Source organism: Myotis nattereri (assembly GCF_964212035.1).
Source record: "Myotis nattereri genome assembly, chromosome: 3".
Taxonomy (NCBI): Eukaryota; Metazoa; Chordata; class Mammalia; order Chiroptera; family Vespertilionidae; genus Myotis; species Myotis nattereri.
In genome coordinates, this window is record NC_138077.1 from 75,578,816 (window position 1) to 75,650,904 (window position 72,089).

Here is a 72,089-nt window from a genome sequence, read left to right on the forward strand (position 1 = left end):
CCTCAGCCCAGCCTGTACCCTCTTGCAGTATGGGACACCTGCTGAAAGAAAAACAGGCATCATCAGAAAAGGAAGTAAATGAAATGGAGGTAATGGAGGCAAGCAACCTGTCAGAGAAAGTATTCAGAGAAATGGCCATAAGGTGGATGAAAAGGATGGAAGACAAATTCAACAATATGTGTAGGAGCTAAGAGGAAATGAAGAAAAACCAAGAAGAAATGAAAAATGACATCACTGCTATAAAGAACTCAATAGAAAACATCAACAGTAGACTAGAAGAAGCAGAGAACCGCATCAGCGAGCTAGAAGACAAGGTAGAAAAAAATACCCAAACAGAACAGCTTCTAGAAAAACAAATTAAAAAGCAGGAGGAGAGCCTAAGAGAACTCTGGAACAACACTAAATGAATCAACACCTGAATAATAGGGGTGCCAGAAGGAGTGGAAACTGAGCAAGGAATAGAAAACGTGTTTGAAAAACTAATAACAGAAAATTTCCATGATATAGTGAAGAAAAAACTCAAATCCAAGAAGCTCACAGAGTCCCAAACAAAATGAACCCAAAAAGACCGACGCCAAGGCACATAATAATTAAATTGGCAAACAACAACAACAAACAACGAAGCTTAAAAGCAGCCAGAGAGAGACAGAAAGTTACTTACAAAGGATCTCCCATCAGACTAGCGACCGACTTCTCAACAGAAACAAATCAGGCAAGAAGGGAAAGGAATGAAATATACAAAGTCATGCAAAGGAAGGGTCTGAATCCAAGAATTCTGTACCCAGCAAGGCTAGCAATCAAAATTGAGGGTCAAATCAGGAGCTTCACACACAAAAACGGTCTATGGGAGTTTATTTCAACCAAGCCAGCAATGCAAGAAATGCTAAAGAGTCTGCTGTAAATGGAAAAAATATGAAACAAAGAAGGAACGCATCGGTAAAGAACAAAAATGGCGACTAACAAGTTTCTATCAATAATAACTTTAAATATAAATGGATTAAATGACCCAGTCAAAAGGCATTGGGTTAATGAGTGGATAAGAAAACATGACCCATATATCTGCTGTCTACAGGAAACCCACCTCAGAAAAAAAGACGCACACAGACTGATGGTGAAGGGATGGAAAAAGGTTTTTCAGGCCAATGGAAGTGAAAGCAAAGCCGGGGTAGCAATACTTATATCTGACAAATTAGATCTCAAAGTGAAGGACATAAAAGTGATAAAGAAGGCCACTTCATAATACTAAAGAGAGCAATCCAAGAAGAAGAAATAACTGTGGTCAATATATATGCACTCAATAGAGGAGCACCCAAATATGTAATAAATCTTCTGGAGGAGATCAAGGGAGAGACTGACAGCAATACAATCATAGTAGGTGACCTTAACACCCCATTATCACCACTGGACAAATCCTCTAAACAAAAACTCAGCAAAGAAACATCAATCCTAAATGACTCACTAGATCAGATGGAATTAATTGACCTCTTCAGAACATTTCACCCCAAAGCCACAGAATATACATTCTCCTCAAGTGCACATTTGTCATCTTCAAAGATAGACCATATATTGGGTCACAGACAAAGTCTCTTCAAATTCAAGAAAATTGATATCATATTGAGCATCTTCTCAGACCACAAAGGCATAAAACTGGAAATGAACTACAACAAAAAGAATCCAAAAAAATCAAACACATGGAGACTAAATAGCATGCTATTAAACAACGACTGGGTTACCAGAGAGATCAAAGAAGAAATAAAAAACATCATGGCAACAAACGACAATGAAAACACAACAATCCAAAACCTATGGGACACAGCGAAAGCAGTCTTGAGAGGGTAACTCATAGTTTTACAAGCCTACTGCAAGAAACAAGAAACAATGAGAATGAATGACCTAACTCTACAACTCGAAGAGTTAGAAAGAGAGCAACAAAAAAAGCCCACTGTAAGCAGAAGGAAGGAAATAACAAAGATCAGAGTGGAGATAAATGACATATATACCAAAAAAAAAAAAAAAAATACAAAAATCAACAAAACCAAGAGCTGGTTCTTTGAAAGGATAAACAAGATTGATACACCTCTAGCCAGGCTCACCAAGAAACAAAGAGAGAGGACAAAATAAACAAAATCAGAAATGAAAGAGGAGAAATAACAACAGACCCCATAGAAATACAAAGGATTGTTAGAAAATACTATGAACAACTCTACTCCAACACACTAGAAAACCTGGAGGAAATGGACATATTCCTAGAAAAATACAACCTTCCAAAACTTAATCAGGAAGAATCTAAAAATCTCAATAGGCCAATAACTATGGAGGAAATCGAAGCAGTCATCAAAAAGCTTCCAGCAAATAAAAGCCCGGGGCCAGACGGCTTCACAGGGGAGTTTTACCAAACATTCAAGGAAGACCTAAAACCTATCATCCTCAGACTATGTCAAAAGGTCCACGAGGAAGGTACACTTCCCAGCTCATTCTATGAAGCCAGCATCACCCTAATACCAAAACCAGATAAAAACAATACAATGAAAGAGAATTGTAGGCCAATATCCCTCATGAACATAGATGCCAAAATCCTCAACAAAATCCTAGCAAATCGGATCCAGGAGTACATCAAAAAGATCATACACCATGACCAAGTAGGATTTATCCCAGGGATGCAAGGATGGTACAATATCCGCAAATCAATAAATATGATACTTCACGTAAACAAATTGAGAGTAAAAAACCACATAGTCATATCAATTGATGTGGAAAAAGCATTTGACAAAATCCAACACCCTTTCTTGATAAAAACTCTCAGCAAGATAGGAATTGAGGGATCATACCTCAACATAATAAAAGACATATATGACAAACCCACAGCCAACATCATAATCAATGGGCAAAAACTAAAACCATTCCCCCTAAAAACAGGAATAAGACAGGGATGCCCCCTTCCACCACTCCTGTTCAACATAGCACTGGAAGTAATAGCCGTTGCAATCAGACAAGAAGAAATGGATTGGAAAAGAAGAAGTAAAACTGTCCTTATTTTCAGATGACATGATACTGTACATAGAGAACCCTAAAGACTCCATCAAAAAATTATTAGACTTAATAAATAAATAAATGAATTCGTCAATGTAGCAGGATACAAAATTAATGCTAAGAAATCCATGGCACTTCTTTACACCAATAGTGAACTTACAGAAATTGAAACTACAAAAGCAATCCCATTTACCATTGCACCAAAAAAATTAAAATACCTAGGCATAAACTTAACTAAGGAGGTAAAAGACTTATATGCAAAAAACTACAGGACACTGAAAAGATAGATAGAGGAAGACATAAACAAATGGAAGAACATACAGTGTTCATGGATTGGTAGAATCAACATCATCAAAATGTCCGTACTACCCAAAGCAATCTATAGATTCAATGCAATTCCCATTAAATTACCAACGGCATATTTCACAAATCTAGAACAAACGTTCCAAAAATTCATCTGGAATAAAAAAAGACACCGAAAAGCTGCAGCAATCCTGAGAAAGAAGAACAAAGTAGGTGGGATCTCAATACCAGATATCAAACTGTAATACAAAGTCACTGTAATTAAAACAGCTTGGTACTGACACAAGAACCGACATATAGATCAATGGAATAGAACAGAGACCCCAGAAATCGACCGAAACCACAATGCCCAATTAATATTCGACAAAGGAGGCAAGAGCATACAATGGAGACAAGATAGTCTCTTCAATAAATGGTGTTGGGAAAATTGGACAGATACATGCAAGAAATGAAACTAGACCACCAACTTACACCATACACAAAAATAAACTCAAAATGGACAAAAGACTTAAATATACGACGGGAAACCATACAAATACTAGAAGAATCCAAAGGCAACAAAATCTCAGACATATGCCGAAGCAATTTCTTCACCGATACAGCTCCAAGGGCATTGGAAACTAAAGAGAAAATAAACAAATGGGACTACATCAAAATAAAAAGCTTTTGCACAGCAAAGAAAACCATCAACAAAACAACAAGAAGACACACTACATGGGAGAACATATTTGACAGTGATAACACCCATAAGGGTTTAATTTCCAACATTTACAGGGATCTCATGAAACTTAACAAATGGAAGATAAAAAATCCAATAAAAAAATGGGCAACGGGCCTAGACAGACACTTTTCGAAAGAAGACATACAGAAGGCCGAAAGAAATATGAAAACATGCTCAAAGTCACTAATTATACAAGAGATGCAGATCAAAACGACAATGCGTTATCATCTCACACCTGTCAGATTGGCTATCATCAACAAATCAACAAACAACAAGGGTTGGAGAGGATGTGGAGAAAAAGGAACCCTTCTGCACTGCTGGTGGGAATACAGACTGGTGCAGCCACTGTGCAGAACAGTATGGAGCTACCTCAAAAAACTAAAAATGGAACTCCCATTTGACCCAGTGAACCCACTACTAGGAATATATCCCAAGAAACAATATCCACCAATCAGAAAGGATATATGCACCCCTATGTTTATAGCAGCACAATTCACCATAGCTAAGATTTGGAAACAGCCTAAGTGCCCATCAGCAGATGAGTGGAGTAGAAAACTGTGGTGAATATACACAATGGAATACTATGCTGCGGTAAAAAAAAAAAAAAAAAAAAAAAAAAAAGGAACTCTTGCCTTTTGCTACAGCATGGATGGAACTGGAGAGCATTATGTTAAGTGAAATAAGCCAGTCAGAGAAAGATAGATACCACATGATCTCACTCATTTGTGGATTATAGAGAACAACATAGACTGATGAATAGGGACAGATCTAAAGACTGAGAAGCAGCGATCAGGCTATCAATCCCCAGAAGGAAATTAGGGGAGGTCGGGGGTAAGGGGAAGAGATCAACCGAAGGACTTGTATACATATATATAAGCCAAACCAATGGATATGGACAACAGGGGGATGGGAGCATGAGTGTGAGCGGGGTGGGGGGAAGTTGGGGGTTAATGGGGGGGATGAGGACACATTTGTAATACCTTAACTAATAAAAAAAAAAAGAAAAGAAAAGAAAAAGAATCCAATATACAGGATATAAAGGGTATGATATTTACAACAGTACAGTAAACAGGTTGGTTTCCCGGTAGGATCAGTAGTCTTTCAGTAAGTATAAAACCCCTTTCCCCCTGATGCTTGACCCAGCTGGCAGGCAAACAGCAACAGTGGGGTGGGATGGGACTGCAGGATAGAAAGTCTCCCTGAAGGGATTAAAAATCATGTAGATGCTAAAATGTGCCTGAAGGGATCTGGGGGTGAGGGGCCTGGAAGCAGGAATGTTGAGGGATTTGCCCCAAACTAACACAGGGCCCACCCTGAGCCTGTAAATCTTCCTCCCATGGAATATTCCGTTCCCGTTAGAATCAGCCCTAATCCCTCAGCCAGGGCCTGGAATAGCAGCCCAGGTCGTGGGCACAGCCAGGACTGTGGACATTTCATGGCCTTTCCACTCCCACTCCAGCTGCCTAACAACTCTTCCCTGCTCCCCTTGCCCACCTCCCCCGTCACCCCATCAGGACACCGTGCACAGGAGGGGACACTGGTTTTCCCATGCCCATTGGGAACTGGCTGTTTCGGTTTTCTGTTGTAAAAAGGTTCCTGTGGGTCGGGTAAGCTCTCTGCTTGGCAAGAAGTTCTGAAACAGAGCCACACACCCCTCCTCTGGGCATGGAGCAGCTTGGGCTCTCAGAGCTCATCTCTCCAGCAGAACTGAAGGGAAGGCCATGTATACCCTTCTGTCCCTCACCCTTCACATGCCCAGAACCATCAGTGTCACACTTCCTAATTCCTATCACTGTGTTTAATTAGTTCAATACTGTTTTACTAATCCTGAACCTAAACAGATTGGTCAAAAAGAGATCACTCTATTTTTAAAGTATTTAGTGATGTACCTGTGAGCTTTGCATGGACGAACTAAGCACATGACCCTTTGTTATACATCAGAACCTGCACACACATGTAAAAAGAGGACCTGTTTTTGACAGATGTGAAACCACTGTTTATTTGTAATAAATAATTACACAATCAAAAAAAAAAAAAAAAAAAGAGACCTGGCTTCCCTGTCTTCTGGGTCCCTCCCTGCCTCATTGCCAGGGTCATGTTTGGTCCCCTGCAGCCAAGCAGGACGCCTTCCTTGTGTTCTGGGTCCCTTCATGCCTAGTCGCCAGGGATGCGATCAGGTCCCCCACAGCCAGGCAGGATGGCCTCAGGGTGTTCTTGCCCCCTCCCTGCCTCGAGGGGTTACCTATCACCACCAGGGTGAGGGGCAGGGAAGAGGCAGACACTGGAGGCCTCTTCTCTGCCCCACCTGGCTTCTCTGATCACCAGCTGGGGGCGGGCCTTTGCCCAGGTTCTTGGATCCAGGGCAGGGGGCAGGGCAAAGTGTCTTTACCCTGCCACCTGGCTCTTACCTGCCTCCTGGGTTTCCTATCACCTTTCTTCCGTCCTTCCCCTTTCGCCTCCCATCATTGAGCCTATGTATGCAAATTAGCCGCCATCTTTGTTGGAAGTTAACTGCCATCATTGTTGGCAGTTAACCACCATCTTCGTTTGCAGTTAATTTGCACATCACCCAGATTAGCCAATGGGAAGGGTATAGAAGTTATGGTTAATTACCATGTTTGTCTATTATTAGATAGCATATGTGTTTCTGTTCAGTATTGTTATGGGCTAAATTATTTCTCCCCTCCCCAAAATCCATGTGTATAAGTTTTATCCATCTAGAACCTCAAAATACGCATATTTGAAGATACAGGTTTTTTTTATTGTTTTATTGCTTAAAGTATTACAAAGGGTATTACATATGTGTCCTTTTATTTCCCCGCCCTTGACAATCTCCTGGTCTCCCCTAACCCCCAGTTTCTTATGTCTTTTGGTTATGCTCATATGCATGCATACAAGTCCTTCGGTTGATCTCTTAGCCCCTTCCCTCCTGCCCCTCGACCCTCCCTGGCCTTCCTGCTGCAGTTTGACAATCAGTTTGAGGCAGCGCTGCCTCTGTATCTATTATTGTTTATAAGTTTATAATGGTCTTTATTATTCCTGAATGAGTGAGATCACAGCCAAAGTGCCCATCAGTAGGTGTATGGATAGGAAAACTGTGGTACGTCTACACGATAGAATACTATGCTGCTGTAAAAGAAAAGGAACTCTTACCATTTGCAATGGCATGGATGGAACTGGAGAGCATTATGCTGAGTGAAATGAGCCAGTCATTGAAGGAAGACACAGTTTTTAAAGAGATAATTATGTTAAAATGAGGTCATATTGGTGAGTCCTAATCCAATATAACAGTGTCCTTATAAAAAAGAGAGAATTTGGACACAGGCAGACACAGAGGGAAGACAAAGTAAAGACTCAGGGAGAAGATGGACATCTACAAGCATAGCTGAGATAAAAAAAAAAAAAGAAAAAGAAAACGAACACAGCTATATAAAAACTGCTAAAAATAAACTCTGCTAGAAATCTTGGATTTCTAGACTCCATAACTGTGAGAAAAAATAAATTGTTCTATCATTTAAACCTAGTCTGAATATTTTATAATTAATAGTATTTATAATTTATTGAGACCATAGTCTCTAGTATATACTTGTTTTTTGGTAGCCTTACCTAGCAAACTAATACAATTATATTCTTAAGAAAGGAATTGCTGAGTAGAGTAGTGTGTGTCTATGTCCAAGTTTAGTGTCAACGTTTTCTAAAGTGATCATACAAATTGACACTTCTAGCCATGTATGAGCATTCCAGGTGATCCAGAACTTCTGCAAGACTTTATTGTTTTTATTAGGGAGACGTTGGTTCACAAAACTATATGGTTTTCAAGTATAGAGTTCAAAGCATCACTTGTACACTGTGAGATGTGCCCATTGCCACAGCAAAGCCTTTCCCTGTTTCCATTTTTCCACTTTTCGCCCACCTCCAATTAGCCCCCAACCCCCTTTCACTCCAGCTATCTCCAAACTGTTGTCAGTGTCTATGCGATATATAGCTTAACTCCTTTACATTCTTACATGCCCCACAGCACCCCTCCCTTCTGTCAGCTGTCAGTCTATTCTGTGTCCATGCACCTGTTTCCGTTTTTTTCATTATTTTGTTAATTACATTCCATCTGCAGGTAAGATCATATGGTATCTGTCTTTCTCTGACTGACTTATTTCACTTTGCATAATAATCTCCAAATACATCCATGCTGTTACAGAGGGTAATATTTATTTATTTATTTATTTATTTATTTATTTATTTATTATTTTATAGAACAACTAGAGGCCTGGTGCACAAAAATTTGTGCACTCGGGGGGGCATCCCTCAGCCTAGCCTGCACCCTCTAACTGATGGGAGCCCTCACAGGATGGCCTACATATGTCTCTGTGGAGAGCGGGCCTAAGCAGCAGTCTGGCCTCCCTCTGTGGAAGGCAACTGGCCGATCAGGTATATAGGTACTTTCTGAAGGCAGCACAGACTCCTTCCTTATTTCTTTCCTCTGTGGTTGGAGAATAGGGGACTAAAAGGTGGAGACAGAACTGTGGCCTGACCTGGGGCTCTTGTAGGCAGCAGAAAGGAGGAGAGGGCTGGGGAAAGTCTAGACATGGTTTTCTTCAATTGTCCTCCCTTCCTCCGGGCCCCTTGCTCTGTTCTTTCCTTGTCGTGGTGAACGCTTGGGCCTCGGACTGACAGGAGCCCAGCGAGGGTGGAGTTCAGCCCCCTCACTTCTCAGCTGAACATATACCCGCCTCACATTCCAAGTGGAGCTGTTTTCAAGTGGCTAAAGTGCTGGCAATTCATGCCTCCTGGCCTTTCCCCTCTCAGGTTTCTTTCAGTTGCAAACTTCACAGAGACACAGAAGCAACTCTGCCCTGGTAGTTCTGCACCGGCCCCTGCCCGAAACCGGACAGGCACTCTTCCTTGAGGTCTCTGGGTCCACAGTCTGAGCTCAGGGAGGTCACCCAGAGCCTGTTGCAAGGGACAGGTGGGGCAGCGGTCTAGCTTGGAGAGCTGGAGGAAGGTGGCACAGTAAGAGTTGGTATAGCCCTGGCTGGTTTGGCTCAGTGGATAGAGTGTCGGCCTGTGGACTTAAGGGTTCCAGGTTCGATTCCGATAAAGGGCATGAATCTTGGTTCTGGGCACATCCCCAATAGGAGTGTGCAGGAAGCAGCTGATTGGTGTTTCTCTCTCATCAGTGATTCTACCTGTCTATCGCTCTCCCTTCCTCTCTGTAAAAAATCAATAAAATATATTTTAAAAAAAGAGTTGGTATGAACCAGTGCCTGCTTAGCCAGACTTCCTAAGCTCCCCACCTGGCCCAGGCTGGTCCCTTTCCCCACACCAGGAGAATCTCAGCTGAGGTCTCCTCCCTGCACCCAGCGCTCCCATCCCTGTTCTACCACTGAGGGAGGGAGCAGCTCACCTGCTCTGGACCCTGCCAACCTGGCATGTTGAGGCACAGGCAGTGCAGCCTAGGGTGCTGTTGACTGTGAGCCTTCTCCCCCTTCCTGAAGCATGGGGCGGGGTTGCAGCAGCTCAGAGCCACCCCTGGGCACGATGCATGGATACACCACTCTCCACTGAGGCACCATATGGAGACCTGTGGGGGTTGGGGTGGCCTCAGGCTCCCACTGGCCCCGATAAAGCCAAACTGGGCTTGGCTGGCAGCCCCTGATGCCTGAGGTCTGTGCATGCCTCATGGTGCCTCATTGCCCTCATGAATCGCCATGGCCCCACTGTCCCATCCCAGGAAGTGGCCATCCACGTTGCCATGGCTCACTCCCCAGTGCAGTTGGGCCTTCCCAGCAAGCATGTAGGCAGGAGCTGGGCCTCTGAGGGGAAGGAGGAGGGACGTGCAGGCCAGGGCAGAAGTGGGGAACTTGGCGGTGTAAACACAGCTCCCCCCGGTGTCGTGCCGGTCCCTCTCGCTGCATTCCCGAATCCCTGGGTGCCCCAGCCCAGCACTGTGCACTCCTGCCTTTGGTGGGGGTGAGGGACCTGGAGCTGCGGCCTGAAGGCAGCACTCGCTGGTTTGGAATCGCAGTGGTCGATCAGGGTGGGATGCGTGGTGCCCAATTCTGCCTCTCTATCCCTCTCTCTCTCTCTCTTTCTCTCTCTTTTGGAGAGTGCCCTGTGCCCATGGCATTGGACAATCTCTTCGCCTGAGCCTCTGCCCACCCCTTAGTCACACCTGGGATGGCCTGGTGGACTGCGGATTGCAGCTGCCCTGCCCAGTGGACCTGGGTCGGATCACACATTAGACACCTGCCACCCGGGGTCGCAGATAGTAGGCACAGATGGCAGCAGGGCAGGCGGGATGGCACTGTCCAGCCCCACTGCCCTGGGTTTCAAATAGCAGGCCCAGATGGTAGCGGGGCAGGCAGAAGGCATTGTGCTGCCCTGCCTGTAGTTTGCAAATTAGCCACCATGTTTGTTGGTAGTTAATTTGCTATCACACTGATTAGCCAATGGGAGGCATAGTGAAGGTAGGGTCAATTACCATGTTTGTCTATTATTAGATAAGACTAGAAGCCCAGTGCACAAAAATTTGTGCACTTGGGCGGGAGGGGGTCCCTCAGCCAGGCCTGTTCCCTCTCCCACTCTCGGGAGATAACGACCTGCTGGCTTAGGCCTGCTCCTGGGTGGCAGAGGGCAGGCCCAATCCCTAGGTGCTGCTGCTGGTCGGGCTCAGAGCTGGGCCGATTGGGGAGTTGGGGTGCCGCCCCCTGTCATACTCAAGGCAGGGTCGATGGGGATGTTGCGGCGCCACCCCCTGTCAAGCACAGAGCAGGGCCAATCTGGGGATTAGGGCACTGCCCCCTGTCATGCACAGAGCAGGGCCCATCAGCGGGTTGGGGCGCCGCCATTCTCAAACTCAGGGCAGGGCCGATGGGGAGGTTATGGCTCTACCCTGTCACAGACAGAGCAGGGCCCTTCGGGGGTGGGCGGTTGGGGAGCCGCAGCCTGTCACACACAGAGCCGCAGGGCGATCAGGGGGTTGGGTGCCTTCCCCTGTCATTAACAGAGCAGGGCAGATAGGGAGGTTGTGGCCCCGCCCAATGTTACCCACAGAGCCGCAGGGTGATCAGGGGGTTTGGGCGCTGCCCCCTGACACGCTGATCCCGGTGCTGGGAGGCCTCGCAGCTCCGCTGATTCCGGTGCCGGGATGCATATTACCCTTTTACTATACAGGGTAGAGGCCTGGTGCACGGGTGGGCGCTGGCTGGTTTGCCCTGAAGGGTGTCCTGGATCAGGGTGGGGGTCCCCACTTGGGTGCCTGGCCAGCCTGGGTGATGGAATAATGGCTGTTTACATCTGGTCACACATCATTCAGGGTGGGGGGCCCACTGGGGTGCCTGACCAGCCTGGGTGAGGGGATGATGGCTGTTTGCAGCTGGTCACACACCCTTCAGGGTTGGGGTCCCCACTGGGGTGCCTGGCCAGTCTGGGTGAGGGGCTGAGGGCTGTTTTCAAGCTGGGGGTGACTGAAGCTCCCAACTGCTCCTTTTTTTCTTTTTTATTTTATTTTTTTATTATTCTGGGCCAGCTTTAGCTTTGCGGCTTGGCTCCAGCAATTAGGCCTCCGCTGCTGAAAGTAGGTTTCTGGCCTTTGCTTACAATGTTGCGATCCTGCTGAATGAAGCCCGGCGGACTATAGCAGGTTTCTGGGGTTTTGTTTAGCTTCTATATTTGTTACACAGTTGCTTAGAGTTGCAGCTCAGAGGCCTGCAGCGGCAGGCAGGGAACGTTGGATTCCTCCATCACTGAAGCAAGCGAGCCTCATGTTAGTTTCAAGCTGCCTGGCTGCCGGCTGCCATCTTGGCTGGAAGTTAATTTGCATATCGCCCTGATTAGCCAATGGGCAGGGTAGCGGTCCTACCCCTATTACCATGTTTCTCTTTTATTAGATAGGATAGTAGTCAATCTGTATATATCTACCACAGCTTTTTTATACACTTGACTACTGAAGGGCTAACCTTGGTTTTGCAAGTAATGCTGCAATGAACATAGGGGAGCTTATATTCTTTTGAATTTGTGTATTAGTTGGGATTAAGGGGTATCTCCTCGTTATATTTTCCACTCCCATGATCATAAATACGGAGCTCATTTTCACATGCTTATAAGATATTTTGATGTCTTTTTGATAGTATCTCTCCAATATTGTGAACTCAACAAACTGCATGTCTTAAATTTAAGAAACTTTAACTCTAGTTTCCTTACTTGTCTGAGATGTAATCTTTTCATATCTAGCCTTTTGTCAGTTGTACAAGACTAATCTTTGCCAAAATCTCCTATGTGGGAAAGACAACAAAGTCTTAGTTAATAACTTTTGATTTTGTTTTATATTTAACATCACCCATTTACTGTTTTATATTTTCTCTGTAAACCAAAGAGTTACTATTTTTATTTTTTTCTCTATTTTCCATACTATTACCATGTGTATCATTAAATATTAAATTATTATAAACTATTCATAATTTCTTGCTTAAAAAATGTGCTTCTGGCCCTGCTGGCAAGGCTCAGTGATTGAGAGTTGATTTGTGAACCAGGAGGCCATGATCAATTCCTGGTCAGGGCACATGGCTGGTTTGTGGGGCATTCAGAAGGCAGGTGATCAGTGAGTCTCTCTCATCACTGATGTATTTATCTCTCTCACCCTACCTCTTTGAAATCAATAGCTATATATATATATATATATATATATGTATATATATATATATATATATATATATATATATATATATATATATAGTGCTTCTCTCAAGGGTTGCAGTCTGCTAAGCCTTTCTCTGAACTAAAGTCACTATTTTCCCTTTTCAGTTACAGAAGGTTTGCAGAATTTTTTAAAACACTGTGCATTGTTTAAATTTTTAAAGAGCATAATCATTATTATAATTTGTACAAAAGAACTAAATAGCTTCAAGATTAGAAATGGCTATGGTGTGAAATAAGTGCTTTTCTTTGATAACTGTTGGTTTAGATATTTGTAAATCAGCAAATAATAATTTGAAGTTTTTGATATGACAAAGATTCAACATTTATTTACTTTTGAATGATTTATAATTAATAGTATTTATAGTTTATTGAGACCATTAACTTTTTTCATGCCATGATAAATGTTTAAGAAGGACAGTCTTGTTCTGAAGTTATTCATTAAAAAATAGAAAACACAATGTAAACACGGAATACTTGGGTAAAACAGCAGGGCTCTAATTTAAAAGCAGTACATACATTTGTAAAATTGTACTCATGCTCATAATATGTAATTTATTATCATTACTCTAATTCTCAAAAGTATACCAGGGTAGATCAGAGAATTGTTTATCCTGTATAATCTCTACATTGTTTCCTGGAGATGATCCAAATAGTTTATACAATTTTACTCGCTTTTCACCTTAGTTGTTTCCTCTACAAAATAGTTTATTTTTAATATAAAGTTTCTGAATTTTATAAAATAGCTAACAAACTGGTTTTCTCATTGGAAAAATGTCTAGAAAGCCAGAAGATATGTGTATTTGTTTATATTGTGCAGAAGCTGGTTCAAAAGCACAAAGGAACTAAAATTTGCTTAGATATTTTTAAAGATGAACAAATAGCATTCCTGTCTATGTAGCTACACTTTTGTTGCTGTTGTATCATGTCCTATTCTTTACTATGTCATTGGATTAGTTACCATGTAAAAAGGTGATTATGGGAAACAAGTTTAATGAAAAATATGTAATGAGCTTTGTAAATTGCCTGGGAAATCTTTTTCTCAATATATTGTACAATATGTAGGGTTATTGGAGTGGAATTTCTTATGAGACCCTTTTACCTGTCAAATCTGCCACCTAATTCCCAGTGTTTTCTCTTTCTCAAGGATGAAAAAAACTACATTTATTGTCTAGATTCCAGGATGCTGGGTGGAAATACTGGGCTTTCAAAGGTCCAGAGATTTCATGGTGGTTTATGTTATGCTTCCTTCTTCTGCTCTGGTGAAATAGCAAGTAACTTGTTGTATGGAGTTCTGAAAAGTCCCACTAAGAGAATTGTAGTACAGTACTTCAGGGTGTGAGGTAAATACATCCTTCTTTTGCAATTAAATATAATTCTTTGAGAAAAACTTTTGTTTTGCTATTGGACATTGGTAGAAATTGATTATTAGCCATGGGCTACTAAGGAACCAGGATCCTTGATTTGCTTTTTATTAACTGGATGTTTTATAACCCACAAAATCATAATTTTCAGTGAAAATAGCAGTGCTCATTCTTAAAGAATTTGAATATTTGATATGAGACCTGAATAGTTATGAAAAGTCAAGTAAATTGCATGAGCAAGTTTTTCATATTTCTACAGTAACCATTTCTATTTCATTTCCATTTTCCCTCAATTAATTCTTATATCTCATGGGATGTTTGTTATGCTCAGTTAGCAAAGGGAAAAATAGCATATTAGCTTCCATTTGCTTAGTGGTATAAAGCAACTCAAATTTGTTATCTTCCAGATCTGGAGTTCAAAAGTCCCAAATGGTTATCACTGGCCTAGAAATCACGGTGTTCAGCAGGGCTGCATTCCTTCTGGAGGAACTAGGCAAGAATGTGTCATTTTGCCTTTTCCAGGTGCTGGAGATCTCCTAAATTCCTTTGTTGACAACCCCTTGCTCCATCTTCAAAGCCAGGAGAACAGCGTAGTGTCTTCAAACTCTCTGACTTTCCTGCCTCACTTTTTCTCTTAAAAGGATGGTTATTATTATATTGAGCCAACTTGGACAATCTAAGATAATCTATTCACCTCAAGGTCAGCTAATTAGCAAACATAATTCTATCTTCCACTTCAAGCCTCCCTTGCCATGTAATGTAATATAATGTTCCAAGTATCCAGGTATTAGCATGTGGATTTCTTTGGTGGCTATTATTTTGCCTGACATAGATAAATTTGCCCAATCTTCTGGTACCAGTCAGAAATAGATTGTCAAAATAATATAGTCACTTTCAGGTATGGTCCTTAAATATAATGATATGCGGAAACCGGTTTGATAGAGCGTCGGCCTGAGGACTGAAGGGTCCCTGGTATGATTCCGGTCAAGGGCATGTACCTGGGTTGCGGGCCCTTCCCCAGTAGGAGATGTGCAGGAGGCAGCTGATCAATGTATCTCTCTCATTGATGTTTATAACTCTCTATCTCTCTCCCTTCCTCTCTGTAAAAAATCAATAAAATATATTTAAATAACTAACTAACTAACTAACTAACTAACTAAATAAATAAATAAATAAATAAATAAATAAAATGGTAAAGAATATCCTCCCAGTAAGAATTTAAAGCAATATATTTTGTTCTCACTTAGTATGAATATATAAAGGGCAAAATAGATGTATAGTATCCATTTTTGGACAGTGGCTAATAATTTTGCCATATGGTCATGGATTTAAATATTACAAGATTAAAGGATTAGTAACAAATTAATCAGAGGAAGAGATACGTAGATGAATCTTTCAAAATTGTCAGAGAATAACAATTGTGTGTCTAAATTAAATAATAAATTATAGTATCTATACAAAATGTGTCATCAATAATGATGCAATTTTATTTTTACAGACAAATTATATGAAATAATAGCACAAAACGCACCAGGCAGTGAAAAAAGGTCATTCTAGAGAGACAGAAAACCTAAAGTTCTACTACTGCTCCATCCTACAACATAGAGGAAATATCATGGGCAACACACAGGTAGAGCTTCCTGGATTTCCTAAGTTGTGGAGACAGAGCTGGGAGCCCAAGACATCCAATAAACAAAGAACTTGTAAGGCATAGCAAAAATAAGAGAGTTACCCAGAGTGTTGCCTAGAGATCTGAGAGAGTCGCACTTAATTATTTAGTTGATTACTAATAAAGGAATACATATGACAAATAATCAAGGTTAGGGAAAATATTAAACCCTGGAAAGACTAGAGGATACAGTGCCTGGTCCAATAAATCAACCTGTTAACAGTTATAAGAACAGGTTCCCCACTGCAAAATAGAATTATTTCAGCATTGCTAGTCTCCACTGTACATAGGATGGGCATTTAGCAGTGCACTAAACCAATCAACCTTGTTGAGAAGTGCAGTAATCCATGTTGTTGAGTTCATGAATAAGTTCTCCCCTCTCTGTTGCCATGGTCACTTTGCATGAAAAATGCCTGTATCTAATAGCCAGGAGGAAAACCTCATAAACCAGTGGACATTGATTAAAATACTAGAATTGTCTTGTTTAAATAGAGGGAAAGGAATAATTTATCCATAGAACCCTAGAATAAATCTAGATTTGATCCCACCAACAAAGTTTAAATGCTAGACCAAAAGAATCAACATGTTTCAAGGTACCTGATTATTTCTTTAAGGTAAAGTATCTGCTAGTACAGGATGAACATTTTAAAGATTTAAAACGAATGAAATAAAATCTCAATTATTTTTGAACATGTGGTATTGTTATCATCACAGCTTTAAAAATAATAATCAATTGCCTTCACATATACCCACTAGAAGATATAATAGGAAACGTCCATTTACAATAATGTCTAAATCTAAGACTGACAAGAAAAATATATTCTTTCAGTATATAATGTTAACACAGTCTCAAAAGTAGATTTAACTAGTGGAAAAATACTATATGCTAATGACTACAGTATCATAAAAAATATCAGTTCTCTAAATTGTAAGATAAAATATAAGGCAATCCAATTATAATACCAAAAAATATTTTTAATTTTTGTTCTGTGAAAGACAAGTTGATTCTAAAGTACACATGGAAAAGTAACAGGAAGAAGAGCTAAGAGTCCCTGGGGGGAAGGGGGGACAACAACAGTAGAAGGAATATAATCGTATGAAGCACTAAAGTCTACTACACAGCTTTTATCTTCAAGACAGCCTTACAGCATTTAAAGAGATGTAAAGATCAAGAAAGCAAGCTACGATGGGCTAAGGAAAACCTAGAATTAGACCTAAATGCATATAAAATTTAGTCTATGATAAAAATGTTAAACCAATGTTGGGGACTTGAGCAACTACTAAGTAAGTGATGAACATTTAAGTAAATGAAATTAGGGAAACTGAAAAAAAAGTATTTGGAGAATACAAAATAAAATTGGATCAATACCCCAGACCATCACTTGCTTTAACAGGCAAATATTTTTTCAACAATAAAGAATTTAGAAAATTAACAATAATAAAAGGGATTAAAAAAATGGTAGCCCAAAAAGAATATAGATAATTTGACTTTTAACCACAGAAATCAAAGTATGATATAAATCTAGGAACAACATATGAAAGATTTATAAAGTCCACTTTGTGAAATCAAAACACTCTCTTTGGAAATATACTATGATAATCATAGTCAACAGACAAACATCAAGTTCCAAAATGGTGGAGGAGTAAGTGGAAGCTACATTGACACTTTCCCAGGACAAAACAGGAATTACAACTAAAATATGGAAAAAATTATACTGAGTAATCAACTGAAGACTAGCTGGAGAGAACCTGTAAACCAAGCATGGAAAGTGGAGACCTCATAGAGACTGGTAGGACAGAGGTGCAGAAGAGCTTGCTGGGATCCCTAGGCAGCAGCTGAAGTTCTGGGGGGATATTTCAGCTGTGGGCGGTTCCCACTGAGAACAACCAAGTCTAAACCCAAGCTGGGATGGCCATCCCAGAGCACCAGAACTGAGAAAGATGCCCAGAAAACATCTGACTATGAAAAGAAGGGTGTTGTCTGGAACCATCTCCCACCCCCATTTCTAGTTTGATGTCCAACTATTCAACAGTAATATAAAAATTATTTGAATGACACTTTCAAATTACATTAGGTAACCTATCAGTTCCCTTTTTTCCTTGGAGACGTTTCAGCTATAGTCATCCCTCTTAGAGAAATAATCTGTAATATTTATTTGCTCAGTCTTCTGCGCCAATATACGTATGGAATATATTTTTTCTACTCTTATTAGACGGTCTACTCAATGGATTACAGGCCTTCCTCTTCCTGTGGTCTACTACCTTGTTTTATTGGAGTAAAACCTCCTGGAGTTTTCTGAGAAAGCATTTATTTGAGGCTTTGCATGTCTGAAAATGAATGTCTTTATTATATAACTTTAATTTATAGTTTGGCTCGTACAAAACTTTAGAGTAAAGCATACAAAGGCAATTGGAATCTCTGTGACTATTAGCAGGATTTGTTGACTAGTGGTCCTCACTGTGGGGTAAGTGAGAAATTGCTTGTTTCAATTTAAAGACCATTTTTAATTCACATTTGCAGAAAATTTCTTTCGTGCGGTTTAAATTCTTTAGACAAAAAAAAAAAAAAAAAAAATGAGAAGAGTCTTTAAATCACCAGTGAAGGAAAACGTGTAGGTATGAGAATATTTTTTAAGTAGTTGGAAGAGAACTTATAGCAACCGCTCTTTATACATTGTTTCAAACCATTTTCATAATATATCCCCTCCCCATTTCAAACTGCTTTTTGTTTCCCTGATTTGGAATCCAGCAAAAATCTTCCCCAGAAGTCATTCTTAAACTTTAGCATGTATCACAATCAGCAGGAGGGCTTCTTAAAACACTTTTCTTGTACACATTTTCAGAGTTTGTGATTCCTTGGGGGTGGTGCTGGCTGAAATTTGCTAACAACTTGCCTGGTGATGATGCTAGTCCAAGAACCAACCACTGTGATACAAAAGTCTTGGAAATATTACATATTCCTTCATTGCAATATGTATAATCTATCTTTGTACATAATTCTCATTATAATTAAATAAAATAGCCAAATTTGTCAATCTCATGTAATCCCAATTGGAGGGGTCACATGTAATCATTATCTATATTGTTGGGGCTCTTCAGAAGAAATTTGGCCAATTGTCTCTCAGAGTACCCCGATTAGGAGAAACTTTATCCTGGAAAAGGGGCTTCAGAGCGTGATTACCACCATGAGCTCTAGAACCAGGGACCTAGGATTTCTTGTTTGTGGGCTTAAGGCAGGTAAGCCCCATTTGCCTAAGTTCTATCATCTCCTCTGGAAAGTCAATAGCTCTTATTTTTTATCTTATTTTTAACATTTCATCAGCTAATAGATGAAAACCATTTATTGAAAGCTTGGCCCACAGTGAGCTCTGAGTGTACTGTGTGTGTACCAAGAACCTTATCATCTCCAATGAACTGCTGTCTGACTAACAAAAGGACCTGGGATTCAGGGGCTGACTCAGATCTAATGCAAACCTGCAGCAAGTGTAATATCTGCATTTGAGCAAATATGAATATCATGATCCTTCAGGCTTCTGGGACACAAGAAATAACATCCGTTGTCCCCATCTCAGAGAACTTGTATCTTCTGCCAGCAGTAATGAATGTGTGGCAGCTAAATATTTAGCTTGTATTTTGAATAAAACCCAAAATGTTCACATGTTTTTAACAGTTTATCTTTTTAAATACTCACTTGATGATATTTTTTCCATTTATTTTATTTTATTTTTTTTTATTTTTAGAGAGAGTGAAATGGGAAAAAGAGAGAAGCATCAATCTGAGAGAGGCACATTGATTTGCTGTCTCCAGCATACATGCTTACTGGGGCCCTGGATTGAGCCTCCAATCAAGGAACATGCCCTAGTCTAAAACCTGACCCTTTGGTCCAGGGGCCAATGCTCCAACCACTGAGAAAAACCTGCCAGGGTTTAATCATTTCTTTCAATGCTGGTGAAAATCGGCATTTTATCCTTTAGTTGTACCATTAAGTTTAATAGGTTTAAAAAAAATAAATATCTACATATACCCTGGTGGATGTGTCTCGGTTAGATGTCCTCCCATGTACCCAAAATGTGCTTGTTCGATTCACAGCCAAGGCAAGTGACTTGGTTGCAGGCTTGATTCCCAATGGGGTCATGCAGGAGGCAGCCAATGGATTTTTCTCTCTCAAATAAATGTCTCTCACTCTCTCTCTCTCTCTCTCTCTCTCTCTCTCTCTCTCTCTAATCAATAAAACATATTTAAAATAATTAAATAAATAAACCTCTATCATATGAAATTACAAACCACAAGTTAATTTTTATATGTACATATATATGAATTTTAACATCCTTTGTATCCTAGGTAAGAGTCTATAAATATTTACCAAGTTTAATTTTTTAAGGAAATTTTTTGTACTTCTGTGACTAAAATATGGGCCATTAGTACATATCGTTTTCAGGTTAATATCTTGAAAATGGAGGTTACCAATGCAAATCAATCTGATTTCTTTTAAACTTAAATATCTGTAAAACTAAAGTTCTTACTATTTCACAAATGTCTTCCTTTGCAGAGGAATGAACCCATTGCAGACTAATTTAGTTTAAATAATATATTTAGTTTTAAAATCAATGCTGCTTTATTTGTGGCTAATTTTCTTGTTAGTATATTTCTCTCATTGGTATTTAGGAATACATTAATCTGGTAATTTTTAAAATGCTAAATTTCTGTGTCTCAAATAAAGCTGGTTTCAATATGTTGGGTTTTATGTTCAGTCTCAGGAGGGTAAAATTAAAGTAGTTAAGTTTAATGTTTGACAACTATTTTAACTAGTTAATCTTTCACTATTGGGGGGCAAATTAATATTTTTTTTATCCTATTACCTCTTATTTTGAAAAGCTTACATTTATCTCAAACATTTGTTATTTCTCGACTAGTGTCGTTTGGGAGGTCAGAATTTGACCCATATTTAGATGTCAAATGGTTAAATTGTCTTCACATTGCATTTTCCAAATATTCAAAGCTTTTATTTATTTATTTATTTATTTTTTATTTTTTTATTTTTTTTGGCACACCAGACTTTTATTTCACAGCACTGATGATAGCTCACTCCTTACAGAAACGGCAGCCAAGAAAAAAGAAGTGGTCCTCCCTTGGGAGGCGTGCAGCTCATCTTGGTAAGCGGGACCCTGCTCGGGCCAGTTCGTGGGACCCTTTCTGCCAGTCCCTTACCCGGCTGCGCAGATCTGGTATGATGGCTGAGAGGTCGATGTTCTTCCTCTCATAGCCCTGCAGCTGGTCTTGGCACTCTGCAAGCTTAGACTCGGTGATCTTGAGGATGACAGGCAGCTCCTGCAGGTCAGCCAGCTGGGACTGGAATTGCCTACGTGCCGCTTCAATCTCTTTGTTCATCTCATCTTTAAGGATCTTGTTCTCTTTGCAGCAGCGTTCCAGCTGGGCAGCTACTTCATCGGCCTCTAATCTGGTCTTCAACACCTAGGGACCAACGAAGCATCAGGTGGTCTTGGACAGAGCCAAGTTTTGGTGAAAAAAACCTTCCACACCAAACCCCTCCCAGGAAAGGCCTCCTGGTCAATCTTCCAGCAGCTGAGAGGTGCTGCCCTTATAGGGCAGGGGCCCAAATATTCAAAGCTTTTAGCATGTCTGCTGTAAATCAAATATTTCATGATTTCCCCACATTTCACAGTAAATTTTGAGACTCAAGTCAAAATCACCGTTTTTATGCCTTCTTCATTATGCTTGACCCCTATTTTGAAAATTATCTTTATTTTATTGATTATTTATTATAGAGGAATACTCAGTCCTTAATCTTAGTGTATTAAAAATTAATGGAGCTGATGACAATAGCATTGATTAGCCACAGATGTATACATAACATACTGACCACCAAAGTGATTTTTTCTAGTGTAAATCCTTGACATTGGATTCATTCTCAGCCAGGGGTACAAAACCAGGAATACAGATGGATTTGTGTCCTAGGTGCAAAACTTGCTCTTTTTCATGTTTCAAAATTCATAGTTGAAAGTTAGTGAGGCAAAACACCATCCTGGTCAAAATAGTGGAAACTAACGCAATAGCATTAGGGATCCACAAATATTGACACCATTATTATGAGCATTTGTGAACACAAAATTGACTTTATGCATTAGCCTAAGAGTGTGTTGGTGTGATTTCAAGCACTGGAAAATACTGCCCATGGTTAAGTGGGGTAAGAGTTCTTTACCCCCAAAGGCAGGGCCTACTGAAGGTAAAGAAGACTGAAGAAGGCTAAGTAATATCCTGGTTCTAATGTAACTGCTAAGTTTGGAAATAAATACATATTGCTCTGAATGGAGGAGGCATATTCTGTGGTGGGTGGGATGTAGAATGGAGCAACTATATAGAGTTCAAACCCTGTATAGTGCCAAGCTGTTTGCAGAAGATATAACCTGGGGCCTAAAAGAGGCCTGGTGAATGAGACCTTTGGACTTGACAAGAAAAGGATTCTTGACAAGAGCCAGAGGCTTCCTTTTTTCCAAAGCTTCTGGGGAAATGATATGGAAAAGAGTAGCAAAAGACACAATGGCTTGTTGTAAGAATATATGAGATTATTCCTAACAGTGGGGGATATTCAATACATGTTAGAATTGTAAGGAATTATGAGATATTTTCAAATCCTCACATATAGACCAATACAACCTCACGTATAATTATGCTTGTACATTAGTTAAATAGTACTGCCCATAGAATATAAATAGCAATACTATTTTTGTGAGACAAGCATGGTTCCAAGCCTAGTTTTCTCATGTACTGCTTAGCCTCACATTGAACACATTTATTCATGTGATTCCCCTACAAAATAATTGCCTTTGCTTAATTCAAGTCGCCTATCCTCTGGTTTTGATATGGAGTAAATGATTAAAATAAATTCAGTTCGTGGTAGAGTTTCCTTTGGATAAAAGAAATCACTCTGGTCCATGGGTGTGGAAGTCCTGCAGTCCTGTGAATACTAGCTGGAGCCTGGAGTGCAGTGATGTCATGCACAGGTCATGGAACACTGCTGAAACCATAGCGATGACTTGCATCCTAACTGTCCTGGTGGTGTCCTAGGCACTGGTCTGAGTAGTGATTTGGTGAGGGAGAAGGTCTCTCAATTGACTTGTTATTAACTGTAATTTGTTTATATTAATTTGGCTTGTTATAATTTAATTCTTCATCATCATCAACTGACATTCTGAGAGTAGAGCTTGGGGGAGAAAGGTGCGTGATTTGAGCGACTCTTTACAGAGTTAAACCATGAAGCATAACGAAACAAGGAAACATCTGGAAAGTGAGTATTTCATCAAAACTGCAAGGATTTCAAGAGGTATGTGTTAAGCACATCCTTGGGGCATAGGATAACCAGGTACTGTTTTCTAAAGAGAGAGAATTCCTAGTTGTAATGATGGAGGGAGAGAGGTAAAGAAAGAGAGAGAAAGGTGGAGAGAGAGTGACAGAAGGATAGGAAGAAAGGGAAAGGAGGAGAGATGAAGGCAGGGATGTAGAGTGGGAGAAAGAATGAGACCCAGAGAAAGAGAGAGGTGGGGGAGGGTAGAGGAGAAGAAGGGTAAGGAAGAAAAAGGAGGGAAGGGGAGGGAAGGGGAAAGAACTTTGAACACTTGAAACTGGTTGTGTACAGATTAGAGTATAATGTCAGAATTTATTTACCCAGGGGTAAAGATGAATTGTTTTGTTAGGCTATGAAGATGTAAATGTGGTTCCCTATGTGAAAGATAAGAAAAAAATGGGACACACACACAAACACACACACACACACACACACACACACACACACCTTTTAACGAGTTTAATTAAGGTGATATTTTGGCTCTTTATGGAAAAATGGAAAACTGAAATAGTTTGGTTACTATTGAAATTGAAAGTAAACAAGCAACTACTATGAGGAAGAGCCTTGCTCAGTGGTAGGAGGAAGACAGATTGGAGCCAACTCCAAAGTTCCAGTGGTAGCTCACATTCCTAAAGAGGACTGATATTTCTAACTTGGTTGGGATTTCTGCATCCGCCAATGAACCTTTGGAAAAGGCTGTGTTCATTTCACTTTCAAAAAACAATAGTGCATCTTATAGATGCTATCAATGCAAACTATGAGACATGGAAAACATACAATAAAAACCTATTCACATATACACTCATAAAGAACATTACACACACATAGAAAATAAATAATCCAGGGAAAAATAGATATTAACCTGACATAATTGCCCACCAATTATGTTCCAGGTCCAGTATTTATTTGGCCTCTCAAAAACACGTATTTCTACTTCATTAGGGTAGATGAGTCTTCAGTGACTAATAAACAAATGGATCTACTTGCTTATATGACAAATTAGCATATACAGTTTATACAGGCCACTAGGGCAAGTCTCTTCCATAAGAGAATTCATGGGCCTGAGCTCATATGAATTTTGCTATCATTAACATGCAGCTTTCAAAAAGAAGCCCAGGATATCAACATACCAGTCAATTAGGAAAAAGAAGAGCATGGTGGAAAGGGCATATGTTTCAGGAATACTTCTAAGTATATGATGATCCACACATATCACCAGAAATATCACATACAAGATACTCAATCCCACTGACATCCACCAAACACAGTTTTAATAAGTATGTACTTAGAGATTAGAGAAAATGGGATTTTAAATGGGAAAGAAATCTTAATTTTATGAAAACCATTATCACACGTGGTAATAATGCCTGACATGTAATGTTCACTCAGCAAGTAGTTTTTCAATTGCCACAGACCCCCCAAAATGCCTCATCTCAACGTTCTTTTTTATCCCATTGTCCAGGACACTACAACATTCAACAGGCTGTGCCTCAGTCATTTGTGGAGGCCCCAGGCTGTAGTCAGGCAGCAGGAGAAAATACATCCTCCTCTGAATATTTCAGCTGTGTGTCTTCATCATACAAGATTGCCCACCATGATGAGGACGGTAAGGAATATACAAAGGCGGGATCTGAGCTTGGTCAGGAGATGCAGCTGAGCTGCTCAGCACAGTCTCTTCTAATTTCACTTTCTCAGCAAAAACAGGAAAGGGATTCAGGGCACACAGACTAGTACTAAGGCTTCTGCAGAGGGACAAGTAGGCAGTGTGCCTTCAAGGGCAGGGTCAGGTCGCTCCGCACACATTCCCAGCGTAACAGCACTGGGACCGCTGTGGCTGAGGTAGTGGACAGTGCTGATATGTGTTTGCAAGTTTACTCAGAACCTGCCCCTCAGGTGAGCACAAACTGATATCCTCCTCACACACTCACACATCTGTACTCCTTCTTTCCAGATAAGTCCCCATTTCTCCTCTTAACCTTTTCTCTCACTACACAGGCCTTCATTCCTTACCTGTCATCCCATTTTCTAGTAGCATTACCTAGGTACACTCTTACATTCATTCCTTCACAGTCACCCAATTACACACTAAATCTACACATTATTTACATGCAATCACACAGATTCTCTGATTTAAACCCCTCATTCTAGGCCAAACACATGACAACTCATATGCCTTAAAAGAAATTAACTTTGGTCTGTTATCTTTAAAATCCGTAAGCCACTTCAGCCACCAAAACTTTTACCATTCCCTTTTACAATTATCAAAAACACTCTTAGGATATATACGAGAACATCCAGACCAATCCACACAAACATACATACAATGCTATAACCTCATAATTAAACCACGTAAATACCTCAAATAAAGCATACCTCACACATAGTTATACCATGTAAATACCTCAGTAGAAGCATACCACACCCAGAATTCTGAAATATCACACATAGATGTACTCTCACTCTACATGCTCCCACAGCCCTCAAACATATTCTAGTTTTCTTATGTTTGAAACTTTCTTTCCTAGGATTCCATCAATTACAACAAAATGCTTCCTATCTCGGGGCCCTTAATATGCCTGTGTCCCAGTCAGCACGGAAACGGAAGATCATGGAGGGGCACATCGAAGGTGTGTATGATGATGCCTGTTAGAGGCACATGTAATTTCCATTATGTTTTCATAGTATACGTGTAATCTCATGGTGATAGCTACCTTCAAGGGAAATTGATAAATATAACATAATTGTAGAAAGGAGAGAGCAGTCTGTGTTTCTTTTAAAAATAATATTTTTTTTGTGCCAAGCCAGTCACCCATGACACATATTGACAAAATGCATATTTCTGTGCATTTAATATTTTCATGGGAACCACTTTACACTTTTCATGAAGAGAGGGCTGTGTGTGTTCACTGAACATGTCCTGTAGCAGACTCTTATTGTTTGTTTAATTTACAGATACATATACAGATAACAAACATGGACCACATCTATATTATTTTTATTTAATTTATCTGCAAAGTGGAGTTTAAAAGAAGAAACTTTGCAGCACAGACATACGGCAGGGGCCCTAACACAAGGCCAGAAATCATGGAAGGCCTCTTCTTCGGATAATATATCCTCCATCTGTTGTAAAGACATTCTAACTGGTGCTGGTAGGAAGGGACTATTGAATAGTACACAAAGGGGGTGGGGATGTAGACAGAACCAAGAGTTGAGGTAAGTGATTCTGCCCATTAGTCAACACCAGGCTGCTCAGTACAAAAACTCAAACACTTCTGCATCATCTTCAATGTGATCAGCAGTGGAAGTAATGCATTCCACGGGAAAACACTAAAAAGGACTAGAGGGTGTGCAAGGAGATCAGTGGAGAATAGCGTTCAGGAAATAATAGGAGAGGACCAAAGGGATGAGAGATTTATCAGAGAAAAGTGGAAGATTATGTTTCTATGGGTAAGACGAGCCATGTTATGTTACAGTGAACGTGGGAAGCACTGATAACTTAAAACAGACACAAGTGGTAGAATCCTCAGGAACTGCACTTAAGGTAGAGCACAGACACACCCAGTTGAAGATCACAGCACATCCATATATTTCCACAGGCAATGTTTTACACTCGCAGTCATCCCTTATCAGTTGCACTGTACCCACTCTCCCCTTCATTCATTACCTCATAGTTTTCCATGTGCATCTACATTCTCCATGATCTCTTCTTGTCTGTACCATACAATGAGTTATAATGTCTCTGACTCCTAACACACTAGACAAGCATTTGTGTTTAAATTTCAGTAAACAGAAGGGCATATATATACTTTGTGTCTGATTACGTTCTCTCATCATTATATTTGTGTGATTTATTCACATTGCATGTGATGTTCGTTTGCTCATTCTATATACCACTGCATGTATGTAATTTCATTATTGATTATACTTTTCTGAGCATTTTGGTTCCTATGAGTCTGGGATTACTTAAAAAGCTGATGTTCTATTACATGTGTTGTTTTTTTCAATATGGACACATTTCTTTTGGTGAATGCTTAAGAGTTAGACTGCTAGGCCTGAGTTTCCATATTCAGTTTTAATCCCTTCAGAACTCCATTTTTCACACTTTAAATTCTAATGCAATCTCATATTAGTGCACAACTTATTTACACACACTTCTCCTCACTCTCTTTTTCAAAGCCCAGGTATTCTTCTCTTACACATCTTGATTTTCACAGTGTCACATCTTTAAATCATTTCCTCGCATTTTGCAAATACACTCAATCCACCAATCTCACAGAGAATATTCTCAGTAAAAACATACCATACCTAAACTACATGATATATTCAACAAGCAGAAAAATCTATAATGATAGTAAAAGCAATCTACATACATAAACATGTGGTGAACTAACACATAGACACAAAGTATACGTACTATCCTCATTCACACAAAACTCATCCCACATTGAGATTTGCAAGCAACAAATCCATAACACATTATTCAATCTTAACCCAGTTTTAACCAACAAATTATGAACTTTAATACCAAACATATTACACTCACATATCATATGCTAAAAATGGAAATAATATATTTAACAGACACATTCATAAGACATGATGATAATTTTAAACAGTTAAATAATGAGCATTGAGCTTTGTTAAAAATGAAAAAGGAACAGTGGCATAACAATTAGCACTTAATTTCTTAGCAATAAAAATGTATCTTTTTACATCTCTATAACTCAAATTAGATATCAAAAAGAATAGATACATATGCATGCAGGATGCTTCTTAAAATTTGTACCATATATACCCAATAGGTACAATTTTTTATGAGAAAATAGAGTTGACATCCATGTTGTCGTTCCTGCATTCAAGCGTGGTTCTACGTTTTTGATAATTTACATAGATCTCTAAAAAATCACATGCAAGACAACCACTCCATCTGACATCTGCCACTCTCACCATTTCATGTGTTTCCTTGTAGCTTGGAATAAATAGAATTTTAAATGGGAAAGTGTCCTTAATTTCTGTGAGAGTAATGTCATGTGAAGTGATAATGCCTGACATATAATGTCCACCCGACATGTAGGTTTGAATTGACACAGACCCCCCAAAATGCCCCATTTCAATGTTCTTTTTTATCCCATTGTCCAGGACACTACAACACTCGACAGGCTGTGCCTCAGTCATTTGTGGAGGCCCCAGGCTGTAGTCAGGCAGCAGGAGAAAATACATCCTCCTCTGAATATTTCAGCTGTGTGTCTTCACCATACTACCTTGCCCACCATGATGAGGACGGTAAGGAATATACAAAGGCGGGGTCTGAGCTTGGTCAGGAGATGCAGCTGAGCTGCTCAGCACAGTCTCTTCTAATTTCACTTTCCCAGCAAAAGCAGGAAAGGGATTCAGGGCACACAGACTAGTACTAAGGCTTCTGCAGAGGGACAAGTAGGCAGTGTGCCTTCAAAGACAGGGCAAGGCCGCTCAGCACACATTTCCAGTATAACAGCACTGGGACCGCTGTGGCTGAGGTAGTGGACAGTGCTGATATGTGTTTGCAAGTTTACTCAGAACCTGCCCCTCAGGTGAGCACAAACTGATATCCTCCTCACACACTCACACAACTGTACTCCTTCATACCAGGTAAGTCCCCAATTCTCCTCTTAACCTTTTCTCTCACTACACAGGCCTTCATTCCACACCTGTCTTCCCATTTTCTAGTAGCATTACCTAGGTACACTCTTACCTTCATTCCTTCACAGTCACCCAGTTATACGCTAAATCTATACATAATTTACAAGCAATTACACAGATACTCTGATTTAATTCCATCTTTCTAGGCCAAACACTTGACAACTCATATGCCTTTAAAGAAATTAACTTTGGTCTGTTATCTTTATAATCCATAAGCCACTTCAGCCACCAAAACTTTTACCATTACCTTTTACCAATATCAAAAACACTCTTAGGATATATCCCAGAACATGCACACAACTCCACACAATCATACATACAATGCTATATCCTCATAATTAAACCACATAAACACCTCAATTAAAGCATAGTAATACCATGTAAATACCTCAGTAGAAGCATACTACACACAGAATTCTGAAATATCACACACAGATGTACTCTCACTCTACATGCTCCCACAGCCCTCAAACATATTCTAGTTTTCTTATGTTTGAAACTTTCTTTCCTAGGATTCCATCAATTACAACAAAATGCTTCCTATCTCGGGGCCCTTAATATGCCTGTGTCCCAGTCAGCACGGAAACGGAAGATCATGGAGGGGAACATCGAAGGTGTGTATGGTGATGCCTGATAGTTGCACATGTAATTTACATTATTTTTTCATCGTAGGAGTGTAATCTCATGGTGTGAGCTACCTTCAAGGGAAATTGATAAATATAACATAATTGTATGTCCAGTAGAAAGGAGAGAGCAGTCTGTTCCATTTAAAAATAACCTTTTCATTTTCAAAGCCAGTCACCCATGACACATATTGACAGAATGCATATTTCTGTGCATTTAATATTTTCATGAGAACCACTTTACACTTTTCATGAAGAGAGGGCTGTGTGTGTTCAGTGAACATGTCACGTACCAGACTCTTATTGTTTGTTTAATGGACAGATAAATACACAGATAACAAACATGGACCACATCTGTATTATTTATATTTAATTTATCTGCATAGCTGAGTTTAAAAGACGAAACTTTGCAGCACAGACATAAGGCAGTGGCCCTAACTCAAGGCCGGAAAGCATGGAAGGCCTCTTATTTGGAAAATTTATACTCCATCTCTTGTAAAGTCAGGCTAACTGGTGCTGGTAGGGAGGGACGATTGAATAGTACACAAAGGGGATGGGGATGTAGACAGAACCAAGATTTGAGCTGAGTGGTTCTGCCAATTAGTCAAAACCAGGCTGCTCAGTACAAAAACTCAAATACTTCTGCATCATCTTCAATGTGATCAGCAGTGGAAGTAATGCATTCCACGGGAAAACACTGAAAAGGAGTAGAGCATGTGCAAGGATATCTGTGGAGAATAGCGTTCAGGAAATAATAGGAGAGGACCAAAAGGGATGAGGATTTTATCAGAGAAAAGTGGAAGATTATGTTTCTATGAGTCAGATGAGCCATGTTATGTTACAGTGAACGTGGGAAGCACTGATAAATTAAAACAGACACAAGTGGTAGGATCCTCAGGAACTGCACTTAAGGTAGAGCACAGACACACCCAGTTGAAGATCACAGCACATCCATATATTTCCACAGGCAATGTTTTACACTCGCAGTCATCCCTTATCAGTTGCATTGGACTCACTCTCCCCATCATTCATTACCTCATAGCTTTCCATGTGCATCTACATTCTCCATGATCTCTTCTTGTCTGTACCATACAATGAGTTATAATGTCTCTGACTCCTAACACACTAGACAAGCATTTGTTTTTAAATTTCATTAATCAGAAGGGCACAGTAGATACTTTGTACCTGATTACTTTCTCTCATCATTATATTTGTGTGATTTATTCACATTGCTTGTGATGTTAGTTTGCTCATTCTATATACCATTGCATGAATATAATTTCTTTATTGATTATACTTTTCTGAGCATTTTTGTTCCTAGGAATCTGGGATTACTTAAAAAGCTGATGTTCTGAACATTCTATTACATGTTTTGTTTTGTTTTTCAATATGGACACATTTCTCTTTGGTGAATGCTTAAGAGTTAGACTGCTAGGCCTGAGTTCCCATATTCAGTTTAATCCCTTCAAAACTCAATTTTTCACACTTTACATTAGAATGAAATCTCATACTAGTGCACAGCTTATTTACACACACTTCTCCTCACTCTCTTTCTCAAAGCCCAGGTATTCTTTCTCTTATACATCTTGATTTTCACATCGTCACATCCTTAAAACATTTCCTTGCATTTTGCAAATACACTCATTATACCCATCTCACAGAGAATATTCTCAGTAATAACATACCATACCTAAACTACATGACATATTCAACACAGAGAAAAATCTAACAATCAAAAAGAAACAGTGACATAACAATTAGCAGTTAATTTCTTAACAATTAAAGTTTATCTTTTTACATCTCTATTTATAACTCAATATAGATATCAATAAGAATAGGTACATATGCATGCAGAATGCTTCTTAAAACTTGTACCATATATCCCCTATTGGTACAATTTTTGATGAGAAAATAGAGTTGATGTCCATGTTGTAGTTCCTGCATTCAAGCGTGGTTCTAAGTTTTTGATAATCCATATGGATCACTAAAGAAATCACATACAATACTCCCACTCCCAATGGCATGCACCAAACTCACCATTTAATGTGTTTTCTTATAGTTTGGAATAAATAGATTTGTAATGGGAAAGTGTCCTTCATTTCTGTGAGAGGAATGGCATGTGAAGTGATAATGCCTGACATATAATGTCCACCCCACACGTAGGTTTGAACTGACACAGACCCCCCAAAATGCGTCATCTCAACGTTCTTTTTTACTCCATTGCCCAGGTGACCGCAACACTCAACAGGGTACTCCTTGGCCTGAGTCCCGTGTGGAGGCCCCAGGCTGTAGTCAGGCAGCAGGGGAAAATGCTTCCTCCTGTGAATATTTCACCTGTGTTTCCTCACCATCGAAGCTTTCCCGTTATAATGAGGATGGTAAGCAATAAACAAAGGTGGGACTGGGTTTGGTCAAGAGATGCAGCTCAGCTGCTCTGCCTACTCTACTTAGTTCACTTTCCCCTCAAGACCAGGAAAGGGCTCAGGGCAGATGACTAGTACGAAGGCTTCTGCAGAGGGACCCTTAGGGAGTGTGCCTTCCAGGACAGGGCACGGTCCCTCAGCACAAATTTCCCATAGAGCAGCAGTGGGCCTGCTGTGGTTGGGGTAGTGGGCAGTGCTGACATGTCTATGGGAGTTAACTCACAACCTTCCCCTCAATGAGCGCAAAATCAGATCCTCACACACTCATACATCTGAACTCCTTCATATACGCTATTGCCCCATTTCTCCTGCTTTTCCCTTGTTCTCTCAAATACACAGGCCTTTACTCCCTGCCTCTAATAGCATTACCTAGATACACACTTACCTTCATTTCTTCACACAATCACTTCCAGACTCACCCATTTACACACTAATTCCATAAATAATTCACATCCTCATCACAGAGATAACCTGTTTAGGTCAAACTCTAAAAGATGTTCATGTCCTGAAGGAAATTAATTTTCTTCTGCTGTATCTCTAACCACATGGCACGTCAGCCACCAGCCCTTCAGACCCTCATGAGCTGAACATTCTGAGAGCTCATACACACTCCCTCTAACATTTTCAGCCTCACAATCTAATAGTAATAACCGGTACCACTCTTGCACTGCTCACATGTGCTATCATAGCACATAACATACATGCACACACTCGTTAGCCATTGCCTTTTAGCAACATCAAATACAGATCTCAGATATGTCCCAGAATATACATACAATGCCCCAAGTGCATACATATAATCTACATCCTCATTCCCACTTAGTTATACCATGTAAATACCTCAGATAAAGCACACTGCACACAGAATTCTGAAATATCACATAGAGATGTACTTTACTTCACTTGCTCACATAGATCATGGCCATCATAACTCCTACAGCTGTCACCCACCCATTTTAATTTTTTTTCTTATCTTGTAAATTTTCGTTCCTAGGAATCAAGGAGAGACTTGTACTCAAGGACCTGCTGCAAACAAAGACTTCCTCTGACTATTCATATACCTCCATTTCTTCACATTCAGCTAGTAATAAGGATCCCTTTATGTCCTCAGTACATTGGACAGATCGAAGGCTCATGAAAATTTACTATATGCATGTACAAATGGAAAGGGGTGTGGCTGTCTTGTGCCAGACAGAGGAAGGTTGGGAGCCTCCCTCAAAAAAGACCAAAATAGAAGAAATGACCTATATTAAAGAGGTCCATAAAAATGTCCCCCTCTCTCACATGCCTGGGAAGAATCTCCTAATTTTCTCTGAGCTCAGGGTAGATAGTGGAGCCCAAGAGAAGAGGGAGAAGGCTGACTATCACGCAAAACCTCCAAACCTTGTGGTGTATCGCAGGGTCCAGGTGCCAAAGGCCCTGGAGAGTGGGTTCAGGTGCATGGCTTGCTGCCACATATTCTCTAACTTGGAGCTCCTTCAGGAACATGTGGAGAATGGCATCAGGGAGGGCTTCAGCTGCCATGTGTTTCATGGAGCCATGGCTCGTATGAAATACAAAAGGCTTAAGATGAAGAACAAGAAACTTATGAAAGCAACATTAAGTTGCCAGGAGGAAAAACATCTTGACATGAAGACCAACTTTAAGAACTAAACAGACTGTTTTTCAGCCCCTAAAAGAGAGGAAGGGAAGCAGGTTAGACTCCACCGAGGAGGCTTCATTCCCTTCAACAGACACAGTATCCAACCTATTTTCCATTTCTAGCACCACCATCTCTGAGACCACACCACCCATCTGCGCAGACAGCCCTTTTAATGCTAAGAACGAGGGACCAGAAGGCAGAACACACCATCCCAAATACTGCCTTACCCTCTCTCCTACTGCTTTTATTATACCCATACATCTACCATCTGTAAACCTGCTTGATGCAAGAGTGTAGACACTACAGGATTTAATAGTACAGATTCTAGTACCCCTCCCCTGCCCTGACTCCTGCATTTCCATGAAATTGGTCTTTTTAAATAATATTACATATTTTTCTAAATTCCTTTCTTTAAATGAAGATATACTTCTTTCCAACATCTCCCTATAACATATTCATCTGCACAATTATTTGACTGGAAGACAGATATTATTGAGAGAGATTAAGGTACTGCACAGATGGAACAAAAAGCAACTATAATCCCCCTCCTCCTTACCTTCAATTGTGGACACACAGGTGCATATTCACTTCTTATACATACATATTCATGGGGAAGGATGGAGCACAAAGTGAATAGTTTCAAAGTAATCTGATATGTATAATATACTGGTGTCCGAAGTGTCATAGTGAATATTAAAGCTTAATAACTTTAGAAGGGTAAAAGCTACCAATTTGTGAAGAACAATTTGCACGTTTAATTATCTACATGTTATTACACTTATTTAACTTCACTCATTTTCAAAGATCATTTTTAATTTTTGTGTCTCTGCCATCTACAGAGACTCATATACAAACAAAAAAGAAAATTAAAAGAATTATTTAAAATTCACAAATCTATAAAAGGGAAATTAAAATAGTTCCCCTTTTACATAAACATTTTTATGGTATAAAGCGTTTATCCTTCTGAATTTATTAAAGCTTAAAACTGCACTATGACATTTTGTACAACTGTACATACACACATTATCTTGAAACTGTTCAATTCTCCATCCTTCCCCATGAAAATGCATGTATAAGAACTGTATATGCATCTGTTTGTGCACAAGTTCTAAGAAGCTAACAGAGATTACAGTCGCTGTTGGTTTCATCTGACTAGTATTGTTCTCTTCTTCCTTTGAAAAGAGGCTCCATTTTCTGGCCAAATATGTGGGCAAGTCATTACTTGTCTACCTGTCTTTCATCAATGGACCTAGGGGTAAACATCCATCCATGCTTGACCAATCTGTACTGTTAACTTGGAAAATGAGAAAAGACAGAGATTGAGGGATGGTGATGATGGTGGTGGTGAGTTATCCTATGTCTGCAACTCCAATCCTATGTCTGCAACTCCAATCCCATGTCTGCAACTCCAATGCCACTCTGGACTTGCTTAAATTCCTCTCTTTGAAAAGACCAGGCTGTTTTAACTGTAACTGTAACTGTAACTGTAACTGTAACTGTAACTGTAACTAAGCCTTCACAGTAACTCCTCAACAAGTTCTTGTTATTTTCTCTCAATTAGCCTAAGTCCTTTATTGTTGTATGTAACCACTTGTTCCTTCATTGATGCAAATTATAGCTTCAACATGTTCCTGCTTCCATTTTAATATTTCACATTACATCGCTGAAAAAGCAACACAGTATATTCCACTAATTTTATGTTGGAACAACAAGGGATATGCATGTAGTTAGTATGTATACTTGATTAATTAGGAAATAGATTAAGTAGATATAGTACCCAGTATTTTTATCAACCACCATCTCCTCTAAAGCATACCAGCAATATGAACAGACAGCACCTTCTTATACCATCTACCACTTTCCTGAGGGAGAGGAAGGCAGATCACACCAACCATATATTGCCTTACACACTATCTAACTTTATTATACCTCCACATGTACCATCCAAGAAGATGTGCTTCCTGCATAAGAGTATAAAAGCTAGAATTTTGATATGTAATTCCTATGAAAGTGGTCTTTGTTAATATAGCATGTATTGAAACATAACATGTAATTGCAAATTAATATTTATCTGTTCCATTGGGAATTTTGTTAAATGGGAAAAGTCAATAAAATTTCTTATAGGTTACCAGTTGCATTTGTGGAATTTGCTGTTCGTTCTTATTTTCTATATCATGGCTAATAATTCTAATATCTACATATATTAAGTTGTGTTTTCCCCATTTATCTAAAAAGAGGATGTACAATCTTATATCCTTTTGAGATTCAAAATCCTCCCTATACTTTTCATTTTCTTCCTTATTCCAGTATAACTACTATTAACTATACTATAAAGTATCTTTTTTAAAAAGTCTGGCACTTTCTACAGTGGCTACCACAGAGTGATTACAGTATCTAAAGTTATGTTTTGTTTAATAAGGATAGCTTTTAATTTTCTATAGCTCAAATACTGAGCTCCCTGTCAAACATTTTTCATTTACTGAGCTGTGCCTTTGTTTTAAATTCTTGGTAATTTTTATATTGTATGTTTTTTACTTATTCATAGCATAGTATGTTTTGAAGGTTTTTCTCTTACAGATAGAATGTCTTGGAAACAGTTTCTTATTTTTTTATTCTTAAAATTAAAAATACGAAGAACTCATCAATGCTCAATCGACATGAGTTATTTTTAAACATATATTTTTATTGATTTCAGAGACTAAGAAGAGGGAGAGAGAGATGGAAACATCAGTGATGAGAGAGAATCATGGATCTGCTTCCTACTGCACACTCCCTACTAGGCGTCTAGTCCGCAATCAGGGCATGTGCCCTGACAAGGAATCAAACTGTAACCTCCTGATTCATAGGTCTATGTTCAAACATTGAGCCACACTTAGAAGGCAGAAATGAGTTGTTTTGGGTATGTTTGTGGGTTTTTTTTGGTATTTTTTTATTGAATTTATTGCATTGGCATTGCTTAATAAAATGGTACAGGTTTCAAGTGTTCTGTAACTCAATAAAACATCACCTGCATATTGCATCACCTGAACTAAAGTTACTTTTGTCACCATTTATCCCATCTTTGCCCACTTCCATCTCCCCACTAAAGCATTCTCTGCATTTCATCAAGCCCTGTAAGTCCCCAGCTGTCAGTTTGTTATATGTAGCTCTGCTTCTGTTTCCATTTTGTTTGTTAAATTATTTGTTCATTAGATTCCGCATATGAGTGAGATCATGTGGCACTTATCTTTCTCTGAAGGACTTATTTCACATAGTATAATAATCATTTCCATTCATATTGTTGCAAAAGGTAATATTTTCTTCCTTTATACACCTGAGTGGTATCCCATGGTGTAAAAGCACCACAGGTGTTTTATTCACTCATCTACTGATGGGCACTTGGGCTGTTTCTCAATATTAGCTATTGTAAATGGTGTCACTAAGGTAATCAGAGTGCATACATGCTTTTTGATTCGTATTTTGGTTTTCTTAGGATATATTCCTAGAAGTGGGATCACTGGGTTGAATGGCAGTTTCATTTTTAATATTATGTGCAAACGCTATACTGTATTTCATAATGGCTGCACCAGTCTACATTCCTACCAGCAGTGTACTAGGGTTCTCTTTTCTCCACATCCTCACCAGCACTTGTCATTTGTTGATTTGTTGATGGTAGCCATTCTGACAGTGTGAGATAATATATGACTTTGGTCTTAATTCGCATCTCTCTGATGATTAGTGACATTGAGTATTTTTCATTTGTTTATTGGCCTTCAGAATGTCCATTTGGTTTATTTAGGTCCTTTGAGCATTTTTTAATTGGATTGTTTGCCTTCCTTTTGCCAATTTGCATAATCTCCTTATGTATTCTAGATATTAACCCTTTATCAGATGTATCATTGCCAAAAGTGTTTTCTCATACAGTGGGCACCCTTTTAAATTTGTTGATTTTGTTTGTTTTGTGTGTGGGTTTTTTGTTGTTGTTATTTTTGTATGAAGAAGCTTTTTTATTTTGATGTAGTCACATTTATTTATTTTCTCTTTTGTTTATCCCTACCCTAGGCTATGTATTGGCTAACATTTTTCTATGAGAGATGATTGAGTTTTTGCTGCTGATGGTTTCTTATAGGATTTGTAGGGTTTCATGACTGACTTTTAAGTCATTGATCCATTTTGAGTTTATTATTTTTTATGGTATAAGTTGATGATCTAATTTTATTATTTTGCATGTATCTGTCCAGTTTTCCCAACACCATTGAGTGAAGAAACTATCTTGACTCCATTTTATGATCTTGCCTCCTTTGTCAAATATTCATTGAGTGTAATGGTTTGGGTAGATTTCTGGGGTCTTGTTCTGTTCCATTGATTTATACGTCTGTTCTTGTGCCAGTACCAGGCTGCTTTGATAATAGTGGCTTTGAAGTATAACTTGAGATCTGGTATTGTGATTGCTCCAAGTTTGGAGCGATCTATTCCGTGAAGTCAGTGGGGTGTTAAGTCCTCTAGTTTGAATGTATTGCTGATGATCTTTCCCACAAAGTTCTCTAGAATTTATATATATATAGGCTCAAATATTGGGTGCATATATGTTTATCAGGGTTATATCCTCATGTTGGATCTATTCCTTTAATATTATGTGGTGACCTTTAATATCTCTTGTTATGGCCTTCATTTTGAAGTCTAATATTTCAGATAAGAGTATTGCTACACCAGCTTTTTAAAATTTCCATTTGAATGGAATTTTTTTTTCCATTCCTTCACTCTGATCCTATGTGAATATTTTGTTCTGAGGTGTGTCTCTTATAGATACATGTATTTGATTATGTTTTTGTATCCATTCAGCTATCCTATGTCTTTTGATTGAAGCATTTAATCCATTTATATATAATGTCATTAATGTTAGGTACTTATTAATTGCTCTTTTCAGTATTTTTGCCTACGTTTTTTTCTCTCTTTATTTCTTATTATTATAGCAGTTTCTTAAGCTTTTTTGCAAACCTGTTTGGTGGTGATAAACTCCTTTAGTCTTTTTAATTTTTTTTTTTTTAATCTGGGAAGCTCTTTATTTCACCGTCTATTTTGAATGCTAGCCTTCCTGGATATAGTAGTCCTGGTTTCAGATCCTTGCTTTTTATTACTTTATGCCTATACAGTTTCTGATGAGAAATAAGCTGACAGCTTTATGGGATCTCCTTTGTAGGTAATAGAAATTGTTTTTCTCTTACTGCCTTTAAGATGCTCTCATTGTCTTTAAATTTTGGCATTTTAATTGTGATGTGCCTGGGTGTGGGCCTGTTTGGGTTCTTCTTGTGTGGGACTCTCTGTGTCTCCGAACTTGTATGACATTTTCCTTCACCACGTTAGGTAAGTTTTCTGCCATTATTTCTTCAGTGATGTTCTCTACCCCTTTCTCACTTTTTTCACCTTCTGAAACTCCTATGATGTGATTTTTGTTAAGTTTTCTCTTTTCCCACAGCTCCCTTAAGCTGTCTTCCTGTTTTTTAATTGTTGTTTTTTTTTTTTTTTTTTCTTTTTGGTTCTTTGGTTGAGTGATTTTTTTTTTAACCTTGTATTCTAACTCACTGATTTGATCCTCCACTTTCCTTAATAATCTGTGTATTCCTTCTAATGTGTTCTTTATCAGTGCTATGTTATTCTTCATTTCTGACTGGACATTTTACACAGTTTCTATATATTTCTCATGCTGTTGAGCATCCTTGTAATCATTTTTCTAAACTCTATCTGATAAATTTATCTCCATTTAATTTAGCTCTTTTTTGGCAGAATTATTTTTTTTTCTTCTTCTTTCATTTGGGGCTTGTTTTAGTCTCCCCATTTTAGCTGCCTGTTTTGGTTTGTGTTTATGTATTAGGTATATTTGTTATGACTCCCAGTGTCTGTTGTGAGGCAATTTAAGACACTGTTTGTAACTGGCCTGAGTACCCTGTTTGAAGCTATCAGCATTTCACAGCTTTTGACTCCCTCCAGTGGGGCTGGGTGGCTTAGGAAAAGACCTAGGTGTATATCAAAGTCTGCTTTTCCTAGCCCCAAGTCTAGAAGATCAGGCAAAGACTTAAAGCCTCCAGAGATCCACCTCTACCTGCAGTCTTATTTTTAATCTCTTAGAAATTTGCTTCAGGCTATAGACAACATCAAGGTGTTACCTTCACAGGGTGGGACAAGAGGTTTTCCCACAGGGTGGGGCAATTGCTCCCTTCCCCCAGGCAAAAGCTGCCTGAATGGTAAATGTTTGCCCATGAAAGATGTCCTCTGAAGTAGAAGGGAATGACTTATCCTAGGAAACCAGGTTGGCTGCCTTCCAAGCTCTAACCTCAGAGCCCCCAACCCTGGACTCCCCTCACACAAATCTAGTCCATTCTGCCTACTTCTGGAGCCCACAGTGAGTGGATGCACATGAAATTTTGTGTTTTATCCTTTTAAGAGGGTTTCTGCATTTCCAGCTGTCTCTCTTTGACAGACATCAACCCCCATTGATTTTCACAACCAGATATTATGTGGGCACCTTTCTCAGTTCCAGTGCTCTGGGCTGGGGAGCTCTGCTTGAGATTTAGACCCCAAAGTTCTCTATGGAAACCCACTACAGCTGAGATATCCCTCCAAACCTCAGCTGCTCTCTGTGGGAGCCAGGCCAGTCCTGTAGAACCTCTGCACTTTCTACCAGTCTCTATGCAGTCTCCACTTTCAGTCTTGGTTATCAAGGTTCTCTCTAGCTAGTCTTCAGTTCATTATTCAGTATGTTTTTTGTGTTGTTTTTTTTTCTTTCTGTATTTTAGTTATCATTCCAGCTTAGTCTTTGGAGAGTATCAGTGTAGCTACCACTTACTCCTCCACCATTTTAGAACTCTCAGACTAATTTGTGTTTTATGGATATTAACCCCTTATAAGGTACATGAATTGTCAATATTTTCTCCCATTCAGTAGTTTCCCTTTTCATTTTATTGATTTTGTTCTGTGATGTATAAGGGTTTAATATTTATATGGTAGTTCAACTCCTACTATTATATACAGTGAGAAGAACACTGCATAGTAACAGTGATTTTTTAAAAATGGTATTGCACAATTACTCACCATACACGTTTCCATTACTCTAGAACAATGAGTCTCAAAATTTAATATCTAGACAGGGATCTTGGAAAATGAAGATATTAACTAGTTTGAGGCCTGAGTTTCTTCATTTACAGCAAGTTCTCAGATGTGAATGCTGGTACAACTGGTCCTAGTACTATATTTTGAATAGCAAGACTCTATAAAATATTTCTTAAACTTTTTATTCACATGAACTTTAATACTCATTATAAATGAAGATTTTAAATATATAACTAAATTTAAATGCTATAGCTTTCTTCTGCATGTGTTGTCAGTGGATTAAAAAAATGTTCATATTTAAATTAGGGCCTGAAGTTGAATACTTTAGTGAAGCTTGTGTCTTAGTGAATGATGTGCTCACTCAATATAATTACCTGCAGATTCACCCAAGTTAAGTATATCAATAGCCCATTTTTTGATTGCTGAGTTTAATACAACAATATATAATTCCACCATTTCTTTTTTTTTTTTAATATATTTTATTGATTTTTTACAGACAGGAAGGGAAAGAGATAGAAAGTCAGAAACATCGATGAGAGAGAAACATCGATCAGCCGCCTCCTGCACATTCCCCACTGGGGATGTGCCCACAACCCAGGTACATGCCCTTGACCGGAATCGAACCTGGGACCTTTCAGTCTGCAGGCCGACGCTCTATCCACTGAGCCAAACCGGTTTCGGCAATTCCACCATTTCTTAATATTTAACTGTTGAAATACATCTGAGCTGATTACAGTTTTTGGCTAATACATATAAAGCTACTAAAAACATTTATTGAGAATTTTTGTGTAAACACGAGTTTTGATTTTTCTGGAATAAATGTCCAAGAGTGCAATTGTTGGGTCATATGGTAACTGTGAGTTCAGTTTTATCAGAAACTGCCAAACTATTTTTCAGAGTTTAACATTTACAAGCTGTAATATTTTATATTCCCACCAGCAGTGTATAACTAATCCATTTTTTCTGCATCCTGGGTAGCATTTGGTGCTGTCATTATTTTTTTATTTGGCCATTCTGAAAGGTATGTGGTTATATTCTCTGTGGATTTAATTTGCATTTCCCAAATGGCTAATGATGTTAAACACCTTTTTATGTGCTTATTTGCCATCTGTATAAACTCTTTAGTGAAATGTCTGTTCTTGACTTCTGTTCATTTTCTATTTGACTTTTTTTTAAGCTGTTGGGTGTTGAGAGTTAGTTATATATTCTAGATACTAGTTCATGTTTTTTCAGATGTGCAGTTTGCAAATATTTCTTTTAATCTTTTAATATTCTTCTCATGGTTTTCCATGGAGTAAAAGTTCATAATTTTCATGACGTATAATTCATCAATTTTTACCTTATGGATTATGTTTTTTTTATATCAAGTCTAAGAACTCTTGGCCTAGACAGAGATACCAAATATTTTTAATTCTAAAATTTTTATAGCTTTACTTTTTATATTTAAGTCTGTGATACATTTTGAATAAATTTTTGTATAAATTATAAGATTTATGCCCTGACTGGTTTGGCTCAGTGGACAGAGCGTTGGCCTGCGGACTCAAGGGTCCCAGGTTCAATTCCAGTCAAGGGCATGTACCTTGGTTGCGGGCACATCCCCAGTGGGAAGTGTGCAGGAGGCAGCTGATCGATGTTTCTCTCTCATCGATGTTTCTAACTCTCTATCTCTCTCTCTTCCTCTCTGTAAAAAATCAATAAAACATATTTAAAAAAAAAAAGAAAAGAAAAAAGATTTAGGTTGAAGTTTACTTATTTGTCTATTTGCATGTGCTTGTACAATTGCCCCAGAACCATTCATTGAAAAGGCTTTCTTCCTTCATTTGTAAAAAAAAAAAAAAAAAAAAAAAAAAAAAAAAAAATCAGCTGAGTATATTTGTATTGGTCTTTTCTTGTTATATTATTTTACTTTGTTCTATGTACTAAACTTTCACCAATGTCATACTGTTCATTGCTGCAAATACAGAATAAGTTTTAATACCAAGTAGAGTGATTGTTTCCACTTTGTTCTCTCTTGTTTTAACTACCCAACAGATATTATGCATTTCCATATAAATTGTAAAATAAGCTTGTATATTATACAACAATCTTGTGGAATTTTGATTTGGACTGCATTAAATCTTTAATCAAATTAGGAAAAAAAAATTCATCTTTACTATGTTGAATCTTTTAATACATGGATATGGCTTATTCTCCTTTTATTTAGGTATTTTTGTTTTGTATTTAATATTTTATAATTTTCACATAGATACAATGTACATGCTTTGCTGAGTGTGTACCTAACTATTTATTATTTGGAGTGATTATCAATAACATTTTGTTATTAATCAGTTTCTGCATGTTTATTATCAGTATACAAAAATGTGATTGTGCAGTGTTCCTTTTATATTTAGGAACTTAACTGAACTCATTTATTATTTCCAGGAAAATTTTGGTTTTGTTATTATTTTTACTTATAATTTTTCTATGTAGTCAATCATGCCATCTGCAAATAGAAAGTTTTATTTTTTCTTTTTCAATTATTATGGCTTTTATTTATTTATTTATTCATCCTTTTTTGTGTCTAGAATTTCCATTATTGTGTAGAATAAGTTTGGTGAGACAGACATACTTGCTTTGCTCTCACTTTTTTTTTTATTCTATATTGTTTAAAGTATTATATATGTCTCCTTCCCCCCCCATTACCTCAAGAGAATATTATTCAGTCATTCATCTTTAAGTATGTTAAAAGATGTAGGTTTCTTGTAGATTTTTTTCAATCAAGTTAAGGAGGTTTCTCTAAGTTCCTAATTCTGAGAACTTTTTCATGAATATGTGTTGGAGTTTGTCAAATGCTCTTTCTGTTTCAATTGATGTGATTGTTGATGTGGTGGATTGCATTGATTTATTTTCAGATTTTGAAGCAGCCTTGCATACCTCTCTTTGTTATGCTGTACTAGAGGCCCAGTACACAAAATCCATGCCTGGGTAGGGTCCCTAGACCTGGCTGGACATCAGGACTGATCTGTGGGGCAACCGGCAGGGCAATTGGGGAGGGGGCAGCCGGCACCTGCCTTGGCTGGCCAGGCACCACCTACTTGCCGGCCTTGGCCCCCACCTCCGCCACCAGTCACCTCCCTCTGTGGAACAACTGGTGGAGCTATCTGGGGCCCCTGCTGGCACTTGCCTTGGCTAGCCTGGGGCTTGTAGGTTGGGGGCAGCTCCTGTGTTGAGCGTCTGCCCACTGGTGGTCAGTGCATGTCATAGTGACCGGTCATTCCACCAGTCATTCTGCCAGTCAGTTGATTTGCATATTAGGCTTTTATTATCCTATATAATAAAAGAGAAACATGGTAATTGGCGTATGACCGCTACCCTTCCCATTGGCTAATCAGTGAGATATGCAAATTAACTGCCAGCCAAGATGGCGGCCGGCAGCCAGGCAGCTTGAAACTAACATGAGGCCTGCTTCCTTCAGTGACGGAGGACTCCAACATTCCCAGCCTGCCTTGTCGGCCTCTGAGCCTGCAGTTTAAGAAACATTGTGACAAATATAGAAGCTAAACAAAACCCCAGAAACCAGCTTTCAGCGAGCTGGGATCTCAGAGCTGGAGTTGATACAGAGTTTCGATTATAGAACCCAAATAAACCAGATACCTTCTTTCAGCAGCAGAGGCCTCAGAGCTGGAGTCAGAGCTAAAGCTGGCCCAGAATGAAAAAAAAAAGAAAAAAAGGAGCAGTTGGGAGCTTCCTTCACCCGCCAGCCTGAAAACAGCCCTCAGCCCCTCACCCAGACTGCCCAGGCACCCCAGTGGGGACCCCCACCCTGAAGGGTGTGTGACCAGCTGCAAACAAGCATCATCCCCTCACCCAGGCTGGCCAGGCACCCCCGTGGGGACCCCCACCCTGATCCAGGACACCCTTCAGGGCAAACCAGCCAGCCCCCACATGTGCACCAGGCCTCTATCCTATATAGTAAAAGGGTAATATGCCTCCCAGCACCGGGATCAGCAGAGCCGTGAGGCCTCCCGGCACCGGGATCAGCGTGACAGGGGGCAGCGCTCCAACCCCCTGATTGGCCCTGCTCTGTGGGTGATAGAGGGTGGTGCCCCAACCCCCTGATCCGTCCTGTTCTGTGTGTGACAGGGGGCGGTGCCCCAACTCACCTATCGCCCCTACTCTGTGAGTGACAGGGGGGAGCTCCTCAACCCCCTGATGGGCCCTGCTCTGTGTGTGACAGGGGGGAGCTCCCCAACCCCCTGATGGGCCCTGCTCTGTGTGTGACGGGGCAGCGCCCCAACCCCCTGATTGGCCCTGCTCTGTGCATGACAGGGGGTGGCGCCACAACCTCCCTATTGACCCTGCCTTGAGTGTGACAGGGGGTGGTGCCCCAACCCCCCAATTGGCCCTGCTCTGAGCATGACTGAGGGTGGCATCACAACCTCCCAATCCACCCTGCTCTGTGCATGACAGGGGGCGGCGCCCCAACTCCCCAATCGGCCCTGCTCTGAGCCCGACCAGGGGCTGCACCTAGGGATTGGGCCTGCCCTCTGCCACCCGGGAGCAGGCCTAAGCCAGCAGGTTGTTATCTCCCGAGGGGTCCCAGACTGCGAGAGGTCACAGGCCGGGCTGAGGGATCCCCCTTTCCCTCCTGAGTGCACAAATTTTTGTGCACTGGGCCTCTAGTATCGGATAATTAGTTTTATATGTTTTGCATTTGGTTTACTTTATATTTTGTGTTTAAGTTCATAAAATATATTGGCCTACCATTTTTCTTTATTCTTCTCCTTCCTTCTTCTTTCTTCTTCTTCTTCTTCTAATATTATCTTTGTCTTATTTTTGTACCCATAAAATACTAACATTATAAAATTACTTGGAAAGAGATTTGTGTCTACCATATTCTGGAAAAAACGCTATAAAGTTCATGTTAATTCTTCTTTTTTGCATTTTAGTTTGGAACAATTCTATTTCCCCATTTTAAACTCACTGATTCTTTCTTTGGCTTTTGCAGTCTACTGAATCCATCAAAGGCAGTCTTCATTTCTGTTGTAGTGTCTGATTCCTAGAATTAAATTTTCTTTTCACACTTTCTTAGAGTTTCCATTTTTCTTCCTTCATTAACCATCTGTTTTTTTTTCTTTAATTTTCACCTTAGAATAAATAATAATAATAATAATAATAATAATAATAATAATTGTTATTATTATTATTATTGTTATTGAGAAAGAGGAAGGGATTTGAGAGAGAAACATTGATTGGTTGCCTCCTATACACACCCAGATCCTGGATCAAACCCCCAACCTGGGTATGTGCCCTGACCAGAAATCAAACCTGCCACCTTTTCATGTATGGAGTGATGCTCCAACCAACTGAGCAATCCATCCAGGGCTATCCATCTGTTCTTATCTGCTATCTACTTTTTCATTACAGTTCTTGACATATTTCTTAACTTTAAATTTTTTTATTTGATAATTCTAATTTTATTTGAGATGTATGGTAGATAGTTTTATACAAACAAGTAAAAAACTTGATAAACATATTCTCAAAAACACAAAATGAATAGGTAATAATTTATAATCCTTCTGAATGATTCAATTATTCAGATGCACAGAACTACTTCCAAAAATGTTTTCTGAACTTTAAAACAAATAATTAGTTATACAGTACAAGTAACCTACCAAAGGCATTAATTAAATACTGTATAATACTGTCTCCTCTATGTGTGCTAGTTTATAAATTCCATGAAGCTGAGATATCTTAATACATTTTATATATCACTTAAAGCATCTAAAATATTCCTGAACACATCATATGTTCCATAAAATACTGTGAAAATAGATTAAAAGATGATAAACCCAAGTATGTGTCTGTTGATTATTGTGGGAAGCAATTGTACCCTCTCTACATTGCCCTTGAACCCTTCTTTTAAGCATGTAGTTGATTCTAACTCAATTATTAAAATACTGTTGAGTAAAATATTACAGTTTTAGTCATATATAAGAGTATCAGTGGCTTTTATATATATAATAAATTCCAATGATGTGTTTCTTTATACTGGTAAACTCATATGGATTTGCTATATGTATTCTGTATAAGAAAGAGTCATTCCATTCATTGACTTCTTTATTTGATTATATATAACTTTGAAGGTAAAAATTTTATATTACCTTGCAATTATGTTAATGACTGTAATTTATTTATAGTTATATGTAAGGCTAATTGGAATGTAGATCTGAAAGATCTACTGTGTTGTGAAGTCTAATAAAAGACAGTATCTATAATCAGGTATTTGTAACTTTCTGTTTTGATATTTTCTCCCTTGAAAAGACAATACACTTAGTTTTTTCTTTATTCTTATCACAAAATATAAATAATCAAAAATATTTGAAATAGTTCATTGAGCTTAGAAAACAAACACACACAAAATTTCCCAGTCGTGCATTATGATTGTACCCAAGTCTATATCTATGAAAATGGGCATTTTCATAAAATGAACCATAATAGAGCAACATTTTATGATTAATGTGGTTGTTTTAAAAAATTATGAAACAGTTAAGGAAAAATCTACCTGCTAGTTCAACAAATAATTATTGAGCATTGATTACATATAAGACAATAGATTGGATGCTATGTAAATGTATAGTGATAATTCATTGAACCATTCACTAGGGGAAGAAGAGTAGAGGAAAATATTCTTGACTGAGTCCCTAATAAAATAAGATCTATTCTACTAAATGCTTTACATAAATAATTTTGTTTTTGGTGTGTTTTTTTTTTTGGGGGGGGTTACATGTAAAACTTGCTTATGTAAATATTCATTCTCATGGTTACTTGATAAATATTTCCTGACTAAATAAATTTTAAGGAAGAAAGTACTTTTATCAAATATCTACAGGAAGAATTCTCATTCTATTTATAGAAGGATAAGTTTTCTTCCAGAAAAGGTATAAATACTAGAGACATTTAAGAGGTGAGTTGACACTTTAAAAATAAGCCCTAAGTGATAGGTAGGATTTTCATGTCTTGATGGAGAGAAAACCATTCCAATAATGAATGGGAAGTGATTATTTAATAGCAATTAGTTCCATTTGCCTAAAAAGTAAGGTCCCTGGAATATTGGGTAATATCAATAAACAAGTAGGCTTGTAGTATATTAAGCAATTTGATTCATTGGAAAATATTGTGGAAAAGTGAAGCAAGCCCTAGAGTTTTTGAGCTGGCATGAGCCATAAATACAGATCTTCAGGTTGTTGAGTTTTGCAGTGTATGAGAAATAAACTGAGTTAAAGTGACTGGAGGTAAGGAGATAGGTTGAAAAGCTATTAAAGTATCCCAGGTAATAATGGCCTGAACTCTGATAGCAGCATAGGAATAAAGAGGTGGGCCAAGGCAGTGATCCTACTCCTGGGAATATACCCTAAGAATCTCCAAGCACCAATTTGAATATATATATATATATATATATATATATATATATATATATATATATATCTACACTAATAAAAGAGAAAAATGGTAATTGGCGTAAGGCGATACCTTTTTCATTGGCTAATCAGGGCTATATGCAAATTAACTGCCAACTAAGATTGGCAGTTAACTGCCAACAAGATGGCGGCTAATTTGCATATGTAGGCACAATGCAGGGAGGTGAAAGGGAAAGCAGGAAGAAGCCCCCTGCCACTGACAGTGATAGGAAACCCAGGGGGGAGCTAAGAGCTGGGGGGCCGCCTTTGCCCTGCCCCCCAGCCATGATCAGAGAATCAGGCGCTTTTGCTGCCCTGGCCAGTGATAGCAGGAAGTAGGGGTGGAGCCAGCGATGGGAGCTGGGCACGGTCGAAGCTGGCAGTCCCAGGAGCTAGGGTTCCCTTGCCTGGGCCTAAAGCGAAGCCCACGATCGCGGAGCCCCCCGCTGCCACTGCAGGTCCCCGCTGCCTGGGCCAGAAGCCTAGGCCAGAGGCGTTAGGCCTGGGCAGGGGTGGAGCCTGCAACCGCAGGGAGCTGGCGGTCCCCTGCCCAGGCCTGACACCTCTGCCGGAGGCCTCAAGCCTGGTCAAGGGGCCGATCCGGTGATTGGTGATCAGAGGGTGATGAGGGTCAACTCCTCTGGCCGAGGCATCAGCCCTGAGTGGGGGGCGGAGCCGGGGATTGGGGGGATATGATGGTCCCCTTGCCCAGGCCTGAAGCCTGGGTCAGAGGCGTCAGGCTTGGGCGGGGGGTGGAGCAAGCGATCAGAGGGAGATGGGAGTCCCCTGCCCAGGCATGATTCCTGGGCCAGAGGCCTCAGGCCTGGGCGGGGGCCAGAGCCAGTGATCGGGGGGAGATGGGGGTCCCCTGTCCAAGCCTGACACCTCTGGCGGAGGCGTCAGGTCTGGGCAAGGGGCCGATCAGGGAATCGGAGGGTGATGGGGGTCAACGCCTGAGGGCTCCCAGTATGTGAGAGGGGGCAGGCTGGGCTGAGGGACACTCTCCTCCCCCCACACACACCCAGTGCACGAATTTCGTGTACCAGGGCCCTAATATATATATATATATATATATATATATATATATATATATATATATATATATATTCACACCTATGTTCATTGTAGCATTATTTACAATAGCTAAGATCTGGAAACAGTCCAAGTGCTCCTCAGTAAATGAGTTGATAAAAAACAAAACAAAAAAGAAAAAAACTGTGGTGGATTTACACAGTGGGATACTGTGCAGTCACAAAAAAGAAAGAAATCTTACCTTTTGTGACAGCATTGATGGACCTGGAGAATATGATGCTAAGATAAATAACAAGACAGAGAAAGATACATGCCATATGATCTCAGTTGTATGTAGAATATAATGAACAAAATAAACTGATGAACAGAATTGAAGCATGGGTATATGGAATAGTCTGACAGCTGTCTGAGGGGAGAAGGGGAGACTGGATGAAAGAAGGTGAAGGGATTAATCAAAAAAACATATGCATAACCCATGGACACAGATGATAGTGTGGTGATAGGGAAGGGGCTTAGGGCTGGGTGGAGGGGATACAAGAGGAGTTGGGGACATCTCTAATAGTATCAACAATAAAAATGAAGAAAAAAAAATCAGATAATGCATCTCATACTCCAGCCACGTTACTTTTTATTCTGCTAAATGCATGTCTGCTCTTTTTATTTTTTTAATTGACTGATTTTGGCAAGAGAGAGAGAGAGAAGCATTTATTTGTTGGTCCCACCTATTTATGCATTCATTGGTTGATTCTTGTATGTGCCTGACCAGGGATCAATCCCACAACTTCGATATAGTGGGATGATGCTCTAACCAACTGAGTAGCCAGCTAGGGCTATTTGTTCTTTTCTATACTACTTTGTGTGAAGGCAGATTTAAAGTTAATATCCCAATTTTGATCATTGTTTCTTCTTTCATTTCATTATGTGGAACTTATCTTCCATTTCTCCATTTTTGTACATGTTAGCAGTTGTGCAACATAAATTAAATAACAGGATTTTACAGCATCCTAAGAATGTGCCACAAGCCAAAAAGCAGAATGTGCAATGATAGTGATAAAACGCATTGTCATTTTAAATCTAATACGCTGTATAGGGGAGCTGGATTTTATTTGCAAATTTTGTGGGAATGTCTGTCATTTCTAAGTTCATTTTGCACTATATATTTAATCAGATTTATCAGTACAGATAATTTGCTTTTTTTTCTAGTGTTTTGTTCCAAATAACTATAGCTAGCTTCATAAAATTTCTCTGAAAGATAATACTTTGACTCATACATGCTAAGGAGTTATTATGAACATATAGTTCAGACAAATAAAGCAAATGTCAAACTCAATTTGGCAAACTTATAGATAGTGCATTACTCAGACACAAGAGGAATATAATCAGATTTCACTATTCATTAAAAATTGTCACAAGAAGATATGTTACCTCTCACTTGATTAATGAAAAGTATATATTTGTTTCATCATAGTTTCCTGAATTTTTAAATGTTTCCAACACAGGCTCTAAAGGTGACAAAAATGATAGAACATTGGAAAATGATGTCCCTATGAACATTTTAAGAGATTCAATAATGTTTAAAAATCTCTTAAAATGTTCTTGCCAGGCCTCTTTAGGATGTCTCATCTATCCTCAGTCAGCAATTTTATACAGACCTGAACTGGTGATAGGTGTCACAGAGAGGTGTGGAAAGAAAGAGAGGAATAATTGGGCATGCAGACATAGTCCATATGTCTTTTCTTTCATATTTTCATATTTTTTTTCCATTTATCATAACTTAATTTTTTGAAATGTCTCACCTCAAAAGAGTGGTTAAAATAGTTACCTATGGAGAAGCATGGAATGTGGTTGGAAAGTCTGTAAGGAGGATTCTCTGAAAGGTCAGGGGCCTCTAGGGGGACCAAGCTGAAGGCAGCAGCCCCTGTCTTGACTTTTCCAAATAAGTCTGAGTCCCAGGTGTTTTACTGGAATCTCTATGTTTATTTATTTATTTTTTTTATTGTTTAAAGTATTACAAATAGTGCATATGTCTCCTTTTTTTTCCAATTTACCTTCTCCCAGCCTCCCTTACCCCCAGCACATGCCCTCACCCCTCTTCCAGTCTTGCGTCCATTGGTTATGCTTATATGCATGCATAAAAGTCCTTCAGTTGATCTCTTACCTCCTCCCCCAAACCCTCTCCAGCCTTCCTGCTGTAGCTTGACAGTCTGTTCGATGCTTCTCCGCCTCTGCATCTATTTTTGTTCATCAGTTTATAATGTTTTTTATTATCCATAAATGAGTGAGACCATGTGGTATTTTTCTTTCACTGACTTGCTTATTTCACAGACCCGACCTTGTAGAATTATGTGCTTTCTCAAGGATACTCACCCTGCTGATTGTATCTACAGATTAAATTTAGTTCAAACTGTTACCATAAAAGCCTATGGAGGCAGGTGAACAGGGCTACTTGGTTCCTATAGCCAAGCAGACCTTTAGCCTCTCTTTCACAGAAATGTGTGTCAGAGTAATCTATTCATCCACTGCTGATGGTCTGCTGGTCAGCCCCAGCAGTTACATTTTATCTGTGGTAAAGCATTGTAATTAAAAGAAAATTTAGTATCCCCTGAATTTTTGAAGCAGTAAAATGATACTCAGTTGAAAATTGTATGAGCAAGAATTAAAAAGCTTCTGACTCACTTCTTTATGTAACAATTATATTTTCTAGGCTTCTTATACAATTTATATAACCAAATGATGAAGTAGTGTTTCTCTCTTCTCTCTTCTGTCCCTCTCCTCTCTCTTTATCTATCTATCTATCTATCTATCTATCTATCTATCTATCTACCTATCTATCTATATAGCATCTATCTATCTATCATCTATCTAGCTAGCTAGCTAGCTAGCTAGCTATCATCTATAATTTATGTGAGACATAACTACTCTCTGTACAGGAACATCATTGAAGATATTAGTGCTTCAACTTAAATTGCTTATGAGCATCTTAATAACTATGATGATAAGTATATTAATGCTGAGCAAAAGTAAGTTTATATTTGTGAGTACATGGAACATAGTTTATTCTTATATTATTATTTATTAACTAGAGGCCGGGTGCACAAAAATTTGTGTACTCAGGGGAGGGGGGTTCCCTCAGCCTGGCCTATGCCTTCTTGCAGTCTGGGACCCCTCAGAGGATGTCCACCTTCTGGCTTAAGCCCGATCCCTGGGGGATTGGGCCCAAGCTGGCAGTCAGACATCCCTCGGGCAGCCTGGCAGCCATTGGGGGATGTCCACTTGCCAGCGGGTAGTAGGGCTGAGCTTCAGTCAGACATCCTTAGCGCTACTGAGGAGGCGGGGAAGGCTCCCACCACCACCGCTGTACTGGCAGTCATCAGCCTGGCTTGTGGCTGAGCAGAGCTCCCCCTGTGGGAGTGCACTAACCACCAGGGGGCAGCTCTTGTATTGAGTGTCTACCCTCTGGTTGTCAGTGTGTGTTATAGTGACCAGTCATTCCCAGTCATTCTGCTGTTAGGGTCAGTTTGCATATTACCCATTTATTATATAGGATAGAGGCCTGGTGCATGGGTGGAGGCCCGCTGTTTTGCCCTGAAGGGTGTCCCAGATCAGGGTGGAGGTCCTGCTTGGGTGTCTGGCCAGCCTGGGTGAGGGGCTGATGGCTGTATGCAGCTGGTCACACCCCCTTTAGGGTGGGGGTCCCCACTGGGCTCCTGGCCAGCCTGGATGAGGGGCTGATGGCTGTTTTCAGGCTGGCCACACCCCCTTTAGGGTGAAGGATCCCCACTGGTGTGCCTGGCCAGTCTGGGTGAGGGGCTAAGGGCTGTTTTCAGGCTGGCCAAGCCCCCTGGTGACAGAAGCTCTCAGCCTCTCCTTTTTTTCTTTTTTTTATTATGGGATTTATTTACCTTCTATAATTGAAACTTTGTAGCCTTGAGAGGAGTTCAGAGCTGACCAAGGCGGGTGGAAGGGAAGCCTCCTACTCGCTCCAGCTCCATGGCCATGGCTAGATGAAAGCAGGTATCTGGGGTTTATTTACCTTCTATAATTGAAACTTAGTTGCTTTGAGTGGAGCTCAGAGCTTCCATGGCAAGCGGGAAGCTTGGCTTCCTCCATCATTGGGGCAACCAAGCCTCCTGCTTGCTCCAGCTCCATGGCTGCTGGCCACCATCTTGGTTGGGTTAATTTGCATATAGTCACTCTGATTGCCTGGTGGGCGTAGCTTACAGCATAGCGAAGGTATGGTTAATTTGCATGTTTGTCTTTTATTAGTGTAGATTATTGTATTATTTTTCATGAACAACTGTAAGCCCACTTTTTTCCACCCTGTATATTGTGAAGTAAAGCATATGTAGAAATGTATAAATATTTTACTGATTTATATATTTTCAGAGAAAAAGCAAATACATTTAAAATGTCATATCTAAATAACAATAAATATTTAGTAAAAGCATCTTTCCAAAAGAAGGCCAGGTTGTTGGAGTACTAATTTTCAGCTATATAACTGAATTCTTTTTAAATCTTATAACTATATTTACTGCTTTCTATTTTCTAGAATATGTTTACTAATACTTTATGTTTATATATTTGAATATGAATATCTATTTTCTCTATAAAAGGATAACTAAAGGAGGCTTAACATTAGTTAATTATATTTTAAATTCCCAAACTATTTCCTACCCAATTAAGCCTGAGAGTCAACTCCTGATCTCCCAATAGTCTTCTTAATGGGAGGAGATAGTACTGTCAGATATTTGCAAGAGCCCGCCAGTGAGTAAGGTGGAGGAGGTAAGGCGGGGTTGTAGAGAAATTACAGCTCAGATACAAAAGGTTAAGTCTAAAACTCATGTCTATCAGATTGCTGCCATGTTATAATTCAGAACTAGCATTAACAGATACACTGTTTGTTACTTTTCCCCCAAAAGAATCTAGAAATCTAGATCTTTAACTGTGAAAAATAAAATTTCAAGATTTTTTTGTTTGTTTGTTCAAACAAAACTTGTTATATGTCACATCTATCTTCTCTTGTATAGTATAGACAGCCAGTTTCCCCAGAATATTCAGTGGGTTACTAAAATTTCTGGGTATACAAATCATGAGTAATTGAGTAATGAAGGTAAACATGGATATCCAAAATGACAGATTTCTCTATTAAGTGTGCCATTGGAGGCCATTTATTTTTAGGAAGTCCCCTTATTTGAAAAAAAACAAACAACAACAAAAAACAAACAAACACAAAACAAGAACAAACATTATCAGTGAAAACATTATTTTTTCACCCTAGCCAGTTTGTCTCAGTGGATAGAGCGTGGGCCCGCAGACAGAAAGGTCCTGTGCTGATTCTGGTTAAGGGCATGTACCTGGATTCTAGGTTTGATCGAGCCCAGAGGCAACTGATCTCTTACACGTCTATGTTTCTCTCTCTCTGTCTCTCCCCCTCCCTTCCATGATCTCTAAAAAAAATCCATGGGAAAATATCTTAGATGAGGATTAACAAAAAATATATATTTTTTCCCTCATAATTAACTCATCTCAGGGGTTTTAAGAAACTTGGATTATTTTTTAATTTTTTGTTTTGTCTTTTAAAGAAGGCAGAGGAAGGAATTGCAAGCACAGGCAAGGGCAACGCTATAGAGATTCAGTCCTGCTGTAGTGGTCATGTCAATATGAGACATTAGGTAGCTGTGAAGTATGGGAAGTAGGTGCGTCTTTGCCAGGGAACTTGGTGGGGGAGACTGCTTGTGTTTTTCTTTTGCTTTACCTTATTTCAATTTTGCAACCATCTATCAATCAGGCATGACTAACTTGATGTTAAGAACTAAAATTATAACAGTGAACCAGCAAGGACACACTCCAGTGTTTTTTTAGAGAGGGTGGACACTAAACAAGAAATTAGAATGATGGTAAGTATTGAGAAGAGAGACCTTAAGATTTGACCACCCTCCTCACTTTGCACTTTAGGTTATTATTTGCCATATAGTGCATGGTTCAATACTATTCTTGGAAATCTGTTATTACTGTTTTTGTGTCTATGGAAACATACTTAGTTAAAATTAATTGAAGTGGAAGCCTTGCACTCCAGGTCCTGAACATGTTACTACTAAAAAAGACCCAGAAATCATTTAAATGCAGTTCAGTATCCCATTCATTAATGAGAAGTCTCTACAAATTCTGGAAAAGTTAATTTTTGTTACTAGAGTAATATTTGAATTATAAATTATTTTCCTGAAAGATAGTCCCACATTTTTTCTCCAAGTTATTTGGGGGTTGTAAGATAATTTACAGCCTGATTTTGTTGTAAGTGTGGTACTCAGCCTTTAAAACATGCAGTTATCTGATTGCCTCACCTATACTTTCATTTTTAGATACTTGAACAAAATATCCATCCACAAAGTCTTCGGAGAACATTTCATGTTTAAAATAAACCTATGTCCTCAAAAAGCAGCTCAACTAGACTTGAGATGGGCTAGAGAATTATTTCTATTTTATTCACTTTTCTAATACTTTACAAATCTTACCATGGTCTAAAAAAGCAGCATCTGTTTCTTAAAACAGTTTTTTGCTGTTCTAAAATGTTTAATGTCAACAGGAACTTGAAGAATGCTCAGAATTTGTGCACAATATATTACATTTGATCACCCAGCTAAAATCCCTACTAGCCCAGGCTTGATGTTGAGTTGGAAGTGCTATCACAACTTTCTGCTCTCCTTATAACATCTAAGCAGTTCAGTATGTTTTCCCAAAACATATGGTATAGCTTATCTCTTTAATGCTGTGCCTTTTTGGTGACTTTGTAACACAACTTGAATTTCTTTAGACATTCATTCATAAGGATGCCCAAGAAGAAAAGTATTTACACATCCTTTGGTCTCTCATTTTGGAAGTGTATGTTCTTTCCTTAAAGGAACAAACAAAAAACAGATACCGAAGAGATTCCTAGCATGAAGCATGGTGTGGGTTTGCAGTTATAAGTCATTGGTTTATCTTGGTAAAATTCTCTAATTCATCTGAGTCTTCTTTTTCATTTTTTAACATACTTTTATTGATTTCAGAGAAGAAGGGAGAGGGATAGAGAGATAGAAACATCATGACAAGAGAGAATGATTGATTGGTTGCCTCCTGCATGCCACACACTGGGGATTGATACTGCAAACCTGGGCATGTTCCCTGACCAGGAATCAAACCATGACCTCCTGGTTCATTGGTCAACACTTAACCACTGAGCAACACTGGCCAGGCTGAATCTTATTTTTCTTCTCTGTAAACTGCATACAACAAAGTATGTTAGGCTGCTGAAGTTGATGCCAGTTTAAAATATGTGTATAAATATTTTTACAAAAATACTGAATAAGTATCAGGGAATATTGCAATATCACTGAATTTTTAGTACCAACTTTACTCTGATATTGAAACTTGGGGTACTGGGCAATAGAAGAGTCACATTGGCCATCTATTCCAATAAAAGAGGTAAGAGGGATCCTATAACAGATCACAGAGACACTGGGATTAAATATAATTTGCTTTCCCATCACATCGATTCATTCCTATCTTTAAGGAATCTTCTGTCATGAACTAGTTTAGCATAAAAATTTTGGTGGCTTTTTTCTTGATTCTGACTCATAGGACACTGAGAAATATAATTCCAATGGCATTTAAAAAAAACCCTATAGACACTGAGTATCATTTAAGATGATAGCACAGTTATTCTGCCTGAATTTTAAAATGTCAACCCACATATTCTTCATCAGTATATATTCAGGACCATTTGCTGACCTTTAAAAAAATAGACCAGAACTAGAAATATTGGCAGGTCTTGGTATCATATCCAAAGCAGAACACCTCTTAGAAAGTACACATTCACTTGATTGGCTCTTGCTCTCTCCTGACATTGCGGAGACCTTCAGGCTTTCTGATTCACACAGCAGAAAGGCAGTCAGGCCTCCACCGACATTAAGAATTTTTTATTCTCTAACTGCACCTTGCTACTTTTTCAGTGCATACTAAATGAGCTCGCCAGGATCTATCTTCACAAGACTAAAGTGCATGGTTTTGTCAGAGAGATATTTTTCCTCAGTGGTTCATATGGAGCAGTTTCTATCCTAAATAGTATAGCCATCTTTAAACATAGACCACAACATGAGGCAAGTAAGAATATTTTTCTAAGATAGTATCACACTCAGCTTTATCACTGATGATAAGCAGCACAATTTCAATTTTCAGAGTTCAAATCAAACTAAGACAAAACACAAGGAATCACTATAATACCTGAGAATTGTTTGACTGTTTTTGGTTGTTCTGTTTTGTTTTGTGAAGTATTTTTTCAGTGTTTAATCTGTGCAAAGTCCAGTTCTAGGGTAAATCCACAGAATGAGAGATAAATATATATATATATATATATATATATATATATATATATATATATATATATATATGGTTTGCCCTAGAGAAAGTTTACCCTTTAGTGAAAGAATCCACCTTGTAAACAACTTGAAAAACCTGATATTAACAGATCGTGAATTATTTTGTTGTCTGTTCGATTTTCTTTTTATATCACTCAAAACTAGACTTTCCGAATTTCCATATTTGGAGTAGAGTAAAAGTTAAATAAACAACAAAAAGTGATATGTTGGAGGTAATTCTGGAAATAGCAGAGACAAACTAAATGGAAGCAGGAACTTCTAATATAAACAATGTTTTGTAATATAATTTTCAAAGAATAAGATACTATCATGGTGCAAGCTGTTTATAGTCATACACTAGAGCAAGTTGGTGAACCTTTTGAGCTCAGCCTGTCAGCATTTTGAAAAACCCTAACTTAACTCTGGTGCCATGTCACATATAGAAATTTTTTGATATTTGCAACCATAGTAAAACAAAGACTTATATTTTTGATATTTATCTGCACTAATAAAAGAGAAACATGGTAATTGGCATACGACCGCTACCCTTTTCATTGGCTAATCAGCGAGATATGCAAATTAACTGTCAGCCAAGATGGCGGCCGGCAGCCAGGCAGCTTCAAACTAACATGAGGCTTGCTTGCTTCAGTGACGGAGGAAACCAAAGTTCCCCGGCTGCCTTGCAGGCCTCTGAGAGGGCAATTTCAAACATTGTAACAGATACCGCGGGACTTCAGCCAGCAGATTCGCAACATTGTAAGCAAAGGACAGATACCTACTTTCAGCCAAGGCCTAAGAGCTGGAGCCAAGCCTCAAAGCTAAAGCTGGCGCAGAATAAAAAAAGAAAAAAGAAAAAAAGGAGAGGTTGGGAACTTCAGTCACCCCAAGCCTAAAAACAGCCCTCAGCCCCTCACCCACACTGGCCAGGCACCCCAGTGGGGACCCCTACCATGAATGGTGTGTGACCAGCTGCAAACAGCCATTATCCCCTCACCCAGGCTGGCCAGGCACCCCAGTGGGGACCCCCACCGTGATCCAGGACACCCTTCAGGGCAAACAAGCCAGGCCCACCCATGCACCAGGCCTCTATCCTATATAGTAAAAGGGTAATATGCCTCCCAGCACCAGGATCAGCGTGACAGGGGGCAGCGCCCAAACCCCCTGATCGCCCTGCTGCTCTGTGTGTGACAGGGGGAGGGGCCACAACCTCCCTATCCATCCTGCTCTGTTCGTGACAGGGGAAGGCGCCCCAACCCCCTGAGCAGCCCTGCTCTGTGCCTGATAGGGGGGAGCTCCCCAACCCCCCCCACCACGGGCCCTGCTCTGTGTGTGATGGGTAGAGCCATAAACTCCCCATCGGCCCTGCCCTGAGTGTGACAGTGGTGGCGCCCCAACCCCCTGATGGGCCCTGCTCTGTGCGTGACAGGGGGTGGCGCCACAACCTCCCCATCGACCCTGCCTTGAGTGTGACAGAGGACGGTGCCCCAACCCCCCAATTGGCCCTACCCTGATCGTGACTGAGGGTGGCATCACAACCTCCCAATCTCCCTGCTCTGTGCATGTCGGGGCGGCGCCCCAACTCCCCAATCGGCCCTGCTCTGAGCCCGACCAGGGGCTGCACCTAGGGATTGGGCCTGCTCTCTGCCACCCTGGAGCAGGCCTAAGACAGCAGGTCGTTATCTCCTGAGGGGTCCCACACTGCGAGAGAGCACAGGCCGGGCTGAGGGACCCCCCCCCCCCCCGCTGAGTGCACAAATTTTTGTGCTCCGGGCCTCTAGTTTTATATATTTAAATGCCATTTAACAAAGAAAAATCAACAAAAGAATGAGTTCGCATGTCACCTCTGACACGCATGTCGTAGGTTCGCTATCACTGCACTAGAGGCTCGGTGCATGGATTCATGCACATTGAAAGGAAATTAATTAGAAGGTGGCCAGAAGGGTGGAACTGGGTGAGATGGGCCTGACATGCCATGGAGCTAGGGGTGGCCCTGGGCTCGAAGGGTGTCTGCAGAGTGAGTGGGGTCCCTCCAGCAGGTGGGGACCCTCAGCCTGGCCTGCAGGGATCAGGCCGAAACTGGCTTTCCAACATCCCCTGAAGGGTCCCTGACTGCAGTGCGAGAGGGCAGTCTGAAAAATCGCTGTTGCTCTGCAGCTCTTGTGTTGAGCATCTACCCCCTGGTACCAGTGTGTGTCATACCTACTGGCTGGTCGGCCAGTTAGCCAGTTGGCCTCTTGGCCAGTTGGCTGGTTGACTAGTCACTTAGACTTTTATATATATATATAGATTGTTCAGGTGTGTGTGTGTGTGTGTGTGTGTGTGTATGCATATGCACACACATTAATCTTCAACAGTAAGAAAGATCATAGCACTAAGTAATACATTTGAGTGCTGGAGTTTTCCTTCCCTTGTATGTGTTCATCAGCTCAAAATCAATCCTAAATTTTACCTGTGTGAATAGATCTTCTTCAGAAGAAAGAATCAATAGCAAGTTCACTGATCTCCAAATTTCAGTGACCTGCATCTTTTTCTTCCTCTTTCATGTCTGATGTAGGTCCTAACAAAATGTATTATTGAGAAAAAGAAGAAACAATTAAACAGAGATTAGCCAAATGTTGTGAGAAAAGATCATCGTGATCTTTTCAAGTACTTAAAAGAGTAATTTTTGGCTAAGTGCAGAACTGAGGTTGGGATGTTTGGCAGAATCCAGTGCAAGTAACCAGGGTCATGGATCAGATAGGGACCAAGTCTAAATCCAAGTTCACTGTAAATATTTTTAGCTAGGCTGCCCTGGAGGGGTGTTCTGATCTCATCTTCAGTGACTCTGGGCAACTTCTGTTATTCAATTGATTGAATGGAATTTAAATGATCAGCTAAATAGAATAAGGATTTTTAATAGCTTAAAACATCTTGAGAAATAAACTAGTCTTTTCCTTGAGTGAACCTTAAACCATAGATTTTTATTCCTGTTGCTGCGATCTTTTGTTTATAGAAATTGCCCTTTATTTCTTATAACCTTTTCTTTTGACTCAGGTGGGTATTCATCAAGCAGTGCATGAATGCAGTGAAGATGAGTGGAATTTTAATCTCTTTTTCTTACTATTATTTCTTACTGTATAATGATTGATTCACCACTTGGGAAAATAAAAGAAATTGGAATAATGATAGCTTGTGGCTGCAGGAGGAACCAGTAAAGACGGTAAGTCTCAGGTGCTTTAAGAATATCTGGATGAGATAATGTAATGCAGTGGCTCAACCAAAAGAAAAGGAATAGGTCCAAAAGGCAGAAACCTTGATTTTTTTTTTTTTTGTCCTGAATATATTTAACTTAGGAAATAAGTGACATTAGGCAAAACATTTGAACTCTTAGAGACTTACTTTCTCTTAGATGCTTGCCTGTTTTCAATCAGTCTTACTGATGATTTATGACAATGATGGCGAACCTATGACACACGTGTCAGAGGAGACACGCGAACTCATTTTTTTGGTTGATTTTTCTTTGTTAAATGGCATTTAAATATATAAAATAAATATCAAAAATATAAACCTTTGTTTTATATGACTGTAAATATCAAAAAATTTTTATATGTGACACGCACCCGAGTTAAGTTAGGGTTTTTCAAAATGCTGACACGCCGAGCTCAAAAGGTTCGCCATCATTGATTTATGACAAGCAAATAAGATGATTGCCGCACAGCAATGTCTTCTCCACTTAAATATACTTGTTCTCATTATAGGTGAGGCCAGAATTGCCTTGAGTGAAGAGGAGTAAAGAAATTTTCAGAGAGAGTTGAATTTTTATCTTAAGCAATGCACTTTTCTTCTCTTAGTGATATGGGTAAAAGAAGCTGTAGGATCTTTTAAATCCAAGAAAAGTATTGTGGTCATTTCTGCCCTACTGACTAATTGTTTTTATGGTTTCAGCCTAAGTTATTAGTAGAGAAGAAAAATTCCCTGAGACATTAAAAAGTAATTGAGAAGATAAAAATATATGGATATAATTTAACAAAATATTTTTGAAATGTTGTTTTGGTCTTAAAATTTAATTCTAAAATTCACATGAACTTTTTTCTCCTTCCTTCCTAGAATACCGTTATTTAATGTTGTTCATATGAAGTTAACTCCCTTCCATATACATGTGCCATATTAAAAAATAATATTCACAGACTCCCGAGGTAGCTCCGGGCAAAGATTAAAAGTCCACTCAGTCTTTAAGGGAGACTCTCCTGTCTCTCCATTCCCTCCAGGCACCTATGCTTTATATCACTCCCATAGAAGGATAGTCTTAGCTTGTTATCCTCCTGTGTTTTCAGATATTATGCTAAGGTTCTTCATAGTTTAATGAATACTTCTTAGAAATCAACAACCTCTTAAGACCCTGATGAATTCCCAAAGGTGAAATTGAAGCTTAATTATAGTAGTTCAAAAAGTGTTTTGGAAACAGAAAGTCCTCTCTTCTTAAAACATCCAAACTATATATCCTTTATGTATCCTGAGCTTTCCATTTGCTAGCTCACCTTGACAGCTAGCTTGTCATTTCTAATGAACAGCAAGGTTTTCATCAAGGAAGTAAATATTCTTGAGATGGTTTCTTCATATAGCCCTAGGTATTTATTGCTGACATTGATATAAATGGTAATGGAATATTCGTGTTTAAAAATATAATTTACTACTTAATGCAAATTGAGATTAATGTCAGAATAATATCACATATCAAAATCGCATTTTGGTTGAGATGTAATCTTATTACTTATAACACCTAGAATTGATTTTTGCCTAGTGGCTTATTTTTATAATATGTCTTCTTTCTACCCTAAGCAAATGTACACATCATGTTTAGAGCTAAATATCCTGATAGGATCCATGCAGTGACTTCTGTCCAACACACTCTATAGGGCCATATCCAAATTAAAGATGCCTTGTCAATGTGAGCCCATCTCAGTAGAAAGGCAGCTGGCTGCTCCCCTGTAAAGTAGGGTAGAGTTCTATCTGTGACCTTGAATTCCCAATTTAGAGTACAATTATTTCTATTTAATTTGCTCACTTTCTCTTTGTTTCTTTGTGGTAATTGGATGTGTGAGGTGGTGAAGACTGCTTTATTTACTTGACGAAAGCTGTTTCTCTTTCATGACTTAAATGTGTACTTAGGATGTCCCACCAAATAACATTTCCTCTGGCTATGATACACATTGTAATCTATTTTTGAAAAGTTTATTTAAAAAATCACATCATGGTTTCTCATTTATCACATGCTTCTGGCTAAAGAAAACCTTTTGGTGCTCACTTCCTTTAAAAATGAACACACTCTCTCTCATAATTTCTGATAATTCATAAACTACTCAGAATTTTTATGCTATTTTTTGAGGTGGAAATCTGGTTGGAGCAAAGGGTAGGGGTTTTATCTTGAAGCTATGTTTAAATGGGAAAGTACATTATTTTTTATTTAGAATGTATTTAAATATTTTAAAATAAGAACATTTTCTAAAGATGTTTTTATTATCACTTTATGAAAGATTGAGAAAAATAAACTAATCATAAAGCACATCATTTTATTGAGGGCAGCTTTGGCAAAAATGATAAAAAATTAGGGCAAGAGATCTACTAAGTTCTTTCCCACCCACTGATCCCAACTACTTAAATCCAAGTTTTACATATATATCTAATTATATATCTAAACAAATTGTAGTTCAGATCATTTCATAACAAATAGAGGAGAATCTGAATCAGAGAGTTTGTTGAGAAAGATCATCTTTAAAAGTTATTTTTAAAAAGATATTTACATGAGTGTGTATAGTAAGTTCTTGGTCTTCATTTAAAATATTTTTATAGCCCTGGCCAGGTGGTTTAGTCAATTATAGAGTTGTTCAGTAAACCAAAATGGTTTCAGGTTCAATTCCTAGTCAGGAATTGAAAGAACATAACTAGGTTTCTTGTTAGATCTCAGGTTGGGACACGCCCCAGAGGCAACAGATCAATGCTTCTCTCTTTCTCTTCCTTTGTCTCTTTCTAAAAATCAGTAAAAACATATCCTCAGGTGAGGATAAAAAAGAAAGTTCTTTCTAGACGACATGTGGACTTGGTACAATTATTTGTTTTAGTCTGCTGGACTAATAAGGGTGTTTTTAATTATTCAACAAATAGCTTGAGGTGACAATTTACATAATCTGCATATTTAAAATGGACATGTTAAAGGAAAGTCAATGAAGTCAAATTTGGGTTACTTTAAAGAATACATGTAATTTAATTTAAATAACAACTTAATTTGAAATAAGTATTAATTTTAGAATAATAAAGTGATGCTAGGCCTTGCGAATAAATTTTACAAACTTTTTTTCTAATAAACTAATCAGTTGGAATATAGTTTATTCTCATAGTTTCTGAATTCAATATTTGTGAATTGTCTTACTCTCTAAAATTTATTTCTAACCTCAAAAATACTCATGGTTCTTTCAAAGTCATTTGAAGACATGCACATGTATAGAGTGGCAAAAAATCTGTGTTGCCCTTGCAAGTCTGAGGCAAAATAAGGTAAAGCTCTGTGTCCTTGCGTCAGATCTCACACTACTATGTCCTTTCTGTAGTCTATTTAGTGCTACATTTCATTTATTTTGGTGCATTTTGCTAGTCATTTCACTGTCTACAGTGCCTTTCAAGCATAGTGCTGAAGTGTTTGTCTAGATTTCTGAAGCTCAAGAAAGCTGTAATATGCCTTACAGAGAAATCACTCATGTGAGATAAGCTTCTTTCAGGCATAAGCTGTAGTGCTATTGGCTGTGAGTTCAATGTTAGTTTATCAACAATATATTAAAACTAGATGCCTGGTGCATGAAATCATGCACTCAGAGGGGTGTTTCCCAGCCTGGCCTGTGCCCTCTCACAGTGCAGGAGCCCCACCATCGAGCACCCCAAAGAGGTAGGCCCTGTCCACCCATCCGGGGCTCCTAGTGAATTGCCCCAAAGAGGTAGGCTGGAGCCAGGGGTCCCGCCTCTGCAGTGGGCAGGGAGCTGTAGGAACCCCAGTGGAAGTTGTGCAGAGCAGCCACCAGGCCCCGCCTCCACTATGCATGCAGCCATCTTGTGACAGCGTGAGGGCATCACGGGATGACGGCCTGAGGACCACCTAGGCTTTTATTAGTAAGATACAATGTTTTTAAATAGAAGAACACATACAACAAGGTTTTGTATTGATCAGTTGACCAAAATGTTGTGACCAAGTAAAGTAGCTACCCCTATATTTTCCCTAGGGGCAATGATTCAATATTCACTAATTCAGGAAATCCACGAAACTTTATAAAACACAACTAAGCAAATCATGAAAATCAACTTCATTTAGCTGAAGCTTCTCAGCACCTGTGCCTTATGTTGGCATTTGTTTGTTTTTTACAGTGCCCTAAACAAGGCCTTTGCGGTAGCATATTCAGCTTAATCTATCTGATATGACAGCATGTAGCTTTTCCATTTTTAGAGAAATAATAATAAATAAATGTTTTAGTAAAGTGTATGTTTCATACCTCTTTACACTGACTTCAAATGTTTAATCATAGGCCAGATTTTACATACATAGTGGGAGAATGTCCTCAATCCTGCAAAAATATCTACAGTTTCACTTGCTAAGATTGGTTTTATAACTTTGGGCATAAACTAATCATCACCTGGAGAGAGAAAGGTGTTTTCTTCTGTTCCACTTCATAATGTACTTTCAACGGTTATATGTGCATGGGGGTTTTCTGCTTTATTTGAGAATTGCTTTATCAGATCATATCTGTGATAAAATAAAAGAACTTAACACCACCTTGGTCTGCATGAAGGTTATGTTGACCCTTTTTCTTTCCTTTCATGGCATTACCTTTGGCAAAAGTCTGTTTTATGGCTACCTCTTACCATGAAAGAGGAATGAAAGATACCAACAAAAATCATGCAACTCACATAAGGCTCAGCAATGAAGAGCTTATGAAATACAAATTGTAGAGACTCTTTATTAGCTTTGCTTTGGTGACTGAATCCATCCAACAATCAAAGAGAAATCTTTTGCTGTTGTTACAAATGATTCCTAACTTTAGATCTGATGGCAGATTTGTATTTGTGGAGCTATATATGCAGTCAGATTTTATGCTTCATCTATTGGTACACAAAGATTAGTTTGTAATTCACTGCAACCTTTGTTCTCTGGCTTTAGATGTGTGGAGAGAGGAAATAGGATCTGGAGTCATGATTTTATCTCTAAGATTTTGGAAGCTGTTTACCTATCCCGTATTTTTTGTTTGACCAGAGCTCTATAAAACTCTGGGGGAAAAAAATGTTTACAGAAAAACTTCTGATGTGGTCTCTACATAAGCAGCATGAACAATGGCATTATAATAACTTCCAGGTAGCTAATAAACCACTCTAGTTCTAACACTCACAGGAAATATTCTGATGAATCAGAAAGTTGCTAATACCTTTGAACTGGCTAATGTCTCTTTAACAATGAATAGTGTTTTCCAGTTGTTTCTGAATAAAAATTCAAGGAGTAAATATTTTGTTTTATAATTCAAATTCAATAGTGCATTGAGCTCTGTTATGTGATATTAAAGATTCCTTTCCCTGATTAGAGATTAGGATTATATGTTTTAAGTTTCTGATTTGTCATTGCAAAAACACTTACTAGGGCAGGGTAAAAGTGAGGCAGGAACCCAATACCATATTTCTTTCTATGATTTCTTAAGAATACTTCCCCCAGAATGCCAATATATACAAGAAAAAATGCTGACAGTTTTCCAAACTTTTTATTGTAACTCTATCTATAACCACTTTAAAAGACAACTGCTTTCTACTTGTTTTTGGCATTCACAGATCACAGTAAAATAGAGGTTTTGTTTTGTTTTGTTTTGTTTTTGTTTTTGTTTTCTTGCCTGCCTTTTGGGTGCATATAGGCACGTTCCTCAAAATTTACAATTATGTCCAAAATTTTACCAATATGTTCAGATAATTAGGACAGTGTTGTGTATGAAAAAAGAAGAGTATGTAGACCAAGAAAACTTATGGATGTTTTAACAAAGTTTTCTCTTATTCACACTTATAAGACATGTCTACTTCTCTGTCTTTCAAACACATGCCCCATGTCCCCCAAAATAGACTCCTTTACTGAAACTTTCAGGGAGTAAGGACTGCACATTCTCTGACAGTGAGACTGGATTCCAAAGTCACAAGGGGACCTGGCAAGTTAGCCCCCAGCTGCAGTCTGTAAGTAGAAACTTTCCACCTTCAACTCATGGTGATGGCCTTTCACACCAGCAACTTTTTTAAGTTCTACCTCTTCATATTAGAAGCCTTTTTGTTTGGCTTTGGTTGATATGTGAATAACATTCAGAGTTTTATCATGCCCTACAAGCCTCAATGTTTTTGTAGCTTCTGGCTATTTCTTTGACATAAGGTTCTATCAATCTACCCTGTCTACTCTTTGCAAAGTATCCTCCTTTTTATTCCTTAGAGTCTGAATACCTTTTTCCCCTCTGTCAAGAAATGCTGCAGATATATTCATGACCAGCTTTGCAGCTCACTTTGCACAGCTCCGAAAGGATTTCTCTGACCACATGTTATACTCAAGTACCTTAGTGTTGTTATTTTTAATACATAACCCTTCCATTACCTGAAAAATACCATTTATCTCTTTTTTTGTTTTGATTCCTGGAATTATATCTTTTACAAACAAGAATGTAGTGTTGGGTTTGCTTGTTCTGTGTTTTGCCCCCTCCCCACCACTGTATCCCAAGTACCAAAAATGTCCCAAGCACAGCATAGGAGATACAAAATAAATATTTGTTGAATAAAGTAATTAATTTCATTGCTATATTTTTTTTTACATTCCTGCTACTTATCTTCATCATATCAGGAAAGAGAAAAAAATTTCAAACTGAAGTAAAGTAAACAAAGATACTTAAAATGAAAAAAATCAGCATGTGCTTGTAGTGTTTAGGCCACAGACCCTGAGATCAGAAGAGAGCCTTGCTAGGTTCAATCCTGGCCCCCAGGCTTGCTAACTGTGCAAACCTGGGAAAGTCACTCAACCTATTTGTACCTCAGTTTCTTTGTCTATAAAATGGGGCAATTATAAAACATGTACCTATCCCATTAAATCATTTAAAAAATTAAGTGGGTTAATGCAGATAAAGCCTTTTGGACAAGAACTGAGTTATGTAAGTATCTATTTAGCACTGGCTGCTATTATTACCATGGAGGTAAATATAATCAGGAAAGAAAAGAGACCACATTAGTATACATCATGGGAAAAGTTGGAGTGAGATGGTATAGATTGGAAAGAGTTTGATTAGAACGTCCAATTAGCTCTCTGCATTTGCTAGTTAGTGAGCTAAACCTCCTAATGTCTCTTACAGTTTGAGTGAACTAGTAGATCCAAATATCTCTGTATGTCAGAATTTGTCAGCCTATGTTTAGCTTTTTAAATTTCGCCTTTGCAAATTAGTGATTTATAATACTTTAGCAGCAAGCAGTTCTCAATCTGTGGGTCGCGAACAATGAAAATACATCCTGCATATCAGATATTTACATTACGATTCATAACAGCAGAAAAGTTAGAATTATGAAGTAGCAACAAAAATAATTTTATGGTTGGGGGTCACCACAACATGAGGAACTGTATTAAAGGGTCACGGCATTAAGAAGGTTGAGAACCACTGCTTTAGGGGAAAATATTTCCCTTGCTTCAGCTTTGGAATCTGGGATAGATGTAACATATTTGGAAGTAGAGACAAATGGGAGGAGAATAATCAAAACTTTTTGATTCTTTATGTCAATAAGCAAATGCTAATCTTTAGCTCCTGGTCAGGCCCACCACCCAGCAAAACATACACATGATACACACACAGAAATGCTGACACACTAGTATACTTTCTGTGAGTGGATGATATTGTTAAGCCATCATGTTCCATTCTCTTTGGAGAGCTATGGCACTTTAGGATACTTCCTAGCACAGATCTTCAAGCACTCACTTCAACAATCAAAACTGATATAAGGTCTTTTTGTTGTTGTTAATCCTCACCCAAGGATATTTTTTCCATTGATTTTTAGAGAGAGTGGTACAGAGAGGAGAGACAGAGAAAGAGAAACATCAATTTTAGAGAGACACATTAATTGGTTGCCTTCTGCATGCTTCCCTACAGTGGCAACCAAAGTATATGCCTGTGACTAAAATAAAACCTGGGACCCTTTAGTCCACAGGCTGATGCTCTATCCACTGAGCAAAACCAGCTAGGACTAATGTAAAGACTTTGAGAGGATGGATTTTTGTCACTTTGAGTAACTGTTATAACACCAGAGTCCTAGAACAGTGGTGGCACAGACTAAGTGCTCAGTAAATATTCCTTGACTAAATGATTTTACATCTTTGACTTAGGCCTTCAGGTAATGAAATAATATATTTTTTTAGAGCAAGTCATTATGCCACCATGCACACAAGAAACATAAGTGAGGAGATAATAACTTACTTCACTTTGTACATAAAGTTTTATAAATGAAATTAAAGTGTTATAGGACTTCTATTAATCTACCTGTCACCCCAATATTCTCATTCTTCTACTTTATAATGCATTATAGATGTACTCAATTAATGACAACAGAAATCAATGAAAACACCTTCTCAAATTAGCCCAAGTATTTTTCCATGATCCATATCTCCACTCTGACATGCATTCTCATGCTTATATGGCCTTTTCTGGTCTCTAAGTTTCATCTTTACTTCTTTACTTTCTTTTTGTTGACTATGTTCTCTAGATCTGAAAAATAATCATGGACCATCTACATGGCTCTGGTCTAGAACTTTATTTTTATCCTTTCTTTAGTTTTATTCCCTGTGCTTCTGGGAACTGTGGCAACCTTGCTCAAAGTCAGATGACCTTATGTATGGGCCAGGCCTCCCAGATATTCTACCTGCAGAATGTCTCAGCTCTCTTCTTCTCACACTTGATGTGATATAGAGTGAATAAAGCCATCCCCATAGGGTGAAGACACACACATTTTGCTTTTCATAATCGTAACTACATAATATCAATTATTACAGCCACATAAGTGCTAAGCTCATGGATCTGATGTAATTTTCATTCCATCTGGTGTTTTGAGAGTTGTCCCTTGTTAGGGGTATTAGTGTATTTAAAGAACCACACAATGCAGACAGTTTACTCTTTAGTTCCCAAGTGTCCCTGTATTTCAAAGAGCCATTGAGTGCTAGAAATCCAGGCTGAAGAATAGTAGCCCAGATTGCACATTTATTCAATAAGCTATTATGAAAATACTAGAGGCCCATTGCAGGAAGATTCCTGCAAGAATAGGGCTTCCTGCAGCTGGAGCGAAGCAGAGAAGGGAGTGAAATCTGCCGAGGAGGGCTTTGCTCCTGCCTCCGCAGCCCCGCTTGCTTCCCTCCCACCTCCGCTGCCCCACTTGCTTCTCTGCAGCTTTGCTCCCTTCTGCAGCGCTTGGCTCCCTTCTACGTTGTCTTCAGTCTTCGCTCTGTGCCTGCGTATGCAAATTAACTGCCATCTTTGTTGGGTTAATTTGCATACTCATCTGATTGGCTGGTGGGCATAGTGGAGTGACACCAATTTGCATGTTTCCCTTTTATTAGTGTAGATTAACTTAGCATTTTTGGAAATGATGCATAGACCTTCTACTTAGATCTTCTGTATGTTGGTCCTTTGGAAATTTATAAGTAAGCCCCAAAGTATGTAAAACAAGTAGGTATGTTTTATTGATTAAAACAAAAAGGGGGTGTCTGAACATTTCTATTTGTATTCTACCTAATATTGTAGTTCAGGGATCTATCTTCTCTGTACAATGAATAACTTCAGATATGAGGACAAGTGACTATATTCTTTGTGTCTTGGTTTTATCATCTAAAATACCTGATCACATCTAACTTATACAGGTTTTGTGAAGATTAAAGGAACTACTATATGGAAAGTACTTAAAGAAAATGCCTTGCACAATGGATACAAATATATATTATATATTATTGTAATTCTCATTTCTACATACACTTTTAATTCATATTTAAGCCTCAATCATTTATTTTTGGAATTACATTTATAGAATAAATTTGCAGGAAGTAATTTTCTCCAAATTATAATATATAATTTTGTTTCCTTTAGTATAACAAATGTGAAGTGGACGGGAACAAAAAAGGATTGGAGACTGTTTTAAATATGGCTCGAATTCTTCTCTAAACATGTAATTTTGAATAAATAAAAATCTCATTTTCCATAATTATACTTAATACAGAAAGGAAAAACAAAATATAAAATAAATTTTGTAGCTTGAAATGGAGGGGTAACATTCCTAATATGGTTTTTCTTGGCATATTTAAAGTATGAAAAAGAAACTGTGCCATAAACCTGTGGTTAAAGCATTTTAAAATAGTTGACAAATAAAAATAAAGAAAGAGGGACATACCAGACTCAGCTGCTACTTTTTAAAACCGGGGATTCTTACATGCCTTTGTGTGGGTTTGAGGATACTAGTACTTTTGATTGACTGATTGATTGATTTCAGGGAGGAAGGGAGAGGGAGAGAAAGATAGAAACATCAATGATGAGAATCATTTATTGGCTGCCTCTTGCACACTCCCCACTGGGTATCAAGCCTGCAACATGGGCATGTGCCCTGACCTGGAATCAAACCATGATCTCCTGGTTCATAGGTCAATGCTCAACCACTGAGTCATGAAGATCAGGCTGAGGATACTAGTATTATATGAGTATCATTCTTCAGCTACATTTTCCCTATCATTAGTGACAGTGAAACATGAAAAGTGACTTCTATCATATGAGTTTTTATTAAAGTCTATTTCTGGGACTGAAAAGATAAGTGGAAAGTATAGTCTTTCTAATAAGTCCTAAATTTGCTATCCATAGTGACCAGACAAGAAGAAATATATGGCATCCAAATTGGAAAAGAAACTGTCATTATTCCCAGATGACATGATACTGTACATAGAAAAGCCCAAAGAAACTACTAGACTTAATGAATGAATTTGGCGATGTAGCAAGATACAAAATTAACACTCAGAAATCTATACACCAAAAATGAACTCACAGAAATAGAAACAAACAAAAAAAATCCCATTTACCATTTCACACACACAAAAAAAATAAAAAAATTAAGATACTTATGAATAAACTTAACTAAGGAGATAAAAGACCTGTACTCAGAAAACTACAGAAATTTGAAAGAAGAAATAGAAGAGACATAACCAAATGGAAGAATGCACCGTGTTCATGGATTGGTAGAATCAGCACGATTAAAATGGCCATACTACCTGAAGGAATTTATAGAGTCAATGCACTCCCCATTAAAATACCAACAGCATATTTCACAGGCCTAGAACAAACTCTCCAAAAATTCATTTAGAATAAAAAAAGACCCTGAATAGCCACAGCAATCCTGAGAGGGAAAAACAAAGTTGGAGGGATCACAATACCAAATATCAAGCTGTATTACAAAGCCACTGTTCTCAAAACTGCCTGGTACTGGCACAAAAACAGATGTATAGACCAATGGAACAGAACAGAGAACCCAGAAGTCTCCCCAAGCCATCATATTAATATTTGACAAAGAAGGCTAAAGCATACAATGGAGTCAAGA